The sequence below is a fragment of the Anthonomus grandis genome, chromosome 18, assembly GCF_022605725.1.
Source record: "Anthonomus grandis grandis chromosome 18, icAntGran1.3, whole genome shotgun sequence".
NCBI lineage: Eukaryota > Metazoa > Arthropoda > Insecta > Coleoptera > Curculionidae > Anthonomus > Anthonomus grandis.
The window spans coordinates 4926183-4998271 of NC_065563.1; the positions used below are offsets into that span (position 1 = coordinate 4926183).

Genomic DNA, 72089 nt, shown 5'->3' on the forward strand with positions numbered 1-72089 from the left:
CAATTACTATTACCTATAGCTATTGTTCCGATATGATTTTATGATGACTTGATATAATTTGTTTTACTTTAAATAATTATTTTAAATTTTTTAATATATTGTTTTTTTAAAAAATAGTCATATCTCACTCAATTACGGTTATCTATTATTCAAATTTATTTTAAAATTAATATTTAGGTTATACAAGATGACCCAAATGATCCTTTTTAAGTTTTGGACATAACCAGGGTTAAGAAAATAGAACAATTAATCATTACACCATTGTCCGATTTGAATCCAATTTAATTTTTGAAGTTCATTTGATGTACTGTAAATTATTTTTAAAATTTTTCTTATGAATGGTTTTTTTAAAAAATTATTATATCTCACTCTATTACTGTTATATATTATTCGAATATAATTTACATTTACTATTTCGCATATACAAGATAGCCAAATGATGTTTTTTACGGTTTGAACACAACCAGAATTAAGAAAATATAATAACATAGCGTTAACGATTGTTCCTATTTAATTTTAATTTAATTTTTAGATATAATTTGATTAACCCTAAATGATTTTTAAAAATATTTTGATGTATTGTGTTTAAAAAAAATAGTCATATCTCACTCAATTACGGTTATCTATTATTCAAATATAATTTAAAATTATTATTTAGGTTATACAAGATGAACCAAATGATCTTTTTTAAGTTTTGGACATAACCAGGGTTAAGAAAATAGAACAATTAATGATTATAGCATTGTCCGATTTGATTTCAATTTAATCTTTGAAGTTCATTTGTACTGTAAATTATTTTTAAAATTTTTCTTATGGAATGTTTTTTAAAAAAATAATTATATCTCACTCTATTACTGATATCTATTATTCGAATATAATTTAAATTTACTATTTCGCATATACAAGATAGCCAAATGATGTTTTTTGCGGTTTAAACACAACCAGAGTTAAGAAAATGTAATAATAGCGTTGGCGATTGTTCCGATTTAATTTTAATTCAATTTTTAGATATAATTTGATTAACCCTAAATAATTTTTAAAAATAGTTTTATGTATTGTGTTTTAAAAAAATAGTGATATCTCACTCAATTACGGTTATCTATTATTCAAATATAATTTAAAATTATTATTTAGTTTATACAAGATGACTCAAATGATCCTTTTTATGTTTTGGACATAACCAGGATAAAGAAAATCAATTACTATTACCTATAGCTATTGTTCCGATATGATTTTAATTTAATTTTTAGATATAATTTGTTTTACCCTAAATAATTATTTTAAATTTTTTAATATATTGTTTTTTTAAAAAATAGTCATAAATCACTCAATTACGGTTATCTATTATTCAAATATAATTTAAAATTATTATTTAGGTTATACAAGATGAACCAAATGATCCTTTTTAAGTTTTGGACATAACCAGGGTTAAGAAAATAGAACAATTAATGATTATAGCATTGTCCGATTTGATTTCAATTTAATCTTTGAAGTTCATTTGTACTGTAAATTATTTTTAAAATTTTTCTTATGGAATGTTTTTTAAAAAAATAATTATATCTCACTCTATTACTGATATCTATTATTCGAATATAATTTAAATTTACTATTTCGCATATACAAGATAGCCAAATGATGTTTTTTGCGGTTTGAACACAACCAGAGTTAAGAAAATGTAATAATAGCGTTGGCGATTGATTTAATTTTAATTCAATTTTTAGATATAATTTGATTAACCCTAAATGATTTTTAAAAATAGTTTTATGTATTGTGTTTTAAAAAAATAGTGATATCTCACTCTATTACGGTTATTAATTAGTCAAATATAATTTACAATTAATATTTGGGTTATCAAGATGACTCAAATGATCCTTTTTAAGTTTTGGACATAACCAGGGTTAAGAAAATAAAACGATTAATCATTATAGCATTGTCCGATTTGATTCCAATTTAATTTTTGAAGTTCATTTGATTTACTGTAAATTATTTTTAAAATTTTTCTTATGAATTGTTTTTCAAAAAAATAATTATATCTCACTCTATTACTGTTATCTATTATTCGAATATGATTTAAATTTACTATTTCGCATATACAAGATAGCCAAATGATGTTCTCTTTACGGTTTGAACACAACCACAATTAAGAAAACATAATAACTAATAGCATTAACGATTGTTCCAATTTAATTTTAATTTAATTTTTAGATATAATTTGATTAACCCTAAATTATTTTTAAAAATATTTTGTTGTATTGTGTTTAAAAAAAATAGTCATATCTCACTCAATTACGGTTATCTATTATTCAAATATAATTTAAAATTATTATTTAGGTTATACAAGATGACTCAAATAATCCTTTTTATGTTTTGGACATAACCAGTATAAAGAAAATCAATTACTATTACCTATAGCTATTGTTCCGATATGATTTTATGATGACTTGATATAATTTGTTTTACTTTAAATAATTATTTTAAATTTTTTAATATATTGTTTTTTTAAAAAATAGTCATATCTCACTCAATTACGGTTATCTATTATTCAAATTTATGTTAAAATTAATATTTAGGTTATACAAGATGACCCAAATGATCCTTTTTAAGTTTTGGACATAACCAGGGTTAAGAAAATAGAACAATTAATCATTACACCATTGTCCGATTTGAATCAAATTTAATTTTTGAAGTTCATTTGATGTACTGTAAATTATTTTTAAAATTTTTCTTATGAATGGTTTTTTTAAAAAATTATTATATCTCACTCTATTACTGTTATATATTATTCGAATATAATTTACATTTACTATTTCGCATATACAAGATAGCCAAATGATGTTTTTTGCGGTTTGAACACAACCAGAGTTAAGAAAATGTAATAATAGCGTCGGCGATTGTTCCGATTTAATTTTAATTCAATTTTTAGATATAATTTGATTAACCCTAAATGGTTTTTAAAAATAGTTTTATGTATTGTGTTTTAAAAAAATAGTGATATCTCACTCTATTACGGTTATCTATTATTCAAATATAATTTACAATTAATATTTAGGTTATCAAGATGACACAAATGATCCTTTTTAAGTTTTGGACATAACCAGGGTTAAGAAAATAGAACAATTAATCATTATAGAATTGTCCGATTTGATTCCAATTTAATTTTTGAAGTTCATTTGATGTACTCTAAATTATTTTTAAAATTTTTCTTATGAATTGTTTTTCAAAAAAATAATTATATCTCACTCTATTACTCTTATCTATTATTCGAATATGATTTAAATTTACTATTTCGCATATACAAGATAGCCAAATGATGTTCTCTTTACGGTTTGAACACAACCACAATTAAGAAAACATAATAACTAATAGCATTAACTGATTAACGGATTGTTCCGATTTAATTTTAATTTAATTTTTAGATATAATTTGATTAACCCTAAATTATTTTTAAAAATATTTTATTGTATTATGTTTAAAAAAAAATAGTCATATCTCACTCAATTACGATTATCTATTATTCAAATTTATTTTAAAATTAATATTTAGGTTGTACAAGATGGCTCAAATGATCCTTTTTAAGTTTTGGACATAACCAGGGTAAGAAAATAGAACAATTAATCATTATAGGATTGTCCGATTTGATTCCAATTTAATTTTTGAAGTTTATTTAATGTACTCTAAATTATTTTGAAAATTTTTCTTATGAATTGTTTTTTAAAAAAATAATAATATCTCACTCTATTACTGTTATCTATTATTCGAATATGATTTAAATTTGCTATTTCGCATATACAAGATAGCCAAATGATGTTCTTTACGGTTTGAACACAACCACAATTAAGAAAACATAATAACTAATAGCATTAACGATTGTTCCGATTTAATTTTAATTTAATTTTTAGATATAATTTGATAAACCCTAAATGATTTTTAAAAATAGTTTTATGTATTATGTTTTAAAAAAATAGTCATATCTTACTCAATTACGGTTATCTATTATTCAAATATAATTTAAAATTATTATTTAATTTATACAAGATGACCCAAATGATCTTTTTTAAGTTTTGGACATAACCCGGGTTAAGAAAATAGAACAATTAATCATTATAGCGTTGTCCGATTTGATTCCAATTTAAACTTTGAAGTTCATTTGAAGTACTGTAAATTATTTTTTAAATTTATCTTATGAATTGTTTTAAAAAAAATAATCATATCTCACTCTATTACTGTTATCTATTATTCGAATATAATTTACATTTACTATTTCGCATATACAAGATAGCCAAATGATGTTTTTTGCGGTTTGAACACAACCAGAGTTAAGAAAATGCAATAATAGCGTTGGCGATTGTTCCGATTTAATTTTAATTCAATTTTTAGATATAATTTGATTAACCCTAAATGATTTTTAAAAATAGTTTTATGTATTGTGTTTTAAAAAAATAGTGATATCTCACTCTATTACGGCTATCTATTATTCAAATATAATTTAAAATTAATATTTACGTTATACAAGATGACTCAAATAATCCTTTTTAAGTTTTGGACATAACCAGAGTTAAGAAAATAGAACAATTAATGATTATAGCATTGTCCGATTTGATTCCAATTTAATTTTTGAAGTTCATTTGATGTACTGTAAATTATTTTTAAAATTTTTCTTATGAATTGTTTTTTTAAAAAATAATTATATCTCTCTCTATTACTGTTATCTATTATTCGAATAAGATTTAAATTTACTATTACGCATATGCAAGATAGACAAATAATGTTCTTGACGGTTTGAACACAACCACAATTAAGAAAACATAATAACTAATAGCGTTAACGATTGTTCCCATTTAATTTTAATTTAATTTTGAGATATAATTTGATTAACCCTAAATGATTTTTAAAAATATTTTGATGTATTGTGTTTAAAAAAAAATTGTCATATCTCACTCAATTACGGTTATCTATTATTCAAATATAATTTAAAATTATTATTTAGGTTATACAAGATGAACCAAATGATCTTTTTTAAGTTTTGGACATAACCAGGGTTAAGAAAATAGAACAATTAATGATTATAGCATTGTCCGATTTGATTTCAATTTAATCTTTGAAGTTTATTTGTACTGTAAATTATTTTTAAAATTTTTCTTATGGAATGTTTTTTAAAAAAATAATTATATCTCACTCTATTACTGATATCTATTATTCGAATATAATTTAAATTTACTATTTCGCATATACAAGATAGCCAAATGATGTTTTTTGCGGTTTGAACACAACCAGAGTTAAGAAAATGTAATAATAGCGTTGGCGATTGATTTAATTTTAATTCAATTTTTAGATATAATTTGATTAACCCTAAATGATTTTTAAAAATAGTTTTATGTATTGTGTTTTAAAAAAATAGTGATATCTCACTCTATTACGGTCATTAATTAGTCAAATATAATTTAAAATTAATATTTAGGTTATCAAGATGACTCAAATGATCCTTTTTAAGTTTTGGACATAACCAGAGTTAAGAAAATAGAACAATTAATGATTATAGCATTGTCCGATTTGATTCCAATTTAATTTTTGAAGTTCATTTGATGTACTGTAAATTATTTTTAAAATTTTTCTTATGAATTGTTTTTCAAAAAAATAATTATATCTCACTCTATTACTGTTATCTATTATTCGAATATGATTTAAATTTACTATTTCGCATATACAAGATAGCCAAATGATGTTCTCTTTACGGTTTGAACACAACCACAATTAAGAAAACATAATAACTAATAGCATTAACGATTGTTCCGATTTAATTTTAATTTAATTTTTAGATATAATTTGATTAACCCTAAATTATTTTTAAAAATATTTTGTTGTATTGTGTTTAAAAAAAATAGTTGTATCTCACTCAATTACGGTTATCTATTATTCAAATTTATTTTAAAATTAATATTTAGGTTATACAAGATGACCCAAATGATCCTTTTTAAGTTTTGGACATAGAGTTAAGAAAGTAGAACAATTAATCATTATAGCATTGTCCGATTTGATTAAATTGGAAAATTTAATTTTTGAAGTTTATTTAATGTACTCTAAATTATTTTTAAAATTTTTCTTATGAATTGTTTTAAAAAAAAATAATCATATCTCACTCTATTACTGTTATCTTTTATTCGAATATAATTTACATTTACTATTTCGCATATACACGATAGCCAAGAGATGTTTTTTACGGTTTGAACACAACCACAATTAAGAAAACATAATAACTAATAGCATTAACGATTGTTCCGATTTAATTTTTAGATATAATTTGATTAACCCTAAATGATTTTTAAAAATATTTTGATGTATTGTGTTTAAAAAAAATAGTCGTATCTCACTCAATTACGGTTATCTATTATTCAAATTTATTTTAAAATTAATATTTAGGTTATACAAGATGACTCAAATGATCCTTTTTAAGTTTTGGACATAACCAGGGTTAAGAAAATAGAACAATTAATCATTATAGCATTGTCCGTACCCTAAATGAACGAAATAAAGGCTGTAAAATTGAGCCGAAACTTGTGATTTTATTCCTAAAGTAAGAAGATCGCAAGATACAAACAGAAACCCACAATGCCATTATAATCTAAAAAGGACAAAATTCTGCTTTTTGCAAGTTTTTCAACTATCTTAGAGAAGGTAGACAAAATAGAAATGGGACGGAAATTACAAGGCTGATCCAAATCTCCACCCTTATGAAGAGGGATAACCACTGCCTCTTCTAAACATGAAGGAAAAATGCCCATATGTAAAGAATTGTTTATGGCAGAAACTAAAGCATTAAGGCTGAAGTCAGGTTGCTCAATCAGGCAAAAAGAGTAACAACCTCGAAGATATCCCATCAGCTCCAGATGATTTATGTTTTTTTAGGCGTTTGATTTCATTTTGTACTTCGGTAAGATCGACAGGATGAAAGAAAAATAAATGTTCAACCGACACTTGTTGAATATAGTGTAAGGGATCAATGTTACTACGAATGCCCTTGAGCAAGATATTAGGTATATCACAATAATAGTCGTTTAAAATGTCAGGTCTTAACTCCGGTTCAGATACTTTTCTATGGCAATGTCTAAAATCATTAATAATCGACCAACACTCTTTGCCTATTTGATGACATATTTAAGCGATCCCTATAATAATTAGATTTTGCTGCTTTAATTGCCTTTCTGTACAGACTACGGTATTTCTCATGAAATACAAGCATATTTTCATTTGTGGTATATTTGCACAATTTAGTCAAAAAACGGAGGTTTTTAGCTGAAATTCTAAGGCTACAAGAGGCCCTGGTTTTCGTTTCTTAGTTTTAAGCCTCATTTTAGCAAAGCACTGATTGATCTTATCACACAGAACTTGAAAAAATAAAGTAAGTGGATCAGAAGCCGTTTCAAGTGCATTCCAATTTACCGAAGCTGTAGCAGCAGAAAAAGCATTGAAATTTCTCCTGCTGAAAATTCTTCCCATATAATGAGATGAAGATATTACAGCATTATATGGCATTTTAGCAAGAATAGCTTCATGGTCGGAAATACCAGATGGGAGTACTGTGCATAAAACGCCATCAAAATTTGTACAGAAATAGTCAATTGTAGTTGCAGATGAAGAAGTTATTCGTGTGGGAGAAAGAACGTGCATTTTCAAGTCGTAAGAATTTAAAATACTTAAAAGAGAAGAACGTGGCAGGGTTTCATCAGTGTAGTTGATATTAAAGTCACCAGCCAATATAACCTTAGTGTAGGGACAACTGGGATAAAAGAGAACCAAGTTTGTCCAGAAACATAGCAATATCTCCTGTAGGTGGCCTATAAACACAAAGAATATATAAATTAAAACGCGTACAAAAAGAAAGAGAGCATTCAAAAACATTCTCTAACAGAAGATTATCATACTTATCAATATTACAAAAAATCGTTTCAATTGTTTGCCTAGTCAAGATCATGGTTCCTCCATGGTATAGATTGTTGACGACAAACATTTGATATAGGAACATAATCAGATATTAAAAAACATTCACTAGGCCTCAACCAGTGCTCAGTCAGAAGTACAATATCAGGAAAATTACATGTGTCCAGCAAAAGATGAAGCTCATCCATCTTGTTTCTTAGGAATTGTATATTAAGAATAAAGATACTTAAGCTTTTCGAAGAGCTAATTTCAATCTTACTAGTAGAATATGAACATGAATGAGATTCAACCTTCGTGGACATGTCTATATCACGATCAGTAATCAGTTCAGACTCATTAATTTGATGATTCAAAGACAATTTATTCGATGAAATATTAATTTTAAAATATTTGAAAATATGCGCATGTAATAATGATGCCAAGTCTGAACCAAAGTTACTGGCGTGATTAGACTCTAAAATCCCATACAGATTAATATTATTTGCATGAAAAGTACGATAAAGGGCCTTATTACTATTATAGATAACATTATGGCATAAATAAGTATAAGGGCTTGTCATCACTAAAGTTTTTGTATCAACATGATTTTGAATTAAATTTTTTAAAACATCAGATGAAGAACAAATTTCATTTAACATTACTATTAAACAATCTTCTTTCGTAAAGTCCTTAACTAAATTTGATGCTGTCCTAATCACTTCACTGCTTGAACTGCCCGGTTTCAGGAAACACTGGACCTTGTAGTAAGCTTCAAACTTTAAACGTAAATGTTTTAGGAACACTCTGCTACAATTTTCACTAACAAAGAGAAGCCGAGGTCGACTATCGTCAGGTGTATTTGGCCTAGATGGTAGCTGTGTTGAAGAATTAATAACAACAGATTTAGATATCTGTAGCTGTTCCTTCAATGCACAATGTTCAAATGTCGGAATAACAGGTATCTTTTTCAACTTCCAACAACTTTACGGAGTCTAACATCTTCTTATTTAAGTTATTTAAGTCGTTTACGTCTTTTTGTAGCAAGTTTATTTCAGTCTTATAGGTTGAAGACTCAATTTCTAAAGTTTTTATCGTTATAATTAAATTTTTATTTAGGACATTTAGCTCGCTAATTTGTGAATTGAACTTAAGACGAAAAGAAGTTTCTCAACCCTGGAAAATCTGCATAAACAGAATGAAGAACTTAAAGTTGAATTGGAAAACTTAAAAATTAAAGAAGGTGAATTGTTGGCATTACTGAAAGTGAGTGAAAGGGCAACACTCACTTTCAGTAATGCCAACAATTCACCTTCTTTAATTTTTAAGTTTTCCAATTCAACTTTAAGTTCTTCATTCTGTTTATGCAGATTTTCCAGGAATGAGAAACTTCTTTTCGGCCTCCGACACTTCATCTTCAAAAACCAGAGATGCAGCAATAATTTGAAAAATCCCTTCTTTGACAACATTTGAAACTGCGGTTCATTTTAGATTATAAGGAAATATTATTAAATTGAAATAAATATTAATGGTAAAAACAGGAACTGCAAGTAAACAGTAACTTGAACTTAAACCCAACGCAGGAAACAAACGTACAACAAAACACACAATTGCACGCCCTACGGTTAATGTTCAATTATTTCAAGTTAAGGTCAATGGTAGCCAGATAATTTTAATTTAGTCAAAACAGGAACTGTTTATAAAACAAAAACATTTACTGATGCAGGAACTTAATTAGTTTTTTAGGAAACACTTGTACCGCGAAAATATAGCACGTTAATGTAAGCACGCAACACTAGATCAAAACAATTTAAATTAAATCAAAACGAATCAAAACAAAACAAAACTGAGCACCGGCGCCTCCTACGAGTATAGACGTCTACTCTGTACGACTGCTAAACCGATACTGAATAAGCCAACTCCCTATCATTTTGTTGTAAATGGACAGTGCATCACTACCATTTTTGATGTACCACATTTATTAAAAAATACAAGAAATTCGCTCATAAAAAATAGGATTGAATTTGAAAAAGGGAAATTTGCCGCTATGGACTATATCCATCGAGCATCTGAGTTAGTTATAATAGCATGAGAACATATAAATGTCTTCACAAGCTGAAGCAACATCATTTCAATTTTAAGGACAGTTTTTTAGTCATGAAAGTTAGTGTAGCTGCTTGTGATAAATAACTTAAGTTCACCTATTTCAAAAAACTCTAATTGTGAAGATGACTTTTGTCAATCTCTGGGTAACTTTGGGGATTTTCTACAAAAGTATTCGGAAAGTTCTAGTGCTGATAATTGTATGTACCCAGTGTCTAATTGCAATAATAAACATATCTTTGAAGATCCAGATATAGCCAATGAGGAGGCAATTTTGTTACGAGAATAATTATGCTACTGCATATGTGGCTGGTTATATACTAAAAAAGTTGGATCTAGACCACTGTGCCACTTGTTATAAAAATTTATATTCACCTGAAGTAGAAACACAACACCTATTTGTTCAGTTTAAGGAAAATGATGACAGATCCAGATTGACATATCCTTCTCAAAAACTGATTTCCCTAATTGACTTAATGCACCTTAAGTTATACAAATTTTTGGAGAACCATGGTCATTTAGTCAATTTAGAGAAAAAGTTTTTAAGGACTTCTCTTTTTGTGACCAACATGACATTGTTAAACAAATTGTTCAAGGTAACACTTCCTCAATAATTTATAAATATTTAAAGGATAAAAATCAGAAACCAACTTCATAACCACAATCTTTAAGTGTTGGTCATTCTAAAAAACAGAAAAAGTTTCAACAATCTAAAATGCCTGCAAAAAAACAAAAATCTTAAATATCGTCATGATACACAATCAGAATCAAAACTATCAGAATCCTAAATGCTTTGCTTTTTATAGTCCTATTTTATTTATTGACTGATTAAATAAAATCATAATATTTGCTTAAAGCGAAATTATAGAACCTTAATTGTGATCATAACTACTGTGATAATCAATACTTACTAATAATAAAGACTTTCGTATTTTGGATCATTAGGATGAAATAATAATTAGAATAATTAATTAACCCGATTAGGATATAATATTGTATACAGAACATACTGCCTTAATCTGTTTTATTATATTTCATGTTCCATACTTACTGGAAACAACCCCACTGACTTTTGACATTTTTACCCGATTGTGACTAACCAAAATCAAGCTTAAGGTATGGTAACAACGGAAACCTTTGAAGTTGCATTATGAAATTTTTAGTTTATATATTTTTTTTGTTAGAATTTATATTTTGTTTTTATTGATTTGTGGTTAAAAAAAAGAAAATTCTTGAATCTAGAAAACTGATGTTTCTGTAAATTTTGCTGAATTAACCTAACAAAAAAATAGCTGATTATTAAAGTAGAGACTAATCCGAACCTTTTTTATTTGAATAGTTTTGCTGTATCTCTAAAAATAAAGTGGTGGGGGGGTGTTCAAAAGTTGGCTTAAAACACCCTGTATACTAAAAACGCCTTAGACGATTTTATCAAACTTGGGCTAGTTGAAAAGAACTATTATTAAGCTACGAATATTATTATATTTCATGTTTTTTTAGTTTTACATCTCGCCGCTAGAGGTCTTTTTTCGGCTTTCTGACACAAATGACTAATTTTCTCAAAAAACTTAAATGCGTTGATATGATTTTTTTTTCATAGAAAAATAGCTAAATGATGTCTAAATACTCTTGCGAAAACCGCAACTCGATATCTTGTTCTTAACCTAAAATATAGGCCAAAGAATATTTTATACCCTTAAATTTTAATTTTTTTATACTAATTATTTTGGAATTTTTTAAAATTCACTACCTTTGAAAACAAAATTTACCATTTTTGAAAATATTACCTAATATCACTAAAAGGTAAGTATTAATAATGCTTATATCAAAAATCAGACCTATTTTATGTTATATATTCACTATGGATATAATACGAAAAAAATAATTATTAGAAAGCAGGCCATGGAATGCAACAAAACAAATGTCTACTCAAATTATAAACATTCCTCAAATTGTCAATAGTAAGTTGTCAAAAGTTTTACGTTACTTGAGCATTTTTTGTTTTTGCAAAATGCGTTTTACGAACGATGAAGCTGTTGATATGCTTGCGGTTTATTTTGAATGTCTTCAAAATGCTGCAGTAGCAAAAAGGGTTTATGCTGCTTGATATCCAAATCGAAGTCCTTGCGATATTAGATTTTTTCCCCGATTAGTGGCGAACTTACGAGCCAATGGTAGTTTTCGGCCTAGGTTTCAACGGCCAAGAATTAGAAGAAATGTGGACAATATTAACAGCGTACTGGGATATATTGAAGGAAATCCTCATGTTAGCACAAGAGCATTATCCCTTGAATTAGGCATATCAAGAACAACGATTCAAAATATTTTGAAGGACAATAGGTAAATTTTAATAGCCATCGTCATATATGGATTTATTTAAGTTCAGCTTTTTTTTTAATATATTTATAGAATGCACCCATATCATGTTAATTTACATCAGGCATTGAAAGAAGCAGACTTTGACCGTAGGTTGGACTATTATCATTGGATATTAGGCATGATACGCGAGGACAGAGATTTTTTATTTAAAATTCTTTGGACCGATGAAGCCACATTTAATAGTGACGGTAGAGTCAACCTGCATAACATGCATTATTGGTCTGCAGAAAATCCGCATTGGTTGCGTGAAGTTCAGCACCAAGGGCGCTGGAGTTTAAATGTGTGGTGTGGTATACTTGGAGGCAACATTATTGGACCATATTTTTTTGAGCAATCTCTAAATGGCAATGTTTTTTTCGACTTTTTGGTAAATCAATTACCGTTGTTGCTGGAAGATGTGCCACTTGAAGTCCGGCAAAATTTGTTTTTGCAGTTGGATGGTTGTCCAGCACATTTTGCTAGGAATGTGCGAGAGCATATTATTAACATTTTTCAACAGCGGTGGATTGGAAGAGGAAGCCTGTTTCCATGGCCTCCGCGATCCCCAGACTTAACCTGTCTTGATTTCTATTTATGGGGGCGGTTAAAGGACATTGTATTTCAGACTCAGCCTACGACTAGAGAAGATATGAAAAACCGCATTCGTAATGCAATACATACCATACCGAGAGCCGAAATTGAAGCTGCAGTTCTATCTACCCATGAGGGGCTTCAGCAATGCATAGAGCGTGATGGTCAGCATTTCGAGCATTTACGGGGGCATTAAAACCCTTTCTTTTTAAAATCGGTCTTGTATAGGACCACAACTTACATTATAAAAGAAATTCGAAATAAATTATTTTGTAGTTTTTAAAAATATTAAGGGATTTCCATATAAAATTTTCTTTGGCCTAAATTTTAGGTTAGGATGAAGATATTAAGATGCGGTTTTCGCAAGCATATTTAGGCGTCATTAAGCTATTTTTTTGTATAAAAAAATTTATACCATTGCATTTAAGTTTTTTGAGAAAATTAGTCATTTGTGTCAGAAAGCCGAAAAAAGCCCTCTAGCGGCGTAAAACTAAAAAAACATGAAATATAATAATATTTGTAGCTTAATAATAGCTCTTTTCAACTAGCCCAAGTTTGATAAAATCGGCTAAGGCGTTTTTAGTATACAGGGTGTGTTTTAAGCCAAGTTTTGAACACCCCCCACCACTTTATTTTTAGAGATACAGCAAAACTATTCAAATAAAAAAGGTTCGGATTAGTCTCTACTTTAATAATCAGCTATTTTTTTGTTAGGTTAATTCAGCAAAATTTACAGAAACATCAGTTTTCTAGATTCAAGATTGCAGTTGCGCCCCCTAGCGGCCATTTTAGAAACTTGAAAATATTTTCCAGGTCATTCTCTTGGTCATTTTAGTAATAAATTTTTTTATCGCAAGCTTCTACGATGAATAGTTTCCCAGATACAGTACCTCGCATTCTTATTTGGCCACCCTGTACATAGTTATATCATGTCACGGATTAAGTTAAGTTTTTTATTACAGTTTATATTTTGTTTTTATTTGCTAATACTCAAAAAATAAAAAAACATGCATATTAATACATAGTCATTATTAATTAATTTATTCATAATAAGAAGCCAGATTTATTTCAAGAAATACGTACAGTTTCTGTTGTTATAAGAGTTTATATTTTGTTTTCTATAATATGTGGATATATATTATTTCGTTACAATTGTATAGATGGTTAAAATATATATATATGTTTAATTTTTTATTTAGGTATGTTTGTTATATTATACATGTTTCTTATAATGTTTTAAACACTTAAGGAAACAAAAAAAGCAGGTATTTTTTTTTCTGAAAATCCAAAAATTATTAGTATTCAGTTAAAATATACTTTATACCTGCAACAATTCCATTTTTTACATAAAAGGTCTTATTAATACAGTACTTACAGTTTACTGTATTTAATTTATAATTTATTATAACTATTTTTATGCATTTTAAAAACCTTTGTTAAATTTATTTTAATTCATCTTAAAATAAAATAATTAAAAGACAATTTAGCTTTTTTTTTAATTTGAAATTTGCTCCCATACCTATCGTACCAATTTGAAATTCTTGGTAAGTATCTATATCTAAAAATCTTAAATGTCCTAAATGAACAATATCTTGAGAATTAAATTTCAATCAAACAGTATTTTAGTTGATGTGTTAATTCTTGAATAAAGTGATGAGGGATGTCTGATAAGCAATATTTATTTTTTTCCAACCTTAAATATAAAATTAAACTTTTTTTTTTCATTAAAAATGGGTATGGTAATTTATACCCATTTTTATGTAATGGTAATTATTAAAAACAATTTTAATAAAATACCCACATTTTATTAAAATTGTTTTTAATAAAATATTCACATTGAAACACAAACTGATAAGCGTATTGTTAATTTTAAAATAAAATTTTATTTAAATATATCACTCATCACTCATCAGTTAACGCATCAACTTCTGTAATCCTGCAAATTACTTTAAATTTAAATATCGACCAATAAATCATGCTTAAATTTCCCGCCATATGCCACCCAAGATGGTCCCCCCCGTCTTTGTCAACAACGTCAATATAGCTGTCAACAGAATTTCTGTCTGTTTATTAAGCAACACGCATTTCTCTATATTTGTGTTCTGTGGCAAATAGCTCATATTTGGGACTTTAGTAACGATGCCGCAGTACACGGGAGAGCAGCGTGCTTTTTGCGTTCGGGCGTGTTATGAGAATAATCATGCGTACGTTTTTGTCCGTCGACATTTTAGACTGCATGACATTAATGAGGCTCCCAGTTCAAATCTAATTAAGCAGTGGGTTAGAAGATTTGAGAGAACTGGTTCAATACAGAGTTTTAGAGTAGTTTAGTTATTTATAGTTAGCAATTTAGAGTATTTAGAAAATGAAATCAAAATTACCAGCCCATTTTCACGATTGTAAAGTACTGCCAGCTTATGTTGAAAGTGCGTGGATTCAAGTACAAGTCAACATACTTTCTACCGGCAGTATTTTTTACATTAGCAATGTTATAAATATTTTAAATATCTAGAGCCAGCCCGTTTTGACGATTGCATCATATAAAAACGTCATTCCTGTAAGTGCGAGCGAGACAGACTTACGTGGATGCGCGAGAGAGAGCGTATCCACGAGCGTCGTACATATGCTGTCTCTCTCGCACGCGCTAGTTCTACGTTTTCTCTAGCATTTTTGAACGGTGATTCATCAGTGACCATCTGCCTGCAATAGGGACGGTCTTTCGAGGATAAGGGTATCTCGATCTAAAATAAGGGGTCACGTGTACGGTTAGTTCTTTCCACAGTGTTGGCCAGTGAAGACTAGATTATTTTTATAGATTATTTTGCTGTTATTTAAAAATCGAATGTTCATTCCCATGCGTTTTTTGTGGCGACAATCGTACAGGCGATAAAGTGGTGCCTTTTACTGTACAGACGTTACAAAAGTGTCGGGATGTGTTAGCTGCTCGCAAACAGTTTAATTTAAAATATAACGACGTCGCTTTACCCGTGTCAGAATGTGATGGCAGCTATCATGTGAAATGCCACAAAATCTTTCTCGCGGTTATGAAAAAATATTATAAAAGAAAAGCGTCTACATCATAGCAAGTAGTTTCAGTACAAACAGGTAATGAAAATATGCAAAATTGAAATGAGACTATAATACTAAACTGCTGGTCAAATGAAACGCAAATGCATTTTTTTAGGCAATTTTTGACTTTTTATTTTTCATACACGGTGAGCGAAATTAAAATGCGTTTCATTTGACCAGCAGTTTATCAGATTTGTATTTTTTTTTGTATTTAAATATATTTTCACAGATGAACCAACACCAAATACTTCATCTGCACACGAAACAGAAGAAACACCTCAAGAATGTGCATCTGATACATTGGATCCTTCAGGTGAACAAATATCAGAGACAGAGTTAAGTGTGAGCCTGGATATTTGTATATTTTGTAAAAAAAAATCAAAACTCACAAAGGACGCCAGGTACCACTGGTCAAAGGGGAAATAAAGTTCTTGTGGAAGCCTTTGCAGAATATTCAGACTCGTATAAAAATACTGATATAAAGAAACTGAAATTTTCAAGACACTCGAATCTCCGGAGCCTCCGTCTTTTTGCTATCATAAACTCTGCTATGTTAACTATTTTGATAAATTAAAATCCAATGTAGTCCGACATCAAACAAAGTTCCACATAAATCGAGAATTACATAAAAAAGCTGATGATGAATTTAAGCAGTTCGTTCAAGACAATATTATTGTTCGTGGCAATTGTTACTTTTTAATATCTTTGGGTGAAATTTACAATGATATCATGAAAAAATTGTCTGAAGCCGAAGGCCACAATTATGATGCTTGATGCAACCTTCACCACATGCTCAATAAAATGCTCGAAAAATTCGGTGATGAAATTAAAGTTGCAGCTTTCCAGAATAAAAATATCATTTTACCGAAAAACAGGACAATAGATGATGGCCTTTTTTCGTTATTAGAGGAAGAAGAAATTCTTCAAAGGGCGGCATTCATTTTACGAAAAAGAATTTTAAACATAGAAAAGAAGCCTTTACCAATGAATGTAAAATTGAAGAAAGACTTGATGACAGGAGAATGTACGATACAAAACGATCTGCTGAATTTTTATGTCACATTATTAAGCGGTGCCCGAAATCGACATAAAAATACTCAAGATTTGTACAGAAAAGTACATTCAATTTCGGCTGATACAATTTACGCTGTAACCAACGGGAATATTAAGCCTGGAAAGCATATTACATTGGAAATGGCTAAGAAAAGTTTGACCAGTAGCCGTAAAGTCATTGATATTTTCAACAAATATGGTCACTGTTGCAGCTATCATGTTCTCGAAGAACTGGAAACAGAAGCTACATTTTCTTGGATAAGGAGAACTCAAGAATGCCCGGAAGGTATCACTTTAGTACCAAACTTAAATACTGAAGTTGCATTTGATCATTTCGACAGGTTTGTCGAAACTACCACTGGAAAAGATACCCTGCATGATACAGTTGGTATCATATATCAAAATTCTGTATTTGATGATAGCTATGACTATGATGAATGTCAACGTGATACTACTGCCGAAAAATTATCTAAAAGAAGACGCAAATTTGATGTAATCAGTACAGAATTGACACCATATACGAAGAAGCCGAAACTCACTAACATATTACAAACATCTGGTGATAACCAATGTACAATAAGTTCATCTAGTCTACAGACAGTACAACAATTAGATGCCCTTTGGGTTTTGTCACACGCTTTGAATTTTCCAGATGCCCCTATGTAGGTAGGATTCAACAGCCGATATTCTGAAGACATTAATGATACCAAACAAAAAATTGTCTATCTCTCACCAATCAATGTATCGCCAACTGATATCTCCGTTGTTGTGGAAACAATGATCCGCAGTCAAAAAATAGCAGCTGAACTTCAACAACCTCATATTGATGTCACCTACGATTTAGCTATAGCTAAAGTAGCAATGCAGATCCAACCCACCGAAAAACCACGATTTGATTATTTATCCATCTAGGTGTCTTTCACATCATGCTCGCTTATTTTAAAGCCTTAGTGTAAAAACACAGTGGACGCCGATTTCCTGCTTACCGGCAGCCAGCGCCGATCGGCGCCTATAAGCTTCTATAATAAATAATGCTTTCAAGTTAGCAATAACACAATAGAGACAGGCTCAGGCTTGTTGGCGCTGGTAGTCGGCGTCACCGGTTTTACCGGAATGATTATTTAGTTCTTTCTAGCCGGTTGTTCGTACAGGCAGACAGATACAGCTATGGATATAGAGATTTTAATAGCATCAGTGTATAAGAAATGCCCAATATGGGATAAGAAAAGTAAATTACACAGCAATAGAAATGTTGTTGACAAATGTTGGAAATTGCTGAAGAAATGAAAGAGGATGGTACGTATGAAAATATATATCTATTATTTCGTTTATTATAATATTATTGTTTTTATTTCTCTAAAAATATGAATAAATAGATTATTATTTATCGTATGACAGAGTGATGTTGGAAAAATATGTTACAAATATATCTCTAATCGTTTTGGCTTCATTTAATGGTCGTCCTGTTACTTGCCATCTATTGTGATCAGGAATATTTAACCTTACATCTGTCAAATGTCGTTCAAATCCTTCTCTGTCTATTATAGTGTTGTGAAGAATACATATACATTTAATTATATGATCTGCAGTAGCTATGTCAGTTTCAATGCACTTTAAAAGTAGTCTCCATTTAGCACTCACGATACCAAAGGCACTCAATAGTTTTCCTTGCACGAGATAAACGTTTATTAAAGCACTCTTTCTCAAAATTTAAATCTCTTCCACCAAATGGTTTCAAAAGATAAGGAAGCAAGGGGTATGCTTCGTCACCTATTAGTACAAACGGTGCTTTTAAGGTAGTTTGAGGCAGATACGCTGGTTCTGGAATCCCCCAGTTGTTTATTCGATAGCAACTTATACAGTTCCGAAGATTGAAATGTACCACCATCACTTTGTTTGCCGTATCCACCGACATCTATAACTATAAATTTATAATTTGGATCTGCTACTCCTTGTAGGACCACAGAAAAATATTTTTTATAATTAAAAAACATTGACCCTGAATTTCTAGGGCAAAGAATGCGTACATGTTTTCCATCAATACTGCCGATGCAATGTGGAAAATTCCAAATATTATTAAAATCTTCAGATATCTTTTGAAAATCATCTTTCGTGGGCACAGGCATATGGACTGGTTGCAGTACTTTCCACAATGCAGCAACTGTTTCTGTTACAATTTTTCCCACAGTAGAAGCTCCAACCCTGAATGAAAATGACAGCATTCTGAAAGATGAGCCTGTAGCAAGATACCTGCAAAAAACATATTTTATTAGAACGTGGTTTTGACGTTTTGATAAATGAATGAATGATTACAAATGGTCAGTGAGGGGTGTAAATTAAAATTATCCTGAAAGTATATTTTTAGAGATGGTAAAATCATAAGATAATGAAAGCAAACAATAAATTTGAAAAAAATATTGAATTTTGAATAATCAAGATATTTACAAATTTTTGATACTAATTATTTTTATTTCATACTTTTTAGTGCATTTTGAATTTCGGCGTCGCGTCGGTGCAATTTTTTACTATGTAATTTTGTTTCAGAAAATAAACTGAGGAAAAAATGGAAGTATATCAGGGATCAATTTTCCGTAGAATTAGGAAAATTTCCTCCTCCACGTTCAGGTGATGCCGCAAATGATACTCCGACATCCAAGTGGCCATACTTCACACTGCTCTTATTTTTGAAAGATACGGTAATGCCTAGAAAGTTGAAAGGAAATTTGCCACAAGTAAGTGGTCGTACTGAAAGCTTTGCAGAAAGTCAAACTGAAGCAGAAGAGTCGATTCAGTCATCGATGGAATTAGACGAGACCAGCTTTTGTTCCACCTCCTCAACGAAATGCTGGCGATGATATCGTAGAAAATACAAGGCAAGAAAATATTGAAACACCTTCGAGAACAAAAAGGAATACTGATGTATCTTCGACACCACAATTTTCATCTAAAAAGAAACGAGGCCCAACAGAAATATTTAACGACTCATTATTAGAAATTGAGAAACAAAAAGTAGCATACCTAGACTCAAAATCTAAGCGAGCAAATGAGAAAGAAGATGAACACCTCTTGTTTTTTAAAAGTCTTCTGCCTCATGTGAAAAAAATTCCTGAGTCACGCGTATTAGCTTTTCGATGCCGGGTTCAAGAGCTAGTTGAACAATTTTCATACCTGCTAAATAGGTTCGAATCTGTTCCATCTACGATCCTTGGTCCTTCAACTTCCAACTCATCTATTTCCAATCAATCACTGAATTACATCGATAGAAATCGTTTCACTGCAGAAGAAGAATGTACAAGTCTCATTTTATCAAACATGGAACAACCTGAAACGGTTTCTGGTACTTCCGAATGTCCCCCACCACTGTCCTTCTTTTTGAAATAAAAATTTAATCAACCATTTTAAGTCTTATTTTTGTTGAAACAAAACCAACATATGTAATTATTTGCTAGACGTTTTGTTAATAGTAAATGATTTGTTTGTTAGTAACCTACTTAAAATATATACTCGTAAATATTATAAAGATACTTACCTCAAGGTAATGACTAATCTTTCTTCTGGTAAAATGGGCTGACTGTGAAGGTTACACCAGTTTTTAGTTAGAAGATGTTTAACTTTTTCTAGAATATATTTGAAGGTTTCATGGTTCATTCTGGTGTACTGAAAAAAGCGGTCAGGGTCATCTGTCAACTTTTTGAACAAATGATGATATTCACCATAAAGTACCCTCTCACGATTTATAGAGTGAACACCAACTTTTTTTCTAGTAATTATTTTAGTTACAAGGCTATCTAACGCAATAAATTCATCGTCAGATGAGCTAGATGCCATGTTGACGCGAATCGGAAAAAATTTCAATAGGTGTAAAAGAATACACCCAATGATGGCTCTGGGCTTGGAGTGCCTTATGTTCGAAACATTTGTGAAGCACGAAGCTATCAATAATTGTGATGAAGTACGTTGCGCTTTAAATGTATATGTCGTAGTCCTATTGTGAAATCCGCCTTTTTGCGAAGATCCTAGGACCTTCATGAAGTGCCGGCTGATAGTGAAAAATGATCATTTTACACAATCAGCCGGGCCTTTTCCGCCATATAGTGTAATTTCGCTTGTTTCCCAATCAGACTAACTTAAATAGACGCCATTTCACGAAGAGCCGGCTGATTATGAAAAATGAGATATATTATTACAATTAGCCCAAATATTAATGTAATGAGATGATCCGTCTGGAATTAAGCTTTATTTAATCTGATACAGATACGTGCGTGTATTTATAACAAAAATATTTATTTAAAAAAAATAACAAAATAATACTAAAATATAGTAAAACATGAAGTTTAAACAAAATTTACTTATTTATTCGCACATGGACCACTTTTGTGACACCGTGAATTACATTGCATATTTGCTTTAAAGCACTGACATCTTTTGCTTTTACATTGAGTTTTAGATGGTTGGCATGAACATTTAACGTAACCTTGTCCTTTAAAAAGAGATTCTAAAGATACTGCCTCCCTTACTGATATAAACTTATTTTTATTTATTTGATCCAAAGTAATAAACCCAGCTGTTGCTTTTTTTATATCTGGTCTATTTAACCACGATTTAATAATACATCCGACAGTGTCAACCTGATACACTCCATTTTTAATGTCCGTTACGACAGTAATAAGGTTTTGAGGATCCCCTGGACTGCGATCAACTTTATCAATGTTAATAAGGACGCATTCACCCACATCAACATTGGGTAACATTTTTTTTGTCGCAGCTACCATTTGATCAGCCTGGCGCTTTTGACCTGCAAATGCTGATAACTGTTGCGCCTCGATTGTTTTCGAATTATTACATATATTACACATTGTTTTATTTATCGCGCATGAAAAATTTACAGTAAAATTACACATTTCACATACAATTGCTGGCGCATTATAAATTAGCTCTTGACATTCTACACATAAATCAGAACTCTGCAATTCACCAATTTTGCTTCTCATTGGAATATCTGGGTCTTCGGGTATAAGGATATCATCGCAAACTGTGTGTTCTTGACTGGTAATATTAAGAGTAATTCTGATAAAATATCATTCATATTTTTCCCATTATTTTGATCATATAAAGCAGTATTATTTTCAGTTTTTTCTAAACCATAATCTGAATCTGCTTTTCCAACGTTTCAACGTTTTCAACCATCGGTTAAAAATGTGAAAACTGCCCGAAAAAAACGTGTATGGAGCCCTTAACGCGGTAAATTCAAATTTCACCTCGTGATCTCGGCTCCGCGGGCTAGCCCATCGGTCGTATTCGGCTTTCAGCATTTGGGCCATTTGACGGGAAGAGTGTGCGTCGTTGAAACTTTAAACCTTGCCTAAAGACATTTTCGCGGTTTCGAGTAGTTTTTTTTTTTGTAGGTATGTAAATTAGAATAATTATTATTAAAAATATCAGATTTAAGTGCAAGTGTAAGTGTTCAGCCGCAGTCAAGTTCTGTTCGGGTCACCGTAAGTAATAAAGTGGATTTGGTTGATTTTTTGCTGAAGTGTAAATTTCATTTCCTTAATTTAGATGATAAATTATTTGTTCACAAATTAATGCCGCGGCCGGGTATGAAAAATTTAATTATGAACTATAAAACAAGGAATAGATCATTTAATACTTCTTGATTCTATAAATACGAATGGTTGACGGGTAGCGAGACAAGAAATAAACTATTTTGTTGGAATTGTTTACTTTTCGCGGAAAAAGCGCAAAGTCCGTGAAATTCGACGGGATATAATGATTTAAAGCATTTAGGTGTATCCTTGCAAAAGCACTGCCAATTCGAAGACCATACTTTTTCATCACTTAAATTTAAATTATTTAGTAAAAATAATTATAGCATACAGTGCGCTATAAATTCAGCATATCGCGAGAATATATTGAAACACAACGAGTTAGTAAAGAAAAATCGCGACGTATTACAAAGACTAATTGATTTGATAATTTACTTAGCAACGCAAGAGCAGGCATTTAGGGGTCATGACGAATCTCAAGATTCATTAAATCGGGGCAACTTAAAGAACTGGCTTATTTACTATCTAAATTTGACAACAATTTTAAAGAATTTTTAGATGAATCTTACGTTTTTAGCGGTTTGTCGAAAACCATTCAGAACGATTTAATCGATAGTATTAATTCAGTCGTTCGTGATGTTATTTCTGCTGAAATAAAAGATTCATCTTGTTTTTCTTGGCAGATCGATGAATCTACAGATATCACGTGTTTATCACAATTGTCAGTCATATTTCGATTTGTAAGAAATGATCAAGTAGTAGAACGCTTTATGGGCTTCTATGATGTAAGATGTAAGTGCAGAACGCAAAGCTGATGATCTGTTTAATTTGTTAATAAATAAATATCAGGAGTTCGATATTGCAAAAAAATTAATAGGTCAAACGTATGATGGAGCATCCGTTATGTCAGAAGAATTAAATGGTAAAACAGAAAAAAAATAAAGATATAGCACCTCTAGCAATATTCGTGCGCTGGCTACGCTCACAGAATAAATTTAATTTTACAAGATTCCGCTACTAAAGTAAAAGAATGCCGGATTTTCTTTGCAAATCTTACGGGTATATCAACTTTTTTTTCGAAATCTACGAAGCGTCCCAGAGTTTTAGATGAAATTGGGTGTAAGCATGTGCCAGGAAGTTCGGAAATGAGATGGAATTTTAAATCGCGAATTATCGATACTGTTATTAACAGTGGCGGCTCGCGCCCTGTAATCTAAGGTAGGCGACATATTATTATAACAGTGCGCACACCGAGTAGCCCGAGCTCCCCCTCCCGCCGCTTTTTCGGGATTTAAAAAAAAATTGTGGTGCCACGGCCACTTGTCATTAATAATTTACTAAAATTAAGAAAAAAAATAACGTTTTCGAAATCTTTTAAAAAAAATTACCTTAAAATATTTTTTTTTAAATTTAGATTTTAATCAAAAAAAAAAAAAAATGCGGAAACAAAAAAAAAACAAAATGAAACACACCTTTACAAAGTTGTATGAATTTAAATTATGATCGTAATTTTTGTGTTATATCCATATTTCATTTAATTTCACTAAATCCTTAGATATATACACTACCTACTGTTATTGACAGATACCTACTATAAGATGCAAAGATGCAGTAAATATTCTTCTATATTATAAACAAATACAAATAAATTAATTTTTATTAACATAGATCTTTTTTACTTACTTACCAAAAATGCATAGTTATTTAATTATGCACCTTTGAGCTTATGTAGTTTTCTTCTTTTTAATACTATTTCTAAAAAAGATTAAAGTTGAATACTATATAACTAAAAGATTTCATAATATTCTTATACTTAACATAGATTTTGTTTTTAATTTTTGATTTTTTTTTTGTTTTTTTTTTAGTTTTTTATTTTAGTTGTAAAACAACTAATTTTTATAAATAAGGTTTATTCTTCTTTCCTTTAAAAGTGCAAACCTACTTATTATTAAAGAGCAAAAGAGTTCCTTTTCGATGGAAATTAAAGCAAGTGATGATAAGCGCTCATTACCTATTTTATTTCGGGAATATGTTTTTATGCGTTTAAGGCATGAAAAATGTCCTTTCAACTGATGTACTTGTGATTGGTATTGTAGCAATAAGCGTAAAAAGTGTAAAAGCTTGGAGAAATATTTCTTTAAGACCATTTTCTATAAAATGTTTTTAAAACGACTCTACATTTAATGTTGTTAGTTCTTCATCGTGAAAAATTACACTTAACTCATTAATTAGTTGCTGTTTGTCAAAAATATTTTTATATTATATTATATATATATATTTATTATATTATATTATATTATTATATTCATACTCTTGGAACTTATAAGAATCAACCAATGCAAAATAAGTTAACTGCGATAGATCTGCAAACCGAACATCTATTTGCGTCGAAATATTATCAATAATCTCATAAAATAAAATTCGCAAAGAAGACTTCATCCCCTTTGATAATTTTATTCTTTTTGATGGTGTAGGATTATCCACGCTATCTATCATATCGCCTGAAATTCTAATTTTTGCTTCTTCAAAAAATTGTTCGAAGGTTAATTCATTCCGCAAAGACTGTAGACGCTCTTTTGTTAAAAATACCTGTTTTTGACAATAAGCTATATCTAAAGACTTTTTTTGCAAAATACTAAATAGGGGATCTGTAATATCAAATACATTTTTGTAAGCCGCGGTTAAAAAAGAAAATTTTAAACCTTTCATAAATCTAAGATATCCCTTTGCCCCGTTAATTGACTCGGATGATGAAGATTGATCGTCAATAATTGTTTGAAAAACTTTTTTTAAGTCATTCCATTTTGAATCTAAAAGATGAACGATTTTTGAACGTGAAGCCCATCTGGTATCTACAGCAGTCGGTATCCTTTTTCCAACTATAGAGTCCAAAATAAATGTTCGCTTTGCAGATTGATGGAAGAAGCCGGGATTTGAAGTTACGCTCGCAAAAAAAGTTCGGCAATTTTAATAGTTTTTGCTCCATTCTGTAGAACTAAGTTAAATCGGTGCGCACTGCAATGTGTAAATAAAGCTTATGGAGCATCGTCTTTAATTTTTTTTTGCAAACCATTTAACTAACCAGCGATTACGCTAGCGCCATCATAACATTGACCAACTAAATTTTTCTTATAATCGAAAGGACTTAAAACAGAAACAATTAATTCGTACATCGCGTCTGCCGTTCTATCTTGACTTACATCAAAAAATCCCAAAAATCTCTCTTTAATGTCACCAGATTGGTTTACATATCTGACCGAAATAGCGCATTGTGATTTTTCTAAAATGTCAGTAGTGTCATCAGCTTGTACAGAAAAAAATAATGCTTCTTTTATTGCTTTATGTATTGTCTCCAAAAGATGTTCAGAGATACAACCTATTATATCGTTTTGGATAGTCTTAGAAAAACCAGAAAAATTATTGCCTATTTTTTTTAAATGGTTTTGCATTTCGATGTCACGTTTAATTAACAAGTTAAATGTTTCACGAAAATTGCCAGTGTTAAAAGAATCGGATTTTTCATTGTGGCCTCTAAAAGATAGTTCTTGTTTTGCAAGATGACAAGTGACATCAATCAAATAGCTCAATAAATTTCTATTTTTTCTTACATCCTCGTTATAGGATTTTAAAAACAAAGAAGACTGTATTTTTAATGCATCCTGTATAGTGCTACTATTTTTTTGCAAGCGCTTTAGACTAAGGTACTCATATGCTCCTTTGACGATTCATGTTTTTTTATGCTAGCTGACAGATTTTTTAAATTGCAAAAACCCTGAGACACCCAAACATTATTTCTATTACCTCCAAAAAGTATACAAGGCCAACAAAACAAACTTTGTTTAAAATAACTACCATATAACCATTGATGGGTTTCGAACCACTGGGTCTTAAAGGATCGCGAGAATGCTTAGCCTTGCTTTTTGTCAGGTTTTAAAATTGAAAGGGGGGGGTGTAGGGCGACCGATAGAAATTATTTCCCTACGATCATTTTCAGTTAGGCGGGAAAATTAGTTTCTTGTAAAGAACAAATTACATCATGCACAGGGGTTTCGGCGAGATTATTGGCCATTCTAAAAAAAATAGTAAAAGGATCAAACAACTAGGTTAGGTATGCACCTCTACTTCTACAAAAATTACCTACTTTCTACTCTATATTATAATATTCTCAAAAATATACAACCCCTTAATAGGTACCTCTACTACCTCTACAAACTTTAATAGCACAATTATTATTCTAATATACTTATACTTATCTAATATAAACCAAATTCAAAATTCAATGGAGAAGCAACCATACGACGTACGACAGCAGAAAAATCGTTCAAAGCTGAAAGAAACGGAAGAAACCAGCCACAAACCGTGAATGAATAAAAACAAAACCCCGCCAAGAAAAATCTGGAATTATTTTGCGCCTATCATATTATTAGTATTAATTAGTACCAGCACCATCTTTATTGCTCCTATGTAGTTTTAAATAAGTGCAACAAAGACGCCACACAGCACAAAATCCCGTCCCACCATTGATTTTCCATTGAACGAGGGCTCATCTCATCCATGATTTAATTATCATACTGAAACTCACCCAATTGTACTAAAAATTAAATACGTTATAAAAATCGTAGTCATTGCTTGAAAATTTTACAGCAAAAAACCTAGACTGCCATGAAGAATGTACATTTTAATATTTTTTACATTTAAGTAAGAAAACAGAATCTGTACTGCGTGCTAAATTTTTTTCCACTTGTGCTAGATTTAGTACAATCGTACTCTAAAATCACCAGCCCTTTCCCCTTTATTGATCGACGAACGAGCGCTTCGACGAAGACGGTCGAAGGCGCCCGAATTGTCCGCCTAACAGTGCACTTTTTGTCGCATAGAATAATTTTGTTTCACGTCGGCCGTTGTAAGTTTTGTATAGGAGATTACCGCCGTAGAGACCATTAAATACAGGCGGTTGGAAATATCGCCTTCCCATATATATCGTATTTATTTGATTTTATGAGGCGAGTCGCTTTAGGGTAGAAACATAGTGGAGCGGCGAGTCAAGAGTCAAGCGGCGCGTTTTAAAATCTTCCATACAATCAAGTTGATGCGCACATAGTGAGGCGGCGAGCAGTGCTGCATGCATCGACATAAAGCCGGGCGTCCACCGAAAGCGGTGCTGTGCTGTGCTGGGTGGAGCGGCGTTGAGCGGTGCTGGGTTGCCAATGCATTCTTATGAAGTACCGTCCACTAAAGCTGGGGCGCTGTGCGGCGAGACAAGCTATGTCGTGCGGGGCCGCATGACCGCTTTGTGTTCGATTGACGCTGTGCGGAGACGGGCAAACTCGTTTTGTTTTTTTTTATTAATTACGATAAAAATGGAACAATTCATTGAAACTGTGAGATTAAATCCTTGCCTATGGAAAGTAGATGAAAAGAACTATAAAAGTCAAGACGCACGTGATATTGTCTGGGAAGAAGTCTCAAAAAAGTGCAATATAACAGACGGTAAGTTTAAATAAATAAAATTAAAATCACACAAATTCACACAGAATTAAAAATTAAAAACAAAATTAAACACAAAATTAAAAAATCACACAGATTGGTCCGAAAAAGTTAAGATAGAAAAATGAACTTTATTTCACTCCATCTTTTAACAGAATTAGCTCTAGAGTCCCATAAAGTCGTAAAAGTCACTATATTATTTATTTGGCATCCTGTATTTTAAAAACAGTTGGATAAAGATAAAAGTGTGATACATTAAAGTTTTTAGAATCTAGTGTGAAATGTGAAATCCAAAAAAGTAACAATATTAGGCTGTTTTATTCAAAATAAGCGAGTAGGGGTGTAGTTTACAGTAGTGTGGTTACGTAAAACACCCTGTATACCTATATTATTTATCTATATTCCATACTTACCTAAAGTAAATGGTTACTAAGGTATAGGGTGTTAAATTTTAATATTTATTTTTATTTATTCTTTATTTTAACTCGAAAAGAACCATTTATTCAAGAAATTTGGTACAGGATACTTAAAATAAATACAAAACGTACGACAATTTGTTTTATTACTCCTGGTTATTTACATAATTTTATCTTGCCACGGAATCCTTCCTGTGTCAGAGTTAAAGTAGTTACAAAAGTTCTGCCTTATGGCAAAAGATTCAGCTGTTGCTCTTACACCTCTATGTGCTAATGGCAACCACTGATTTTCAGGCAAACTTTTTCCTAATTGTTCTTCATTTATATTAGGCGATCTACCTTCCCTAGTGCCTAAATAATTATGTAGAACACAGGTCGCTTTAATTATGCTATCTATACTCTCCAATTTGCATTCCAATGGACGTTTATAGATTCGAAATCTTGCTGCCAATATACCGAAAGTATTTTCTATAACTCGTCTAGCTCTGCTTAAGCGATAATTAAAAACACGATTTTCTTTATTTAAAGATCGTCTTGGAAATGGTCTCATTAGATTTACCATGAGCGGAAATGCCTCATCTCCGACTAATACGAAGGGAAAATTACATTCATTATAATTTTCCATGAGACTAGGTTCAGGAAAATTAAAAACGAATTTGTTTTTAACCTTCGCCCAATAGGACTATCAGCAAATATTCCCCCGTCACTAAATCTGCCTGATGACCCAATGTCGACTGCAATCAGTTGATAATTGGCACTTGCTATGGCCATCAATACTACAGAAAAAGTTTTCTTGTAGTTAAAAAACGATGAACCTGAATTCGGTGGGGCTTTTATAACCACATGCTTGCCGTCTATAGCACCGACACATTTTGGAAACTGCCATCGTTCTCTAAATTCCAATTCATAGGCTTTCCAAGACTCTTGGTCGGGCATTTTCATGAATGTCGGTTGCAACTGGGACCAAAGGGATGAACAAACTTCATTAACTATCTTTGAGACAGTTCTTTCTCCTAAACGGAAACTATATCCAATTGTTTTGTAGGAATCGCCCGTCGCTAGAAATCTAAAAAAAAAAGTTTTTTTTTAATTTTATTAATATTTAAATTAGTTTTTTTTTTAGGAAAAGAGGCTAAACGGGTATGGAAAAAGTTAAGGGATTCTTTCAGGGACGCTTTAAAAAGGCAAAATGAATGTAAAAGTGGGGACGCAGCACCTGCGGTAAAACGGTTGCGGGTATACCAAAAACAAATGGAATTTTTGATTCCATATATGACCAACCGAAAAAGATGTTCCAACGTAGCTGACACGCAATCATCAAACGAAAATACAATGGAAACATGGCCACATGAAGAAATACAAACTCAAAACGAACAATCACACAGTGACTTTGAACACACGGTAGTGACTGACGAAGAAACTCAAATAAGTAGTAGAGAAACCCAAGAGAAAAATCCTGAGTTTATAGAGCCTGTTAAGAAGAAAAAAAGTCAATGGCAAGAAAACGTTGTATCGATAATGAAACAACAAGCTGAAAAAAGGGAGGCTAGGGCTGCTGAGCGAGACGCTCAAAGAAAAGAATTTGAACAAAAATTGCGGTCGAATGATCCTCTTAAGGAATTTTTCAACAGTATGTATTTAACAACAGCTGCTATGCCTCCACATTTACAAGTTTCCATTAAGCGAAAAATATTTGATGCTGTTACTGAGGCGGAACTGAGTAATTTTACAAGCCACGCCAGCAGCAGCACTGGTACTCACGGTTCCCAACATTACTTTCACACACTACAGCCACCCCAACATTCGAACTCAATTTATAATAATCATAATCATCATCATCATACTTCTACTCCGCTACCGTCACCACAATCAACATCCAACCAGTCATCAAGCGACGAAACTGCAGGAAGCTACTTTGGAAATTGGAATTTAGATAATCCATAATTATTATATTAATATTACTATTAGCTATTATAGCAGAAATATTAATTATTTATTTAATACCTATTAGATTATTTTTTTATGATGGAATAAATTTGTGTCAGGAAAAACTAAAAATATTACTTTTAAATAATCAAAAAAATAACTTACCTTAAACATACACCCAAACGCTCCTCTGTTGTGACACTTTCTCGGTAGTTCGTATTAAGCTTTATAATTTCAAATCTTATTAATTCATGAATTTCCACAAACTGAGCTCTAGAAAGCCTAAAGTAATTTTTAAACTGCTCATCACTTAACACTGGAATTAATTTATGAAATTCGCCAAATTGTTTTCGCTCTACTAAATGATTTGATATCCAAAATATGTGTTTTCTTTTATCCGCCATAAGCATACAACTTAATAAATTATTTGTATGCTCATCTTCGGAATCATCCTCTTCTGAACTTAAATCAAAAAGATTCTTTTCAATTTCTATATTATTAAACATAATTAAAAGATTAATAATTTATAAGATCATATTATGCTTGCTAACGCACGACAAACTTTTGGTGGACTGTCCAACTACAGCTTTGCCCAGCACAGCACAGCATAGCCCAACGCAGCACAGCACAGCACCGCTTTCGGTGGACGCCCGGCTTAAATCTTGACTCATCGCTCGTGAAATCACCAACGATTTCTTTGAAGCGCTGCTCCAGTCGATTTGGGGCTTCCATTGCAGGTGGTACGGCGTGTTTGTTGTTTTTTGTTCTAGTTTTTATAATAGTTTAAACAACATGAACGTGGAGTTGTTTATTCTGTCAATACGGAATCGAGAACCTATATGGAATCAGCAGCTGAATGACCATCACAATCGTTATACATTGGACAAACTATGGAAAGAAGTAGGTGAAGAAAATAATTGTACAGGTACGTTTGTGTATACTAGGTAGGGCAATAAACAATTTTCTACTAATGTAATACTTCTAAATATTTATTATTTATGTACAAAAAATAAAATAAATTGTTGACCTAAAGGTAACTTTACAAAAGAAAAAATGTTTAGATTTGTTTTATAGGTTTTCCAAAAACGTTTTTCTGATTGTTTACACAACGAACCGTTTTTTTAACGAATGTTTCTTTAGTCTCTTGAGAAATGAATCATATTCTCATTAAAATATCGTGTGAATGTGTCCCGCACCAAAAGAGCATCACTTGATTGGCGTCCTCTTCGACGTCGTCCTATTGGTACTTCAATGTTCTTGGGTTCAACTGTTTGAACCTCTGTTAAATGCCTCTCAAATCCCTCCTTATCTATGATAGTGTTTTGAAGAACACACATACATTTTACTATTATGTCTACAGTTTGATGATCAGTTTCAATACTTTTAAACAAAAGTCTCCATTTAGAGAACATAATTCCAAACGTACACTCTATACTTTTTCGATCCCTAGAGTGCCTTTTATTGAAGACCATTTTTTCATCATTGAGATTCTCTACGTTGTGAGGTGTCAGAACACGCACAGATAAGGGAAAGGCTTCATCTGCGAGAAATACCAATGGCATCGTAAAATTAGTTCCAGGCAAACAAGCATCATCCGGAATATCAACTTGATTGTTTTTTATCATGTGGTAAAAGTCACAGGAAGCAAAAGTGGCTCCATCACTTTGCTTGCCAAACCCACCAACATCTATTACAAGAAATCTATATTTTGCATCACAAACTCCTAGCAAAACAATGGAGTAGAACTTTTTGTAATTGTAAAACATCGTGCCTGAATGTGGTGGGCACGAAATTCTTACATGCTTTCCATGGATGCATCCCATGCAATTTGGAAAATTCCACAAGTGACTGAATTCCGTGCTTGTCTGAGCAAAGATTTCTTTTGAAGGATGTTGCATATGTAGGGGTTGCAAAACATTCCATAGAACATTAACGGTTTCTTTCACTATCCTGCTAAAGCCCTGGTTTCCTCAAAAGCGGTACCGATAAATTGCGGCCGCAATAATGCGTTGAATGACGTCATAGAAAACTGTACTATGCACATCATTAGCAATGGTTTTTAAGGATGCGTTGGTGGTCGCCGCAACGCAATATAACTGTACCGGCATAATGAATGCGGCAGCCATTGCGGCGAGAAACAGTTCGTTGACGATCTATTACTGTGTTGAAGTGGTGACTTGTGATTTCGTTTATTTTTTTATTATAAAACTGATAAAATAGGTATTTATGTTTTATATTACAAAGTTAACGTTATATAATGGTGTTTTTTTTAGCATAATGTGTTCTGGTATAAAACACCATGAATGGACAAGTGAACAGGATGAAATATTGATCGATTTTGTTAGAAATCATGAATGTTTATATAATGTTCAATGTAAAGATTACAGAAAAACCCAATTAAAACAGAGTTATGGACGGAAATAGCCCATATACTACAAATAACGGGTAATACAATAATACAACTTCTCATTACCATAAAAAATATATGTATATTTTTAATATATTACATTGTTGTGATTGATTTAGTTTTCTCGGTAATGCTGTTCCTGCCATGCTACAGCACCGGGTCCATTAAAATACGTTTTAAATGTCTCACGAATTTGAACTGGTATATTTGCCCCGCGTACGTTGTTGTGAATTAGTGGAAGTAAATTTTCTGTAGGAAGTGAGTATTTCTCTGTCCTATTAGTCACTGTCGGAAGAATATTTGCTTCTCGCAGAAAATTATATAAAATACAGGCACACATTATAAGTTTATCCGTGGTTTCCGGACGCCTAGCAATTGGCTGAAAAAAATATCCGAAAAAATGCACGAGGAATGCCAAAGGTATTTTCAGTTGTCCTGCGAGCTCGGGAAAGTCGGTAATTATAGATTGCTTTAGTTTTATTAGATACTGATTGATTTCGTGGATATGGTTTCATGAGATGCTCATGAAGAGCAAATGCCTCATCGCCGAGAATAACATGGGGCACCAGCATATTCATGCCAGGCAATGGTTGTGGCGGTGGAATATTAAATTCTTTTTTCAGAATTTTTTTTCCAACTCTACTTTTTAAATATATGCCTAAAATGAAATTTATTTTATTAGAAAAATTATAAATTATATTCCTTGTTTGCATTTTACCTGCATCTCCTCTGCCGTACGAGCCTATGTCTACTGCAACAAATTTATTATCTGCATCTACAAGTGTCAACATCACTACAGAATGAAAGTCCTTGTAGTTGAAGAAAGTAGATCCACTATTTTTTTGAGCCTTTATCCGAATGTGCTTACCATCAATTGCTCCAACACAGTTCGGAAAATCCCAAAGAGATCTGAATTTCGTAGAGATGGTTTTGAACATTTCCTCTGTTGGTTGTGGCATTACCAAAGTAAGCATTCTTGCAACAATGGATTCAGCAACCTGCCTTATTGTTACACTAATCCACGAATGGCATATTCTAAACTGAAACGCCAATGATCGAAATGATTCTCCTGTAGCCAAAAACCTAAAAAAATAACATGTAGTAATTTAGAACACTTGCCTCTTTATTTTTATTTTTATATTTATAGATAATGACTGCAGCAAGAGATGGGGATATGTAAGAGATTATTACATAAAGAGACGAGGCAAACCTAGCACGGGTTCGTCTGGGGAAGCAGCAAAGAAAAGATCTGAGCAGCTGTCATTTTTAGATAGTATCTCTTCAGGCAGGAGAAGGTAAATTTATGTTACCTTATTTTGCTGATAATACAAACTTTATTATATTTTCAGCACTCTCAGCAACATAGAAAATTCTGAATCTCAGGAGAGTGTAAAAAATAGCACGGCTCATTGCAGTAAAGAGAGCAACAACAGTCTGAATTACTTACTGTAGACGACACTAGTAGCAATATTTTAGATATTCCAGAAAATGGAGCTGAAACTGAGAAAACTCCAAAAGTTACTAAACGTAAATGTTCAACTACATACACACCTGCTGATGAACGTTTGAAGATATTAAGACAAATAGCTGAAAGGCAAGATCAAAACAAAATGGAAAAGCAGGATGAAAATGATTTATTCTTTGCATCCATAGCAAAAATAACTAGCAAGCTGCCAAAAATCGTTCAGGCTAGGCTTCGAATGCAAATTGGAAATTTAGTTGGAAATGCAGAGATAGAACATCTATCACCATTGCCAAGTGCTGACTATGGGCGTGGACCATTATCAGCAGGTAGCTCAACATCATACAGTACATTTGTTTCCGATGATTCTGTAATACCAATAGGAGCATCCGCTACTTTAGTATTGGCGGAGCCCAACCAAGAGTATTTTATAAATTTGTAAATTTATCAAAACATGTGTATTTACCAAAACATACATGCTACTTTACTTTACTGTATTTGTGTTTGATGTAGTTAGTATTAATGAAATACATACCTTAGAAGCAGGCATAATTTTTGCTCAGGAGTCAATGGATTTTGAACACGATTTGTTTTTCGTTAGTATATAGATGGCGACAAATCAAAATTTTGTAAGCACCCTCTGTAGTTATTTTCTTAAAAAGGTCAGATTCACTCCTTTTATGTATCTCTTCATCTAATTCCTCTCCATTTAACACTACCAAAAGAGCAACATCGAGATCGTCCATGTCGATTGTTTTTAACGCAAAACGGTACTGGCGACGCTTTCTGAGTTTACACATTTATTTGCCGCAATTAATAACCCTGATTTTTCCACCGCAATCTGTCGTCATTCAACATTATTCGTCGCATTATTGCGGCCGCAACTTATCGGTACCGCTTTTGAGGAAACCAGGACTTAACTGTAGAAGCTCCAACACGAAATGAGAATGATAAACTTTTGAATGAAGAAGCAGTTGCCAAGTATCTGCAATAAAATATCATATTATGTAATTTTCAGTAATATTTAATATGATGTTTAAATTTAGTTCTTAGTTTCTCTTCTTTCAGTTAAAGAAGCTCAAAGCAAATGGAAATCGCTACGGGACTATTACAGGAAGGAAGTAAGAAAAATGCAAGAGGAAAGATCGGGATCCAGCTCTGATTCTGTGTATAAATCTAATTGGCCATATTTTTTGTTGTTAGACTTTATGAGGTCTCAATTCAATTCTCAATTCAAGACTAGGCCTATATCTGGAAATATAAAGAGAAACTGTGAAAGTGGGCAGGAGCAGACTGAAAAAACATTTCTTGAAGAGCCAACTGGTAACGACGAGAATGTTGTGGAAGAAAACGTGACAGAATATCTAAATAAAAGTAATGAGGGGAGCGTCGGTGGCAATGCCAGTGTCACAGGTTCATCAACTTCCACAGACAAAATTACAAAGGAAGGTCTTGTCCACCCAAACAATTTCAATAAGAGGAGGGCACAAAGTCAGGACTTAAAGAAATTGATACAGATCGAAGAAAAGAAGATGGCGATGTTAGAAGAAAAGAGGACAAGACGAGCAGAAGAAAAGCCAGATGATGACATGCTGTTTTTTCAAAGTCTTTTGCCTCACATACAAAAAATCAATGGATACGATAAACTTTTTTTTCGAAATGATGTTCAGAATTTAGTGCTGAAATATGCGTACAAAAACGACGTTTCTAGACCGTCTACGAGTAGTTGTGGTTCCACTCGTCAATTATTTGTGTCTACAGGCATTTCTCTTCCACCTTTCAGAAGTCCAACACCTCAGGACAATAACATCCTAGATCTGGATCAGTGGTCTCGTGGTTATGACTACTCATATGATAGAACTTAAGTTTTTATAAAACAATCTCTAGTTTTATCTTTTGTACTGCGTAACCCATATTTATTTCAATATTAGCCATTAAAATGCGTTACAATTTTTTATTATCTAGTCAGTTTCTTACCTCAATGTTATAACCAGCTTCTCCTCAGGTTCAATGGGCTGCTTGACGAAATTGGTGAATTTTGTTGCGATTTCAGGTTGTATGAGATCGAAAATATACACAAAGGTACTGTGCTCCATCCTGGTGTATTGAAAAAACCGATTAGGGTACTCCTTTAGTTGTGGAAATAGGTTATGGTATTCGCCTAATGTATGACGTTCTTGGTTCAATGGATGAACAGCATAACTTCTAACACCTTTAAGACATAACACTTTAAGAGCACTATTTTCCAACAAGTCTTCACTGCCAGACAGCATTTTGCTGAATGAATTCATAACATGAAGCTCTCTTCGCAGCAGTTCTCGCCGCTCTACTATGTACATGTGAAAGCGACGCTTGCATCTTGAATCAAAAACGCGCCGCTTAACTCTTGACTCGCCGCTCCACTATGTTTTTACCTTTAGACTAGCTCAGGTTTCACTTAAAGTGGCGATAGATGCATGCGTATTAACATTAGACTACGAGGTTTATCAGATATTTTAATATTACATTAAAAAGAATGATTATATTATATAAATTATAATGGTCATTTTTGTTCAAATTTACAAGTGAATTTTATAAGGTAGGCGGCGCTTACCTTGCCTACCCTGACGAGCCGCCGCTGGTTATTAAACAGAGGCATCAACTGGTGGACGTTTTTGAATATATTGTCAATAGCCAGAATTTCGCTAAAGACCATGAGGCAATTCGGCTTTAAAAAGATTTTAAATGATTTTACGTTTTTATTTTTATTAAATGTTTTTAATCTCATTTTTGAACAGACGGAGTTAGTATTTAATATATTACAAAGCAGATTATCTGACATCTCGTACTGTAAAAATCGAAGTGAAAATCTTCTAGGAACTTTAAAGAATTATCGGGAAAATGATATTTTCTTTGAGAGAATTTTTAATGACATATCCGTAACTATAGGGCCGCCACCAGAAAAGAAACGAAAAAAAGATTACGACGAGCTGACTGATTCAAAAATATATTTTAAACGCGTTTATAACGAAATATTAGATTTAGTTGTCAGTCAAATTGATGTTCGATTTAAAGATCTCAAGAATCTAGTTTTTTTAGAATTATTGGATAAGATTAAATTCCCTTCTTATAAATCTATATTTCCCCAAAATTTGCTTAATTCGTTATTTGCATCTTACCCAGAGTTTTTCAATCAAAACATATAAATTCTGAATAACATAACATTTTATTTCATAATAATTATATACATATTATATACAAACTCACCGCGATCTATATATAGAAAATTACACATAGAAAAATTTCCCTATGTGTAGTTTTCCTATATACAGATCGCGGTGAGTTTGTATATAATATGTATATAATTATTATGAAATAAAATGTTATGTTATTCAGAATTTATATGTTTTGTTTTTGATATTTTCAAGAAGTTTTGTTTAAGTTTATATTTTTTTTTTCATTTTACATATAATCTGCTAATAGTCCTTTAGTTTCAGAATTTACGTTTTGTTTTTTATGTTTTTTAAGATTATTCGACTGTGTAAGCGGCACCTAAAAAATTTTTTGACTCCGGCGGGATTTTTTACACCATTCATACTCACTTGCTCATTCCTCATTTCATCTGCCCACCCATTAATAATTCCCACGAGCCGCCACTGTCCCCACTATACGGCTTTTTCCTAGAAAAATTTTTGGTAAAACTCCTCGTAGTGTTTTGAGAATAATAATTCATTATTTGGTTCCATTTTGGCACCTACACTGAGACTTGGACACACTAAGTAAACAAACCAAAACAAATTAAAAAACAAACACGGAAGCCGCTTTATTCACTATAAGCCGGCGCTTCATGAAGATCCTAGGATCTTCGCAAAAAGGCGGATTTCACAATAGGACTACGACATATATAAGAACGTAGACATTTGTTTCCTTGATATAGTAAAAAACCCGACAAAACCTGACGAAATTCTTCAAATACCAACAAGATTGCCCGAGTGGAAAATTTGGAAAAACCCCACAATTTTACACTGTATACATAAATCTCGTCCATCTTTATCTGACACTAAGCCGGAGTATTAGGACTGGAGACTTCTTACTTTTCAAATACATACTACCGAAAATAGCGAATTTATTTTTCGTATTTAACCAACCGAATTATGCACGTTGGCTAGTCAGATATATCAATAATTTGACCATTATTGAGCAAACGCACCCATCGTTGTATGTTGCCATGAAAAATGGCTTCTTCGGTATAAAACGGACCAATAAATCTTTTTCAAGACAACCAGTTGATATCACCTTAGAATAGACGATCAATGCCGATGCGGCAAAACGATTAACAGGAATAATTCATTTCACAAATTCTATTTCTGCCCGGCAACGTTGGGCGAAGAGTCATGCTATTCGTGCTGCTATCATCTCTCATTTTTACGAGACTGCTGGTATGAAGAAACGTCCAGACATCATAACACAACTGGAGCCTCATATAATCAAAAGAGATTCTCAGCAACTGCAAAATTTTATAAAAACGTTTGATAAATTTATGAATCCCTTCGATGGTAACATTGATAGAAACTTTCTGTTCAACATCACAACAGGAAAGGCAGCATCATTGACGGTTGAGAATTATTTATTAAAAGTGGAGCAATCAGGTCATCAGTTAAGGAAAGAATTTATTGCTCAATGCTTTATAGACCCAGAACGATTTGAGAAAGCTATCACGAGGGTCGATATTCAGAACTTCTCAGCAAATGCAGTGAATAGCAAAATAAAGTTTGCAAACAAGATTTACGAAATACGTATGCAACGAGATTTATTTGCATGAATTTTGGCATTATCAATGAATTTTAATATCGACGTTGAAAAGGTATTGTCGTACCCAATAACACCTATTCCGTTATTATGTCATTCAGACGGAGTAATTTGTAAAACTGAAAAATCGGCTATTACTCAAGTTTTACAAATAAAGACGGCTGATAATATACCGCAAATATTTGACATTGTAATCATCGATGGGTTTTTCCTTCCTCACTGTATGAAAGAAATCCCAAATACATTCGGAAGTTTATCAAAAAAAATTATATCATTTATGCAGAAGACACTAGCCAAACGATACGAAATAATTTTTGATCAATATTTCACTCCATCTATAAAAGATTATGAACGCCTACAGAGAGGAAATATCAGTAATTTAGGCTACAACATTAAAAGACCCGAACAGACACGACCTAAATATTTTAATAAGGAACTCAGAAATAGCAAATTTAAAGATTCACTGGTGAGATTTTTCATTGATCACTGGGGAAGAGCGGAAATGTTTATCAGTCAATCGATTGTGAAATTAAATTACGATGTATGTTATACATATGAGAGTCACGGTGTCTCCGTATTGAAAATCATCGATGAAGACTTGTCATGTGAACTGCAGGAGAAAGCAGATACAAAAATTATATACCACGTATGCAAAGCAGTCTGTGAGAATGTAGTAATTAAATGTTCTGATACTGACTGATCATCATGCTGGGAAACATGGACCATCTATCTTCTGATCAGTTACGGATTTTGATGGAATTGGGAACGGGAAATAATAAGCGGCGCATCAACATCAATGACCTCACTGAGCAACTCGGCCCATCATTATGCCAAAGTTTACCAGGGAACCTGAAGTTTACCAGACTGGGAAATATGACTACGATTCAAACAAGAAATCAGCTTTTTAAAGTTTTGGAAAAATTCGTTTGCGAAATGTATAATTTGAAGTATATCTCTGATCTGAACGTCGGTTGCTTCTCGAAATTATGGGAAACTTATAAGGCATCGGATGTCAACGAGCCATTCCAGAAACGGCTGAAAAGTTTCGATGTATCATGCATACCACCATGTACAACGGAGCTCCATCAACATCTGCTTCGTACACAATATATTGCAAATATATGGCGAAATGCATATTTAAAATATTTAACATGCTATCCCCCAGAGTCCAATGGTTGGGTGAAAAATGGCAAATTTCTCAGCTTCAAATGGTTTGATGGCGACCAATTCCCTCCATCAGTTCTTGGAGCCATAGTTGAACCCCCTGCAACGAATGCCGACAATGAGTCAGGTATATTATTTCACGATTTCATTCAATGCCAGAAATATTGCCATTTTTCAGGTATTTTACATTTTATTTTTTTTTTCAGATACTGAAGATAAGGAAACGGAATCGGATTATTGTAATTCAGATAACGAATCGACATCCTCGGAAGAAAACTGAATTATTCAATTAAAAGTAGAAAATGGACTACTGTAAATAATGTAAAAACTATATATTTAACATCTTGCTTTTTCAATAAACAGAAATACAGTACTTTCAATCTTTTCATAAAAAAAGCTATTACTAAAAATCCTATTCCATTTTTTTCATTTCAGCAAGATTATGCGGGGAGACAGCATGTGAACGATATACGCTCTCTCTCGCGCGCTTGCATCCACGTAACTCTGTCTCGCGCGCACTTACAGGAATGACATTTTTGACGTTTTTATATGATGCAATCGTCAAAACGGGCTGGCTCTAGATATTTAACATATTTATAACATTGCTAATGTCCTGTAAAAAAGACTGCCGGTAGAAAGTATGTTGACTTGTACTTGAATCCACGCACTTTCAACATAAGCTGGCAGTACTTTACAATCGTGAAAATGGGCTGGTAATTTTGATTTCATTTTCTAAATACTCTAAATAACATACTATGAAAATTTCAACTGGTAGGAAGTATGTTAAGTAGTCTTCTTTTATTAACAACTTTAGAAAATAAAAAAAATTAATACCCAGCGCTGTTGAGCAGCCAGCCCGGCGGATTTTGATTTATAAATTAGTAAACTAATCTCACAAAAAATTTCAACCGGTAGGAAGTACAATGGGTTTTTTGGTCATGAGCTCTTAGTCTATTCGTGCTACACCAACAATGTCGACTCGCAAACGGTCTTCAACTCTAATGATTTCGAGGACCAGTCTGCAACGAATGTTACATCTCGATTTGAAACTACACCCTTATAAGATCCAGCTAGTCCAAGAATTAAAAGCCTCGGACCTGGAAGCAAGAATGACTTTTGCAAATGTAATGTTGGATACTTTTCAAGACTTTGAAAATATGGCTCTGCTCCGATGAAGCTCACTTTCATCTAAATAGATTTGTGAATAGATAAAACTGTCGTTATTGGAGTTCCGAGAATCCGCGCGTGAAACATCAAAAACCACTTCATTCTCCGAAAGTTAATGTTTGGGCTGCAATTGCTAAGTGGGGAATTATGGGACCTTTCTTCATTGAAGATAATCCGAGGCCGAGCCATTACTGTGAATTCGGAAAGCTACATAGCAATGTTAAGAAATTTTTTAGCCCCAGCCACTTTGCAAACTCGCACCACTATAACCTCAACCCAATACTGTACTTTTGATAATCATGGCTAACTATTTAGCATTGGCTGACCACACTGACAAACTTACAAAATCTTGCAAAATAGGATGTGGAAACGTTCTGAAAGTTAAAACTAAATTCAGCCAAATCAAATATCTTGATGAGGTATAAAAAACACTGACGAAAAGAACAGCACCCAAATCAGTTAGCGTGTGGATAGTAACAAGGAGAAAGTTTGCGATAATGCATGAGCCCAATTTAGGAGTAAAACCATATTACTTAGATGAAAAAAATGTGTTGCCGGACATTCTCGAATCCATTGAATGGGTCGAGAGAAAAATGTGTAAAATAGGCAGAAAATGCATGGCTGTGGGTGAAAATTTGTGCTGGGGATCAGACCTTGGAGTATGTAAAACAGATACAACTAATACTTGGGTTAAAGAGAGTACCATCACTCAAAAAGGGATATTCCACACCAAGCATTTCAGAGATGTCTGCATTATGGACTGGGCTTGTTCTGTCAAAGAATATAAAAGGAGAGTGCATCACGCACCTGATGGAACCATATACATTGTTATTAATGACATGACAGTCCAAGTTGAAGAGGAATTCCCTAATCAATATATCAATTATAAAGGAGAATTAATGATATTTATAAAAGAAATAATAGTTAAAGAGGAGCAAATAACAAATGTTTCACGGAAGAAAATAGTTTATATTGCATTGACTCTGAAAAAGATAGAGCAGAATATATCAAGATAGAAAAAAAGAGCAAATGTAATCATTGGGGTTCCAACAATTACTGCCTTAGAATCCCCACGCTAATACGCACCTGCCATACTTTCAGCTTGAGTATTGCAGTGGTAAGATAAATGTTTCCCGCAAGACTGATTTCTCGCAGAGGCGATATTTCATAGCCTCCTCGAAGTCCGCACCTTACTCCAGCTGATTTTTTCTTATGGGGACACCTTAAGAGTAAAGTGTATTGTAATAATCCTACAACTAAACTAAACTACAACTTAAGGACAATTTCCGACAGGAAATTGGATTAATCTCACAAGTTACTAAGGTATTTCAAAATTTTCCCACACGATTGGAAGAGTGCCGTCATCGTGGATCATCATTTGGACGATTTAATTTTTAAAACATAAATTCCCATATACTCTCTATATACTTCAGTCAATAAACAATACCAAAACATTGTCGTTATTTTTTACCTAATTTCTTAAAAATGAATTTTCTTATGGGCCACCCTGTATAATGAAAGAAAGCTAGAGTTACTACAGATAATGTCAAAAGTAGATGCAGTTTGTTTAACGACAGACGGATGGAATGGACTTCCATTAATAATCAAAGCTTTATTGCCCTAACGGCCCATTTTATTAAAACTTATGAAGGAAAACATAAGCTTGATTCCTGTCTTTTAGGATGTATACTGTTCAACGAGAAACATACGGCAATAAACTTGTCAGACTTTTTGAAGTCTCAAGTACATGAATGGGGCCTTACAAATAAAGTTTCCTGCATTATATCAGATAATGCTGCAAATATCACTACTGCAATAATGATTACTAACTGGCGTTTCTTCCCTTGTTTTGCACATACTCTTAATTTAGTGTTACAGAATGCCATAATAGAACTCCAAGAACAAATCCATAAAGTTAAAAAAATTATGCAATATTTTAAACAAAGTTCCAGTGCACTGGTGAAATTAGAAAGTATGAAATCACAATTTTACCAGCATTTTTAAAAATGTAATTTTGAAAAAAAGACCCAGGTGTTGTTTACGCTCGGACCGGAAAATAATTTTGTTTTTTCAATTTTTTAGGAAAATACACTGAAATTAATATGTCCATGGGGAAAAAAATGTTGGAAATGCTGCAGAAACTCATCCTGATACGGAGGTAAGTAGACAATTTAACAAAATTTTTAATTCTTAACCTTAAATTCTGCTGTGTATCTGGTTCCTTTTTAAAAAACGAAATTTTAATGCATGTGGCATTTGGATCCGTTATGAAGTCGTTTGGATCTTTTTTAAATAATGCATCTTTTAAGATTATACATTTTTTGAATTCACTTTCTATTATATATATTTTAAATATTTATTTTTTTTAGGACGTAACTGACCTATACACTGAACCAATGGAAGAGGAGACCTCACAGATAATTTCTTGTAATATTCAAGCACAGGTTAAGATAGAGAGAATAATTAAGTTTTTTGAAATAATGTAACTCTGTTTTTAGGCTTTTCCCAATACTTCCATGGAAAAATGTAACGAAACAAATCAGGAAAATTGCTGCTCTAATAATTTAGTAATGCCAGATACCATCAACCATCAGGTTAATATTGTAGTATAGTGACAATATACCATATTAATAAGGAAAAACATGTTTATTAGGTGTTCATAATAAATAATTTGTTGTATCTTTGTCTTCTAGGATCCTTGCTTCAGTGTAGAACCCTTTTTATTAGCAAAGGATGACCAAGAAACTTATAATGCAGAACTACCTACAACTGATATTCAGATAAACGTAAGTACGCAGGTATTTACAATATAATAAATATATAATTATGTACATAATAAGGTATGCAAATAGAGCGTCGTTACAAAAAGTATGATTTTTACTTTTAATAAAACAATATAAATATGACCTACTTATTGGTAAACAAGTAAATATTTATATATTTTTTTTCATTTCTTCAGTATCCATCTACGTCGCGCCTTCAGTCTAATAGAAGATGAAGAATTTGAAAATTTTTAAGCTGATATAGAAGATGATAGAGATCCGGACTTTATTTATTCATCATCGGATTCTTCAGAATCTTTAGGTGAGAGGCAAGATCTTCAAAATACAGTTCCGGTAAATAAAGGAAGTCCAAGAAAGGGTCGAGGACAAAAGCACCCTGGACAAATCGATAAGACCCGAAAGTTTTTGAAAAACTCTAACTCACCTCATATTTCGAAAAGAGGCAATCGCATAGCAAAAAAAGAGTTTGTAGATTATCGATGCAACTGTTTAGATAAATGCCATGAAAAAGTAAGACAGGATGGACGTAAATCTCTTTTTGAGAAATTTTGGAAGATTGGAACATATAGTTTACAAAATGGAATAATCTGTGCTTCAGTTAAGGAAGGGCAAATAAAGAGAAGACGCACAGAAGGATGCCCAAAACGAAATTATACTAGAAGGTACTATTTAGAAAACGTTTCTGTCTGTAGCGACATGTTTGTACGAACCTTTAACATTTCAACAAAACGGGTTAATACTGCACTAAAAAAATTTAAAACTCTTGATGTACAAGACAATCGTGGTAAACACCAAAAGCATTTTAAAATTTCCGATATTCAAAGAGAAGAAGTAGTGTATCACATAAAAAAAATCAGAAGTATAAGTCTCATCTTCCTACCGATATGACCATTGAAACTATGTATAACCTTTATAAAACAGAGGTAAATAATTCGGTAAGCCTATCAACTTACAAAAATATTTTATACAGATTTCAATATTACAAGAAAAAAACTAAAAAAAGATACCTGTAACAAGTGTGATCAACTAGGTGCTCAAATATATTCTGGCAATGTAAATAATAATTAAAAAACTGAACTTGAATCGCATTTAAAAGCTGCTGAAACTGCTAGAAAATTAATGAACAATGATTTTGAGCGCGCTAAAGTAAATTATCACATACAGACATTTTCATTTGACTTAGAAAAAACATTACCGCTTCCACGAATTCCTACAAACATTATGTTTTATAAACGACAGTTATGGCTATACAATTTGGGAATACGAGCGGCAAAATAAAGCTATGAAGCTTGAAAGCTATTGCTTTCTCTGGACAAAAGGCACTGCTGACCGTGGGGCGCAGGAAGTAGGATCTTGCATTAAAAACTACTGTGAACTCTTTTTGGAACGCGATGAAACTGATTTAATTCTATGGTCAGACTCCTGCGGTGGGCAGAATCGAAATATAAAACTTTGTTTATTACTTAAACACATTTTTAATAACTCATCAACCTTGGAAACAACCACAGTTGCCGAACGATTCTGATGTCGGTGATATCGAAAAGGCGTTGAAATATCAACAAAGGCTGTATACACCACAAGACTACATTAACATTATTAGTAATTCCAGAAAGAAGAGCCCATTTACAATACATCAAATGAATAAGAACGATTTTATCTCATCTGAAATATTAGAAAAAATATAGTTAATAGAAAAAAAGACACTATTGGTGAAAAAATAAACTGGCTAGAGATCAGAGAAATTAAAATAAAGAAAACTCCCCATACAGCTTATTTTTTAAATCCAGTCATGACCAAGATTTATATGTTGAGGTTGATATAAAACGAAAACAAAAGGGCAGACAGACAGACGTATTTAACACAATTAATTTGCCAGTACTTTATCCCAATGGAAACCGATATCAACCCCCAAACTTATTTAAACTTCGGTTATGCATTTAATTCCTGAGGCAGATCAAGGATTTTATTTACACCTTATAGCTGGTGAAGAAATTGTAGATGATATTGATGGGTACAACGGAGATTTGGATCTCGACTACCAAGAAGACTGAAATCACTACAAGTTAATATGTTTACTGTTTGCACTAATCTGCACTAAAAGATATTTTTTGTATGTTTTTTTTTATTCGTCCAAAGAAAATGCCAAATAAATGTTTAAGTTTAATTAATTTTGTTCTTATAAAATTTAAAATATCTTTGTAATTAAATATGTTTGCAAATAACAAGCAGTTTTTCTCTTTGTTTCGTAAGTTTGCGCCAGAGAACCACAAAACGAAATCAATTTTTTGCTTTTTTTTAATTTTTAAAAAGGAACCACCCTATTTTCCACTTACAATAAAAATCAAAGTTGCAAAAAATTTAATATCATTCTATTTAGAGTAAATAAAAAAGATCCAAGTGTGTAAATCATGTATTTATTACAAGATTTAAAAATGCATTCTTGTGAAATAGAGATTTTTACGAAGGAACCAGGCGTCTGGTTCCTTCTTTGCTGCATTAATATAATAGTATATGTGAACCAACCCTAAAAGTGCTAAAAAATAAATATTTACTTAAAAATTTGCATGTATTTTAGTTATAATTGCCTCTCTGGAAGCTCCCATAAGCTGTACTTTTATGAAAACATCAGCAAAATTATTTACAAAAAATTTGTGTCTGACAAACTATTTTACCTAAATTTCTGCAATTTATAATTTGGCGCTTGATTCCTTGTACGCTAACTCTATCCAAATAATTACGGACTTATCTAGTCGGACATCTGTTATATAATTGCATTACTGCACGGATTTAAATCCAAGGAGAATCCCCGAGTGCCGACGCTTCGTCGCCCGGGATTTCCAGCTGGGCTATTGGAAATAAGTCAAACAAAACAAACAGGTTATTTTACTTTCCGATTTATGTGTGTGCGTATGTGCGTAAGTGGAAAGAGTTTAACTAGTGACTGGAAACGATTTCTTCAGTTAAATAAATTACGTATTACATCGCATGTAAACTAATAATCGCTAAAATGAGTGTCAGTGTGGTTTATAAAGAGAATAAAGGCTCAAGTTTAGTTTGGAAACATTTTTTAAAATCTGAAGATGGTTTTACAGCTAAATGTAAGTTATGCCCAAGCATTATTAAAATCTCTGTTCGTTCTACCAAAGGTCTTCACACCCACTTACAAACGAAGCATAATATGAATTTAAAATCCAAGAATACCAGCGAGAGTGATGTTATTGACATTGATAGTGCCAGTACTGCCAGTGCTCGAAGAGTTCGTTTACTAGTTCTACGCTTATTTCTAAGCGCTCAGGCTCAGATGACATTAGTTCTTCTATGCTACCTAAGAAAATAAAAATCACGGAATATTTTCAATCTCAGAAAAAAATGTCGATGGAAGAAAGTGTCCCGAATGGTAGCTAAAAATGGTATACAAAGTATGCAATGTTTATCACATCGATCGATATGCGCCAACTATTTGAATCAGAGGGCCACAAATTGCCTTCTTCTGCCGGTACGGTGCAAGGTATGGTAATGGCCTACGGAGAATCAATTAAAAAGAAAACTATGGAAGAACTCGGGGCTCTAAAAAAGTCCAAACAGTGATTCACAATAACATTTGATGAGTGGTCATCCTTAAGAAATCGGCGCTATTTAAATCTCAATCTGCATGCTTATAACGCTGGATCCGTTAGTCTTTGGAACTTAGGACTAGTGAGAATCCTCGGTAGCTTTCCTGCTGAATCATATGTAAGAGAAATTGAAAAAAACTGAAGGAGTTCGGCATCCACCTTGAACGAGATATTGTCGCAGCAACGACAGATGGTGCTGCAGTCATGAAGAAAGTGGGCAGATTGTTATCAGTACATCAACGGTGCTATGCTCATGGACTGCAGCTAGCTGTTTGCGACGTACTTTACAAAAAAACGAGTGGATCAGATTTAACTTGTAGTAGCAAGCCTGACAACAGTGACAGCGAGGATGAAGAATGCCGTAGATCAAGAATTTCCAGAGGTAGATTTACTACCAAGTAACAGGTAAAAAAACTATTTCTCAACTTAAATAATATATTTGTTTCAGGACGCTGATTCAGAAACTACGACAAATTGTAAAATATTTTAGTTCAAAATCTCCCATGAGAAACGACTTATTGCAAAATTATATTAAAGGAAAATTTGGCAGAGAATTGCAAATGGTCAAAGATTGTAAAACACGTTGGAGCAGCCTTGCAGCAATGATTTCAAGGTTCAACCTCGTCAGAGAGTGTTTATTCAAAGCTCTCATTGATCTTAAAATTACATCATCTTCATAATCATTTACTGAAGATGAATGTAATACGTTGACATATATTGAACGTGCATTAGAACCAGTTAAGCTGGCTGTAAGCGTTTTGTGCCGCGAAGATGCAACACTAGTTACTGCTGAAACTACACTGCGATTCATGATCAGCAAATTGGAAAGTAATCATAATTTTGCATTGAGTAAAGAAATGGCTAAAGCTTTACGATCTAGGATAAAAGAGCGCCGTTCATCACTGACAAGTATGTTACTGTATTTGGAAAATTCAGGCAAATATCTGGAATTTCTGGAACAGTCAGCATCTACCAACGGTCAAGAAGATACATTTTTACTTCATAGCAAATCAAGACTACGAACGGAAATAAAGAGTTTGATTGAGAGGCTGCAAATAGAGAAGTCTTTAGAAGGCCAAACCGAAGCCCAGACCACTTATGTTGAGGTTGTTGAGGAGGATGAAGAGGATAATATACCTTTATCTAATCTAACAACAAGACATGAACTATCGGCATTAAATTTAGAAGAGGAATTGAATTGTAGTCTTCGTACTGCCCGAGTATCAGAATCAAAGGCTTCTCCTATGACTGTACGAGCACGAGTAACACTTGACCAGTTACTAAAACATGAAATGACCGTGTTTGAATGCGGAGGGAATAGGGATATATACTTGGAAGCTGTTTACAACTGTGTGAAGTCTATTCCGCCGACAAGTGTAAAAGCTGAGCGTGCGTTTTCAGCTGCAGGATATATTTGCAATAAACTAAGATCAAACTTAAAAGATTATACCTTGGATATATATATTATCTTTTCTCCGAAAATACTTCCAAAATCAATGTGACAAGTGACCTTTAAACTAAGTACTTAAACCACTAACTAATGTATTTTGAATATGAAATAAACACTTTTTTGCATCTACCATAGTTTGTTTATAATTGCATAAGACATAAGACCTTTTCTTAGCAATTAGCATGTTTAATAGGTTTATTACAAAAAGTTATATATATATATATATATATAACAATCCCGCATTCTTGCGGATCCGCGGGATCAATGATTTTTATCACGCAGGTTTGCGGGATTGAAGTTTTGGTGCGGGATTGAATTCCCTAACTGTAACTTATATACTTAATACACTTCAAGTCTAGATTCAGCTCAACATTTAAGAGAAGTGGCTGTACGAATTTGGTTTTTCGTACTGGACCTCTTAGGGTTAGTGATGGGACTGGCAGGTCATAGTAAGTAAATGGTTCTGTGAAATTTCTGTAGAATTATCCTGCAGATGAGATCTTCAATCTCTATATCTAATTCCCATTAGGGTGGTTTTTCGTTCACTCTACCAGATATTGTTTTATTTAATATCACAAATTGCAGTTTATATCAAAACGGAATCGACAATTTACATTAATATCTCATCCTGGTAAGGTCAATTACAACATCAAATTACCTTATTTCTTTTATCAGAAAACATCACAGGACTGTGAGATAAATGAATCTCAAAAAATATACTACAACACGTCCTACAAAGTGTTACTTGACATATACCCTACTCAATTCAGGCTCTACACTTTAAAGGCTGGTGTTCATGGTTATTTCATACTATCTGGAAAAGTACAAAATAATATCAAATGATTGACAATTGTTATTCAATTTCCGAACGTTTTCAATGTAGTTTTTCGCTTCGACATTAACCAAAAAGAAAGTCATCACCTATTATAATACCTAATAACACACCTTACAAAGTGCTTCTGCAAAGATGCCTTACTCAATTCAGGATCTTGCACTTTGAAAGCTGGTGTTTTGGCATTGTATAAACTAATAAACATAATACAGCAGTGATGACCTTTGGTAAATTAGGCTTACGATTTCAAGTTGGTTTAAATTTTCAAGAGCGTGCATTTTAGATAGGAAAGCGTAAGAGACAAACAATCATTCTTTAACCTTTCGGAATAGATACTTTTTAAAATTTTTCACGCTCCATAAATTCGTCACAAAGATAGTGACAAAGTACAAAATTAAAACACAATAAAAATTTATATGGGAAAATCCTGAAACCGAAGCATTTGATTTTCTGTTACATCCAATTGGTTCCTAGATGTCGGTGTAGAAAATTATCGTCAATACCATTTATATGTATATCCTCCCTATTGATTATCTCCTCACTTATATTTCCTCAATCCAGTAGCCAAGTATTAAACCTATAAGGGTTGAAAAATTAAAACACAAAATCCAGTAGTAACCTTTTATTAGTTTATCCCATTAATAATAAATAAGCGACAGAATGTTGAATGAACTTTCACAAGCCGAAAATGATACCTGCGTTAGCGGAGAATATAATTTATTGATTGAGAATATAATTATTGATTTATTATGTGCTCGTGACAAATCGAGCGATTTCCGGCCCTGCGTTACATAAACGCTAATAACTTTGGTTCTATCGCGAATTTTTTTTTCGTGTTTTTACCGTTTTATGTACAAAGGATGAGCGTATATAATGGTTAAAAAATGTTTTTCGCCACATCCACCCCGAAGTGACGTGGCAAAAAACGGTTTTTGACGAAAAAATTTTGATTAAGTCGTTCTGGAAAACTGACCGAGCCGAATTTTCTGAGACTCATTGACGTTAAAGGCCTTTTTATAAAGCAGCTCTGAAACGGCGCTTTTTAAGATAAAGCCTTTAGAAGTCGGATTTTTCTGTGAATGAATTTTGAACTTTTTGCGCGGTACCTCGCGGACTTAAACGGTTGTGGGGCCTAAACGGTAACGTTCCCGATAATGCGAACAAAACAGCCCTTTTCTACGTAAATGCAGCTTTCGTTTTTGTTAAAACTATTTTTTTTTAAAAGAAACTTCTTCCGGGATAAACGAGCTCAAACTGAATTTTTTTTTTTCGAAAAAAAATATAGTGAATTTTTCGAGAAATAAATTTGTTTCTACTTCTAAAAATTTTTTTTTGTTTACACCATTTGAAAACTTAATCCTTTAGGAATAAATAGAGGTATTATTCATGGCGCTATGTATTATACAGGGTGAGCTGTGTTAACAAATATAAACCCCTTTTTGAGCCTTTTTTTGACCGTTTTTTCTACTTTTACTTACTCTTTATTGGCGGCACCTAGAGATTTCAAACTTTCAGCGTTTTAAGAACTTCTTAAATCCTATTTTTCGATATAGTCTACAACCTTCTACGTAGCTTAGTTTTTGCTCTACACCTTTTTTTAACTTTGACGCTTAATACTGGCATATACCTACGATACCTATGAAAACCATTTTTTTTTTCAAATCACCGAACACTATCTGGCTATAATCCACTAAAAACCGTTTTTCTTTAAATGTTACCGTTTTTCCACAACGCGCTGTTATTTAAGAAAAACCCCAAAAAATAAGCCGGTCCAACCAGTCATACCCCAGGAGACATAGGGAGCCAGCTCATGGTACAATATAGTTGGCGGTCCAGCACCCAATGTAAAAGCATACGGACGACGTCACTATCGAGTCGCACATGGCCAGATGACGCAACCGCGGGGTTTTCGGTGTCATGGCGGCAAATTGTACGTTCGGGCGGATCCGACTTTTTCAATTCGAGAATTAGCGGCTTAAAATGGGTGGAAATGATCAGGAATTGGTAGTGACGATATCAGGAAACTTAAAATTTTCCGAATATGTGCATATCTTTTATCGAATGGTTTTTATTGCGGCGGGAAAATTCGCCGCGCATCTGACGTCTCATCTTATTTAAATTTTTTACGGGCCCATTTGCGTTTCAAATTAGAGTAGGAAAGCGGTTTTAGAGAAAGATGGGAGATGTCTGGCAACAATTATAAACGTGTCGTGTTCGTCTCGTGACATCATGAGTTATTTTATTAATGATTTATTAATATTATGGGGACAATTTTGAAGGGATTTTTGATAAATTACTAGGATAAATAAAATGAATACAAATATTAATAAATATATAGTTGAAATATACAGAGGGTATTGATATTACGGGATATTTATGCGGATAATAATAGTATACAAATAGAATTATACGGGGAGTTTTAAGGTTGAGGGCATAAATAAGGAAAATATTATTTATAATTATAGTAATCGTATTATACAGGGTGTTTTAAGGTTTAAGGGCATTTACAAGAAAGATAATATTTATAATAATAGTAATAGCAGCATAAAGGTTAGGACAAGGTATAAATATCTGGAAAAAAATAACATTAATAATAGTTTTATTTTAGTTAGGGTTCTTTTAGTGGGAGTTGCTAAATTGGTAATAAATTTATATTAATAGTTTACCAATTTAGAAAAAAAAGACATTGATGCGGTGTCAAAAAAAGGTGTATTTTTTGTATTTTTTTTAGTATATTACTGATATCACGGCTTTTATAGCTTCAATTCAATAAGTTTATAAATTTTTTTATTCGTTTTTTTCCCTTAAAATTTTCTTTTTCCTAAAAATTTCCCTAAAAATTTTTCCTATCCTAATACATTGCTTCTTATGGGACTTGATCTTTCTCTTTTGATTGTGATACTCGTATGAATCGTGGATAAATTTGTCATAAAGCTTTTTTACTACTTTTTAAGTTGCCTTTAAGCAAAAAAAAAATTTTGAATTCGGAGCATATTTTGAAAAAATGCTCATTGTTAGAGTTGCGAAACATATTTGTTTAACGCCGGTCCTGATGGATTACGCCGAATGCATCGCGCCGTCTACGTGACTTCCCCACCACCTTAATACCGAGAAATTACACAAGACCGCGACACTACCCATTCGTTTTATTGACTGCGCGCGTCTTCTCTTTTTAGTCAACAATACGCATTAGGGAGAGCGTTTATCGCTCTAAATATAATATAGTCCACTTTATTTTACGTAGTTAGTAGTAATATTATTTGGTTAATAGCTTTAATAAAGCTACAATTATGAAAAACTACACCAATCTTTTATTTCGGCTTATTGGACTCAAACACTAATTTTGACCCGAATTTTGTTCGAAAATCGAAAAATGCAAAGAAATAGGTTTTCCGCTAATTTTAGAGTCAAATCGGTAATAATCTTTTTTAAAGGTACTCTAAAGTAGTACAGGATAGAAAAATAAAAAAATAAATTTTTTCCATAGGGCTCATGATAATTCGATATTTATGTTTTATAGTTTTTTTTTCAATTTTCTCCGATTCTATGTTAGCTAGAACCGATTCGTTTTGACATACGGATACCTCGTAATATTCCTGAGAACTTTTGTTTGAAACAAAAAGTTATCAGACCAATAGTCATTTTAGGAAAAAAAATGGTACAGTGGGAAAAAAAAACAGTTTTCCTTTGTTTTTCCCACATTTTTACTTATATCTCGGATTCTATAGTTTCGATTCATTTCGTTTTTGGTTTCTTTTATTCCTTATTCTCCTCCTGTCAATTTTTTTTATATCTTATTACTATTGGCTTTAAAAAATAAAATTGAAAAATAAAAAAAATCGACATAAAACCCTAATAAATGGGACCCTCTTTTTCCTTTATCTTATGGCACGTATAAATCGTGGAAAATTTACTTATTAAACTTTTCTACTAAATTTTGAATGGCCTTTAAAGTAAAAAAATAAATTTTGAATTTGGAGCATAATTTAAAAACGTAAATGAAATTGCTTTGGAAACAGCGATTATCTGCATACTATGGTGAATACGCCATAACGTTCGCGAATACAACAGTGTATTGATTGAGGACTCTGTTTTAGCGTATTTACCCTAGATGCCACTAGCGTATTATTATAAAATAAGAAGGTATTAAATATTGGTTATATTTATACGAGTTACTTGAGAGCAGAGCGTAAATTAACATTATATATAATATCTATAGTATATTTATTATATTAATATCTATAGTATATTTACTATAGATATTAATTTTTTCGAAGTACTAAAAAAAGAAAAAGGTCGGTAGAGCACCATGCCGAGGCTAAGGTTTGAACTCAGAGCCTTATGAGGATACGGCAGGTCTCTTCCCCACTGCGTGTTTAGGGCACTTCACGGGATAATTGTGGAGATTTTTTTTTGTAGTACTGACAAAAATTTGTACTGGTCCCCACGGACCAAAGTACTTGTTATAAAGGTGTAATTACGTATTTCTTAGATAACATGGTTAAATGATTCTAAATACTTCGTTAAAAGGCGCGGTTGCCATATCTCTTCTGGAACTTTCAAGATTATTTTCTCTGTGTAGGTATATAAATAGAGTGGAGCCGACTATTATGACCTTAAAAGAAAGCCAAAACAGTAAAAAAGTATCTGGAAATATATAATTGCTGAGTGCTTTTCAAAACAAAAACGATGGCTTGTGACGGTTGTGCATTTAGAATCTGCGAATTTTTAGTGATAAGTGTCAATCGCCGAATACTGGTGGATTGTTTAGTGAACCATGGTGTGTTAAGATAAGATCTACGAACTGTTACACCTGAACCATTAAGCACATGACCTACAGTCACATTATTAATACACCCACAAAAAATTTTGAAAAAATGTTTTTTATTTTTTTATAAATAAACTATAACTCTGACAACTTTTTGTATGTTATAAAAGTTCTTGAGAATATTAAGAGATGTCCGTCTGTCAAAACGAATCGGTTCTAGCTATTATAGAATCGGAGAAAATTGGAAAAAACTATTAAACATAAATATTGAAATATCAGAAGAAATGACAGGAGGAGAATAAGGAATAAAAGAAACCATAAACGAATTGAATCGAAGCTATAGAAGCCGAGATATTAGTAAAAATATGGGAAAAACAAAAGAAAACTGGTTTTTTCCCACCGTACCATTTTTTTTTCTAAAATTGGCAAATTTTAAAGTAAGCCTTAAACTAACAATTTCTAGTAAAAAAACCCAATAAAAAAATCTTTATTTTTTGGTCGAAAATCGAAAGCCACGAAAAATTTCGAAAAAATTATTTTAATTTTTTCCTAAATTAACTGTCTGATTAAGTCTGATAACTTTTTGTTTCAAAAAGAAGTTCTCAGGAATATTCGGAGGTATCTGTATGTCAAAACGAATCGGTTCTAGCTATCATAGAATCGGAGAAAATTGAAAAAAACTATAAAACATAAATTGTAGCGTTTTATTTTTCTACTCCTATTTTCAGTAACGCTCCATTGAAATTTTATTAATTTCAATAATTATATTAATAATTTTAGTCAACTTCTTTTATTCATATTTCTTTAAATTCACTGTCAATGACACATTACTACTGTAACGCATCACTCTCCTGATTTAATTATTCATGCTTTCTGTTGACGGTCCGTCACTCACTGGTTGGTCTTAATTAATGTTTTCTCTGATTGGCTGATATTGACAGCTCATCGGTACTGCATCCATTTTTCGAGAACTGGTGTTCCCGTGTCGCAGGAGAAGCACACGTAAAAGGCCAGTTTTTTATTTCCGAAGTTTGTGTAGCAGGAAGTGGCCAATATGGTTTGTAATTTATAGTCCTTAATCTTGTTTCTTTAGGGAACCGTTTATTTCATAATTCTGGTGCAGGATGCCCAAGATTTTAATGGATAGATAATGAAACTTAGCAAGGGTTTTACTTTTCCGTTTTCCTCTTTATTCTTCTTCAATTGTTGATGGCTACAGGCTTTTGATTTCCCCGAGAAATTGCTGAAAGCGGTGGAGCTGGAGCCAGAGTTAGAGCTAGTATTAGCCGTTCATTTCTTATACAGGCTAGTTTATTCCATTTATTTAAATATTATTAACCATAGATTTGTCTCACTTATTTAAATTTTTATTAATATACCTTTAATTTCAATTTATTGCTAAAAATATTTAATCAATATCATAATTTAATACGTCAATTTCTTATCTATAATATTAGTTATTTTTTGTTCAGTATTTTTCAGTACCTTTTTTGGTAGTTAAGTAGATATAACTCGGTTAAGGCTGATATGCCTTAGGTAAAAAGGTTCATGAACGTTCCCCTGCGTAATACAAATATATACTAAAAATTTTAATAATGAAATCTATCTGAAATCTACCTAGTAGCGAAATCATAATTTAAATGTTACTTTTTTCAAATTTATTTTAATCATATCAACATTATTCATATTTTAATTCATAATGAATTATTAACATTTAACAGATTAGAACAGGAGGTGTGTACATATCTTTGATGTAAATATAATTTGGTTGTATTGTTAAGATATTTTTTTTGCCTCTTTAAATCTACTTTATCCAGGGTCATTTAATTGTTATTGAAACCTATATACCAAGTCTTTTTCTTAGTTTTCTCTCATTTATAAAAAAAAAGACTAAGTGGCGCCCTTTTATTTATTAGTTATAATCAAGTTTAGATTCTTTAATAGCCAGTCATAAGTGAACCTTCCAACAATCCCAAGCCTCCAATAATTCTGAGCTACTGTCTGCAGACTTTTGGCAAAATAGTAGCACTGTAAAGTTAACGCCACAAAATATCGAATTATCATGAGCCCTATGGAAACATTTAAATTTTTTATTTTCTATCCTGTACTACTTCAGAGTACCTTTAAAAAAGATTATTACCGATTTGACTCTAAAAAGAACGGAAAACCTATTTCTTTGCATTTTTCGATTTTCGAACAAAATCAGGGTCAAAATGAGCATTTTTTCAAAATAAGCTCCGAATTCAAAATTTCTTTTTTCTGCTTAAAGACGACTTAAAAAGTAGTAAAAAAGCTTAATGACAAATTTTTCCACGATTCATACGAGTGCCACAATCTGAAGAGAAAGATCAGGTTCCATAAGAAGCAATGTATTAGGATAGGAAAAAGGGGCTTAATTCTTGTTTTTTTTTGTTCATTTGTTTTGACCTTCGCCGTCTCCTTGACTCGGAAGACTCTTTGGCCTTTCCATATTCAAACGGTTCAACATCTTTAAGAGGGTGATTATGGCTTAAGGGTTCAATTTTGCGAATGGATCCAACAAAATTAAGCCCTACATAAATACTTTTTATTTAGCGATGAAGCTCATTTTACCCGCAACGGAGTTAATAACCGACACAATAAACAGTATTAGATGAGCGTCTAATACTGGAGGATATTTACGCTTTTTGGAACACCATTTAATACACATGTTGGATGTTGTTGCGCCAATTGTTCGACACCGAATGTATTTTCAACACGATGGAGCCTCGCCTCATTTTAGTCGCCGAAATCGTAATTTCTTAGATAATCGTTTTCCTGATCGTTGGATTGGCAGAGAAGGACCTCAAGTTTGGCCACTGAGGTCACCAGACTTAAATCCACTGGATTATTGCCTCGAGAGTGGATGAAAGCACTAGTGTATGAAACACCAGTAGAAATCGTAGGACTCCACAAGGCAATTTGAAATGCTTCAAATATTATTAAAAACAATCTCCAATCAATTAAACGTACAACACGAGCGCTTAACAAACGTACTGCAGGTTGCCTTGAACTTAGTGACGGTGTTTGCGAAAACATTTTAAATTAGTGGAATTTTGTTTTTTACTAGTATTTGTTTCTGTTGCTTTTAAAACAAAAAATCTTACAAAAAAACTGGTTCAGAATCGGATTAAAACGTATGTTAATTTATCTTATTTTGACCTTTGAACATGTTCCTAAAATATTTCCGTTTCCTCCCAAAACACCCTGTATATCTGATAAATAGTGTTGACTTTACCATAGTAAATCTTAATTGTTTTTTGAGCAGTTTTGAAATAATAATCGGAAACCATTGATCACATCATGCACCGTAACGATATTTAAATTTTATGTATTCTTTTAAAAGAAATTATTAAATACAATTTTTAAAATATTGCTCTAGTGTGTCAAAACGACCCTACCATTTGAATGAACTTATATTAGGTTAATTAGGTAGCGTATAAAGTAGGTTTTGCAAACAAAATTTGTTTCTAAACTAATAATAAGTTGAAACGTCAAAACCATAATTTAGAATGTAATTGAACTTTAACTTGATTCAAAAAGACGTTTTTTTGCCCTGAGTATATATATACAGGGTGGTCCAGTTCAAACGTTATTAATTTTAATATGCGATAGAGAATTGAAAAAGAAATAGACTTTCATTATAAAATTTTTCTCAGAAATGTTTAATAATAAAGATATTAAATAAAAATTATATTTCGTTTATTTATCATAACTTTTAAACTACCAGCTTAATTTTACCTAAATTTCGCATGCAGGTTATTGTAGTGAATTGTCAATTACTGATGAAGTCAATTTTTAAAAAAATTGCCAGTGGCGTAACACACGGAGGGACTTGGTCCTTTTTTGTCTCAAATCTGCGAGGTGATAAAATATTTGTTTATAAGAAGTCAACTGTTAGATTCTCCATTTAATTTGAAACGAAAAGTTTTTTTTTGCAAAATTATGATTTAAGGCACTGTTTTCAAAATGTTTTACTTTAATTGTTCAGAACTACCTGCCAAAATGTTGCAAAAATTTATAAAAAAAAGGAAATCCGGCTTGGATTTGAAAAAAGTTGAATATAAAAGATGATCAAAAGTTACCTTAAGTCATTATTTTATTTGTCAGATTTAATTTAAGATTCAAGTCTAATTTTCTTTTTTTTTTTTAAGGTTTTGCAGCAGTTTTAACTGGCGTTTCTGTACAATTAAACTAAGATATTTTAAAAACAGTACCTTAAATCATCATTTTGCAAGGGTAATTTTTTTCCAAATTAAATGGAAAATCTAACAGTTGACGTCATATAAAAAAATATTTTTTCACCTTGCAGATTTGAGACAAAAAAGGACCAAGACATACGGACCGTATGTTACGCCACTGGCAATTTTATTAGAAATTGGCTATATCAGTACTTAATAATTCACTACAATAACCTGCATGCCAAATTTAATTAAAATTGAGCAGGTAGTTTAAAAGTTATGATAAATAAACAATTAATTATTCTTAACTTTAGCACCCTGTATCTTTGTTATTAAACATTTCTGAGAAAAATTTTATAATGAAAGTATAAAATAAAATGAAATCTATTTCTTTTTAAATTCTCTACCACGTATTAAAATTAATGACGCTTAAACTGAACCACCCTGTATATATAATAACTTAAGAGGTTAATCAAATAGGATTCATATTGATGCAAATTTAGTTTACTTTCAGATTACATCCCTATCATGTCGTTCTGCACTAAGCTTTGACATATATGGATTTCGATAGACGACTCGATTATTGCCATTGGCTTCTGGGAATGGTTAACGAAAACCCTCAATTTCTATTCCGAATTCTTTGGAGAGGCGAGTCTACTTTTAATAGCACTGGTGGGGTAAATCGCCATAATATACATTGTTGTCTTCATAAATCCCCATTGGAAGCAAGAATTTTAGCATCAAAGACGCTGTAGTATAAATGTTTGGTGTGGTATAATAAGGTGGCACAATTTGACGAGGCACTAAGAGGTAACATCTAGAGTTCCGCAGAAACATATTGCCAATTTTATTGGGAGATGTAAATCTGGAGCTTAGGCGCAATATGTTTCTGCAACTTGATGGTTGTCCAGCGCATTTTGCAAGAAATATGCAAGAAATCCTAATTGCAGCATACCCATTGCTGCATTTAGGTGTTAAATGCTGCATTACCTCCTATAGGTACCATTACTTCCTATACTCGATGTATAGAAAGAAAAAGCCTGTTTCTATGGCCAGCCAGGTCACCCGACTTGACTGTTTTAGATTTTTACCTCTGGGAAAGAGTTAAAGACCTCGTTTTTCGGACCAGGCCTACATCCAGAAAATATGATCCTCAGAATTTAAAATCCGATTCATGGTTTGCCTAGAATTTAATGTGTCGTTATCTTTACGAGGGAAAAATTGCAGCTACGCGTGAACACAGTGGCGCCCATCTTGAACTTCTAGGACGACACTAGAGCAATGATGTTTAAAAAAAAAACAGTCTAACGCCGCCTCGCGGATTTTCGAAAAACTACTTATATTAAGTTTTTTCTTCAAACGAACATTCATTTAAACACAAGTTTTCTCAATTCGACTAATGTAATAGGAATTTACGACGATTTTTGTAATTTTAATTTTTTAATGGTTATATTTTTTTAATAACTTTAGTTTGAGTAGTTATATCTGCGGTTTTTACCAATCTGTTCAGCTTTGTTCCCTGCTTTTAATAGCATAAAAAAATATGTATCGTTAACTTGTTGACTAACGTAAATCCCCAAGTCAATGCCCCTATCGGATTTTAGCGAAAGCTAACAGTAATATTTTTTTATATAAAAATAAAGCAGTAGAGAGACTTTTAACCAAAACTTATTTTAGAAGAATCGGTCCATCCAGAGCCAGTTTTTAGCTGTTTTTCTCACTCAAGCTAAAAACTCTTCCCAACACTTTACTTTACAAGTATTTGTTAAAACTTTTTTGTGTGGAAATTTTTGAAGATTATTACAATAATATTTTAAGATGCCCGTTATTGCAAGGTTTTTGAAAAAATTGAATTTTAAATTTTGAAGTAGCTGTAACGCCCCCTAGTAGCCGGCCAATGAAGGTTCTACGATTATTAGTTTCTGAGATACAGCCGCATACATACATAGTACATCCCATCTCTTAACACTTGCACAAAAAAAACATATTCTGTTAATTATATCTTAAAAAAAAACTAACTTGAAGTACATCAGCATCATTCAACCCTAGGTTTAGATTATGGAATGCAGAGTGTTTTTTTAATGTCACAATAAATTATTTTTACATAACGGATTATAAAGCTAAGTTGGTCATGCTTTGAAATGTCTTGAGTGGTATCAAGAATTCTTGAAAAAAAAAACAATCAATTTTGAATTCTTTGAGGACAAATAAGCGGTTAAATTAAGTTTTGAAAGAATATTTGTCACTTTAATAGTTTGTGAATTTTAGATAATTAAATTAAATAACTAAAAATATTTCATAATAAATACGCGCTCTTCTATTATTTCACGCACATGTTAAAAATTTTGAATATGTGATAACTTGTATTCTGTAGTGAATTGCAAATACAAATTTTGTATTGTTCAGACATAACGTACCATAGCATCACTGTACGTTATTTAAAAAAAATTGAGTTTTCTTTCATCTTTCATAAACTTAAATTTTTATTCCCTATAATAAAAACCGTTCTCTATAATAAATACGTATTCTCTATAATAAAAACCGCTAGGTTCTAGGAGTCAAGTTAATTGTTCAGAATATTGGCGCGACTATTAAAATTGACATAAATAGTAGTAAATAAATATTTCAAGTAGTCTTAAATTATCGTGTTTAGTGTGTACGTATAAAATAAATCGGTTAACTATATTTGTGCATCGAGTGTTTTAATTTACACCTTAACGGTAAAAACGCTACAATTTGAAAACATACCTGACCTCACTACAACAGATTTTTTAAGTTGCAAAATCAATGTCTGAGGGTTTTTCTGCTGTGCCACAGGGTAGTAATTTGAGGCCGTTGCTTTTGAATTTCTATTGATAGCCATCCAAGAGTATGGTAACGAGGTGGTAAAACACTGGGAAAGTCTACTTTTTGTTGATGACTTTAAGATCTAGAAATTGAAAGAAGATATAAACTTTGTAGAAAATTGCTTTAAGCAAAATCGATATCAAATTTACTTATTTCATAAATAATAAATTATTAATTAACAAAACAGAGGTAAAGGATCTGAAAGTTGTTTTTCAAAGTAATTTAAAATTCAATATTCATTTTGAGATATTACAACTAAAGTGTATGGTGCACTTGGTATTGGTAAAAGGAATTCAAGGAACTTCAAATGTTATCTTTATGTTAACATAGGTAATGTTTACTTGTACATAGTTTCATATAAAACCATGCTAAAGGACTTTAATATTCAAACTTTAGAAATAAGGAGAAAAACAAAATTTTTCAGAGTCGAATAGAGGCCTACCAGATGAGAACAGTGATCTTATACCGGGTAGTGCGTCGCCGGGCTTAAGATAGAAAATCCCATGTAAATTTTAGGGAAGTCATTTATTGGCTTTTCTGTACATTTTACATAAAAAATGTAAGATAACTTTTTGAAGAGACTAATCTGGCAAACCCTCGTGCAAAGTTTCAAAAAATTTTAATAAGCGAATCTTGAATTATTCAATTAAATGTAATTGCAAGTACATTCAAGTAAGACTTAATTATGACTATTATTTATTAAGTAATTATTTATTAACTTAATTATGGCTATTTTTTCGTCGATTGAATAATTCATACTTGTTTTCAAATATCGACTGTCACTAATTTATTGTCACTTTTCCTCACGTCAGTGACAATATTCATTTTACTGGTTTTACCTGAACCAAAAATTTGCAAATTTAGCAATTACATTTAATTAAATAAAATAATTTAAATATTTGGAAATATGTTTCTTTATATTCACTTATAAATAAAAAATAATTTTAGTTGAGCTATGATAGCTTGCTACATCTATGAATGCTTATTCTGCTCTACATGTTGGATAAAAATATGTTTAAGTAAAATCTGTACTGTTGTGACGAATTCATGAAGAGTTATCTATGTTGTTGGGTATTACATCAGTAATACAGTAAAAATCAATTTAGAAAATACTATGTCATACGCTCAAATATTGAAAAGAAGATATATGACCTTAAATTTTTAACGAAATTTTTTGTTATATTTGATTTAATGTAAGTTCAATAAGTCTTAAATACAATAATTTACTTGAAGTATAATAGATATTTTTTATATACACAGGAGCTGAGAATTAATCAATTGATCTCTGAGCTTGTTTCTTCTTTTCAATATACTACCTCATTTTATTATAGATAATAAACTTGAAAACGATGAGAAAAGCCTAATTTTAAAAAATTTTAAATTTCTTAGGTTGATGTTAATACATGCTTTTTTAATGAAATTTAATTAATAATGTTGCAAGCATTCCAAACATTAAAAGAAATAATGGTGATGTCATTTGAAAAAAAAGTTTAGAGGTGATTTTTAGGGGATCACTTGTCGGGGGTAGTGTTTATAAGTAATTTTGGGTATACATTTTCTTTTAAAAAATTATATTTTAAAACAAAAAAGTTACAGCCTGTGACGTTGATAGTGGAACACCCTGTATAAATTGAGTTTTCTATAAAGAAAATACATATTAAAATAATTATTATTGAGTCTTAATTTCTTTGAAATGTCTTTTTTGTTCTTGAATGGCTGAAGAGCTTCTATCTTTCTTCAAGATTCATTGTATTTAGGTCCAACGTAGGAAGATCCAATATTTTTCTTTTATCATGAAAGTGAAAACTTTAATTTTGAGTGATATGTCATTCATTGTTAAGTTGGCTCAGTTTATAAGTCCTTGAGATGAATGGCTTGATTTGGATAATGCATTCATTGGTAGCTTCTACCAAATAAGAACTATGAAGTAAGACATTGTCTTTGAAAATTGGGCATGACACTGGAGCATTCAATTGGCCTGGAATGGATATCAACCATTTTCCATCCATAATTCTATTAACTTGAATATCTTGGAGTTCTATGCAAAAAGGGCGACACGTTGTAGCATTATGCAGACAGTATGAGTATCTTTACATAAATACTCATAGAGTTGTAGTTCGGCAGATGATTTATCCATATAAGAATACTTCCTATAGCTAACCACAAGGAATGGTTTTTGTGGTAAGTTTAAGAAAAATTGATTTTGGTGATACAGAATAGGTATAATTGATACAAGTGATATATATCTGATTCGACCAATGGTAATACTAATCTAAAGGTAATAATTGCACCATTTGAGTCAAATTAAATTTAATTTCAATAATCTAAAAATTTAAAATGTTTTAGATATTAACTGGTATTGGCAAACTATCAATTGTTAATTAATTTTTTAACAGATTTATTTCTTTTATTAATCCAGTTGGATCAAGTATTGAATTATGTAATGTGTTCAACTTTTCCAATTATATTATAATAATTATAAATGATTTGATATATCATTGATATTTAATTGATTATAAAATGTAGTTCAAGATATTGATAACTATTTGATTGATTGAGTGATACTTTTTTAATTGTAATATGCAACCTTTTAGAATATATTGATTTGCAGATACATTTTTTTTGTTTTTCATTATGTATATTTGGGTTTATTTGTCTAATACTATGTTCAATACGTTTTTCATAAGCAAATAACGCTAACAAGGTGTTTTCACATTCTCTCATATAAATAAAAATCAGTATTTAAAATGATAATTTAAATGATCTTTTATAATAAGAGTGAAATCTTATCTAATTTGTACAGTAGTATTTCAGGGTTATTATTTAGATCATGGAATTTTATTCTATTTCCATCAGTTTTAATTCAATATAAATGTATACAGGGTGGCCATTTGAAAATGAAACAGAGCCTATTTTGGGTCCCTCAGAACTTTCCTCGAAAAAATCCTCGGACCCGTCAATTTTTGATTCAAGGGGGAAACATTTTTTTGCTGCTTTCGCCTCCCCCGAGGACAAAGCCCTAGCGGGGGTGACAAGGGCCCCCAAAATTTTAAATGGAACGGGGGGTCGAGTGATATGATGACCGATGATAGACCTTATTTTCAAGGTATTTTTATGTGGATTATAACCCTAAAGTTTTAAATCGTTACTATTTGCCTAGTCGATACAGGGGCTAATAAAAGTTACAAAAACATATCAACATTTTTTATGGAAAAAATGCTTGTAAATTTAGCAGTTAAATAAATACAAAAAATTTTGTTCTCCTACATTGTGAACTGTACTTTCGGTTTTTTTTTAATACCAGTAGGTATCTATGCCAATTCTGCAAGGGAACTCTTGGTTATTGTTGAGACTGTTATTATAGCAACATTTTGAAGTTTAGTATTAATGAACATAAATCTTACATAAAAAACAATGATTTTCAAATTTTTTCCTGCTTGATTAAAAAATAAAATTTCGCAAATTTTTTTTTAAATCAAGCTTGCCTTGATACGAGCATGTTTTAAATTTTATAAGTAGGTAAAGTAGTATTTCTAGGCAAGATATAAAAAAAGTTTATAACAAGAAGTTGTTTAGAATGCAAAATTAAGCCCGAATACCGAATTTCATACTCATAGCCCTACTTGATTTTTACGTTTTGTGTACCAATTAATTTTTTTATTCATATTTAATTATTAGAGAAAAACTTAATTTATTTATCTAATAGTTAAATCACTGATCTAAGAGTTACAAACCATCCTCAAAAATATGATTGTAATAAAATGTACATAGTATGTCTAATTTAACAAGAAAAATTATTTTATTTATTTATTTTAAATTTAGTCAAAGTAGCTACCTCAAAACATGTTTCAAACGAATTATTGAAACATTTTTCAATATCTTTCCTAAACATTTTAAAAGAATTTCTAATATGTTCAATGGAAATTTAATTACAAGGGTCTCTAATTCTTTGTTTTAGTAATTCCCTGTCATTTGCTAATGGCTCTGAATAAACAATTTGCCTGAGCCGGCCCCATAAAATAGGAATCAAAAATGGTTAAATCAGGTGACCTTGGCGGCCACCCAATTGGGCCGCGTCTTCCAATCCATTGATTTGGAAAATTTCTATTCAACCATTCTGCTACTCAAATAGTGGAGTGCGCTGGACAACCATCGTGTTGAAAATAAAGGTTCTAAGTATTCTTCAAATAATCTTTCCAAAATTTAAAGATACGTTGATTAAGAGATCCTTCAATAAACTATGGTCCAATAATATCTAAATGGTAAGATATGGCGCGCCATGCGTTGACTTTTTGAAAATATTGCCTTTTGCCATGGATTACAAAGTTTGGAATTTTCATTGGAAGTACCTTGGTTTAAATGCTTTAATATTGTTGGCATGATAAATGCTTTGTAATTCAGATTTACTTATGTTCAGCACCGCCGACCTCAGTAATTGACTCCAAAGCCAGGATTCTAGCAGCACCGTTGTCATCGTCTTTTTCTGTTTTTTGTTACATAACTTTGACAGTGACAATGTTTTATAGTAGCTGCTACATTTAATTGAGAATGTTTACATTTTAAAAAGTTCCACAAAAACTCGTAAATGCAGCAAAAAAGAACCCAATATAATAAGCGACATGCATTCCACGAGCCCCAAAAAAATTCCTACCGATCGTAAAGGAAATAATCCAAGGGCAATAATTTTAAAAATAATTTTCACTATTTTAAATATTAATATTGAAAAGTAAGAATAAATAATTAAATAAATAATAATTTAAACGTAAAAATCAAAGTAGGCCTATGGTTATGAAATTCGGTATTCGGGCATAATTTTACATTCTAAACAACTTTTTCTTATAAACTTTTTTTTATATCTTCCCCAGATATACTACTTTACCATGCTTGATTTAAAAAAAATTAAAATATGCAAAATTTTATTTTCTAATTAAGCAGGGCTGGATGCAAAACTGTCAAATTTCAATACTAAAATTTTTTGTCACTTTTACGTATAAATTCGCTTATTCTGGGACGCACTGTAGACTGATCAGCCTACTTCCAAGTTTTTCAACTGTTAATTGTTTGCAATCAGCTTCTCAGTTTTTTAAAAGAGTGCAATATTTTGTCTGATAATCAATATGGATATCTTGAGAGTAAATCTACAGAAACTGCAATATCTCAGTTCACTTGTGCAGTCTTGAGGAATTTGGAGAGGCAAATGCTTTCATTGGGAATATTTTTAGATCTTTCTAAGGCATATGATTGTTTAGATAGAAATTTATTAATAAAGAAATTAGTTATATGGGGTGAGAAATAATTCCTTAAAATGGTTCACTTCTTACCTCAACAATAGAGTCCAACAAGTAATGTTAACAAGCAAAATATCACAAATTTAGATTATTTAATTAATGGTGTTCATGTGACTTGCCTTTTGAAATTATTGACAATTTTCAATTTCATGTTTGTGACCCAATATCTTCAATATTGCGGAGGGTTGTTGATGATTGATGATCTAAATGCAAGTTACTATAATTTAATTAATTTACTACCAAAAAGATAAAACTAAAACATAAAATTTATTTTTGTCAAAGAGTATATGTCCCAAATTTAGATCACACAGTGTATTAACAAATTAAGTTTCTGGTTTTGAACGTATAGATACATACATCTTCCTTATCTACTAATCCTTAACTTATCAACATAACATTGAATCATAAAAATTAAATAAATAAACGCTCGGAAGAATAAAAACATTTGTTTCTTGGCTTATTGTTGATTCTAGTTTGCCCACAATAACACCTACAATTTAACCCATGTTAAAAATAATTCTACGCTCCTATTATAAATGTGTTTTAATTATAACTTAAGAAACCTAGACTTAGGTAAGAGGTGTAATGTATATAAAAAAAAAAAAAAAAATTAATTTTATACTGTTTTTTTTTTATAAAAAATTTTTTTAACAGATTGTGCCTGAATGTAATTTTAACTGTGTTGTGGTTTTTGTTTTTTGTTGTTTTAATTTTTGTAACTTAAAGAACATTTATTTTAATAGTGTTTTTTATGTACTTGAAATTACTTTGTTTTATCTCTGTAATTACTTGAATCCATTTCAGTGTCCTGAGGATGACTTAATATAAGTCGAAACGTCGACATTTAGGTAAACAGGTTTCTGTTTTATTTCTGACCGCACCCAACAACCCTCCCCATTATTGACAATATTCAAACAGTATGTAATACCCTAAGAATATTTGCAGATGATGACAAATTTATTAGTGGCGTCTCCACACATATCTAAGCTATGCTAGAATGAAGATCTACCATTTCAAAAAAGGAAAGATTGGTTTAGTAAAAACAAGTTGATACTGAATAAACAAGAAACGACCGTTTTGATTTTTAAAGCAAAACAAAACAAGGAAGCGACCCCAAAAGAAGTAAACCTCAACAATTACAAGGTTAAAGTGTGTGTACATACTGATGAATTTTTAGACTTTTCAGATCACATTGAACATTTACAAGTTAAATTAAATAAAGCTTATTTTTGTTTCTGTACAGTGCTAAAATACCTAAATGAATGGATTAGAAGAGCCTTGTATTTTGAAAACTTTGAGTCAGCAGCTAGGCATGGCATTATTTTCTGGGCAGCCAACTCTAAGAAAAGAAATATATTTGTCATTTAAAAAAAGGTAATTAGAATAATATTTAAGATGCAGTAGTTATAATCTTGTAAAGCTATTTTTAGATCTAAGGGAATTTCAACTGTGTAACTTATTTATATTAGTTATATGTATAATTTTGACAACCTGTATATTTAAATATGCTTATTAATTAATTATTTATCTTATGCTTTATATTCAATTTATTATGCTTTGTAATCACTTTAAGCTTATATATTCTCATGTAACCTATTGTTTAACAACTCTTTGCTCGTATGTCTTGTAAGTCGGTCACACCCTGTCATAATAAAAGTTTTTTTAAAACACCCTCGTGTTGGAAACTTATTTAACTGGCGCAGTCGGTAGGATCGGGGCAGTTTTGGCAATAAAAATTCACGTCATCGAGACGATTATTGCTTCAGAACGTGAGTTTCAACTCTTCAGCACCGAGACGAACTCCTGGCAGCTGTGGTTGGCAAGCAAGCAGCAGAGTGTTCACCCGATAGGAAGAAGACCGAAAAGTACCAAACGGTAAGTGCCCAATTCCTATCAACCCTTTTCATTTTCTCCGTTTGAGCAGGTGAAAAGTTCTGTTAATTTCTCCGATTGAGCAATTAATAGTCTAGTATTAAGTTTTATTTTATTTTAATTGATTTTATAAATTGGAAAAGATATATTCCAAATCGATATTGAATTGCACATTTTATTTAGCATATTTAAATTTTGACGATTTTAATTTGAATTTTAGATTTAAGATATAATAGTTAAAGAAAAACATTTCTAGTCAAAATAATATTTTATGAATACTAATTTTGAAGATATTGATAGTTTAATCAATACATTTTCACAAACATTAAGATTAAATCAAGAAACTATAAGTGAAAGTATTGAAACATCAAATCAATTCACAATGCCTGAAACAAATGCTTCAAGTAATGTTAATTATACTTTATTAAAAATGTATGTAGACACTATTCTACCATACAACGGAAATCCAAATACCTTAAATAGCTTTATTTCCGCCGCTGATTTCTTATTTGCAACTTATGAAAATGAAAATGACGTAGTATTAAAAAATTATTTGATACGCACGATCCGCATGAAGTTAATTGAAAGAGCTCAAATTCTAGTAGGTTGTAGATTAGAACTAGTAACATGGCTTCAAATTAAAAACGCTTTATTTGACTGTTTTGGCGATAAAAGAAACTTAGAGTGTTTAGAACAGGATCTTTTTATGGCAACCCCTTATAAAAATGAACCTTCTTTACAATTTGGAAAACGTTTACAAGTTTTAAGAAGTTTATTAGCACAAAAAATCAATGGTTACCCATCTACTCAAATGGATGAAGGTACCAAATTAATTCATTTAAGACAATATGATAACGTATGCTTAAGAACCTTTATACGCGGACTACCAAATCCTTTACAAAGTATAATTCGACTCAAAAGTCCAGACTGTATAGAAAATGCTATGACAATGATTGTAGAAGAAGAAAATTTCCAATATACCCAAAATTTAATTAGACCGACACCTATTCATAACAAACAACAACCCCAACAAAAACCAAATCATAATCATACTAGACAACAGTACCAACCCAATAATATTAATTATCATAGATCAAATAATCAAAACTATAATCCAAATTATAACCCTAATTATAGCAATTACAATCCAAACCCAAATAATTATAGTAACCAACAATATCTAAACCAAATACACAATAATCAAAGATTTAATACTAATCCCGAATTTCCTAGAGGCCCAGTAGATATTAGACCTCGACAATTACCTCAAAGACCATTACCAACAAATAGACAAGTTTTTGGCCCTCCTCAAAATGTATTTAAACCTACAGGAGCAATTCCTAAAAATCAACCAGAACCTATGTCCACAAGGACAAGTTATACTATGCCTTCTCAAAAGAGTTTTCAAAACAAAAATAATAACAATAACAATCAAAATCATTTCAGACAAACAGGTCCAAGAAACTTTATATCTGAAGAACTATACCAATTTGAAAATAAACGGGAAATTAATCCTAACGAAGAAGAATATTATGCCGATAATATTCAAAATGACTATTATTCTGATAATATGTCTAATCAAGATCAATATTATTCTGGTAATAATGATCAAGAACATAATAACCACTATGAAACATATAATTGTAACGATAATCCCGAATACGACCCCAATTATGATTATTCATCATTTAATGATTTAACATTAAATGAAAATCATAATGAGAATGAAAATTTTCAGATAACCAGCCCTTCAGAAATTCACAAATGATTTTCGATATGAATGTAGAAACAATTAATAGCCTACCATACTTACAAATAAAACAACCCCCTATTAAACTTTTAATTGATACAGGATGTTCTCATTCTCTACTAAGACCATCAATCGCAGAAAAACACTATCCAGACAAAATATATCAATTTTCCTCTACCTTAAAAACTGGCGTAGAAGAGAAAGAAATTTTATTTAAAGCCGATATTCCAGCTTTTCCCGAATTTAAAACAAATAAAAATATTTCATTTATCTTATACGACTTTCATAATTATTTCGATGGCATATTAGGATTAAATGACTTAAAGAACTTTGGGTTTAATATAGATTTAATTAATGAAAGACTAATCAGCAAAAATAATTCATTAACCTTATTTTATCGACAACCCGAGCGTGAGAAATATAAAATTACTGTTAATGCATACGAAGTATTAAGTGCCAAGATTCCAGTAGCACATGATGACATGGATATAATTTTACCAGAGACAATAGGTAACTTATACTTTCCTGAGACACTAACAACAGCACGACATGGATTCGCACGCGTTGACATTTTTAATTATACTGATAAGAATATTCAAATTGAGTTAAATGAACCACTTAGAGGTCATATTTTACCTAATTTCCATAAAGAAAATTTTGAATTTTTTCATATAGAAGATTTGAAAAATAAACCTTATAATGTAAATAAATCGATACCTAATTTTGATATAAATAATTTAATCCGACATGAACATCTTAACCCTGAAGAAAAAAGTAAGCTTTTTAAAATAATAAAAGAATTTTCAGATATTTTTCACAAAGAAAATGACAAATTAACCTTTACTAATAAAATAAAGCACGAGATTAAAACCACCGACGAAATTCCCATACATACAAAGTCTTATAGATACCCCTTTATACATAAACAAGAAGTACAAAGACAAATAAATAAAATGTTAGAAGACGGTATTATTAGACCAAGCTCAAGCCCGTGGAGTAGTCCAATTTGGATTGTTAGTAAAAAATTAGACTCCAGTGGAAAACAAAAATGGAGAATAGTAAACGACTACCGAAATGTAAATTCCAAAACTATAGACGATCGTTACCCTTTACCCAATATTAATGATATCTTAGATAAATTAGGATGGTGTACTTATTTCTCAACAATTGATCTATCATCCGGCTTTCATCAAATAGAAATGTCTCCTAATTCAATTGAAAAAACCGCTTTTACAGTA

The 72089-nt window shown here is 31.7% G+C and overlaps 2 protein-coding genes across 2 annotated transcripts; both read right to left on the bottom strand.

The window, feature by feature from the left end:
- Positions 1 to 21434: 21434 nt before the first annotated feature.
- On the bottom strand, positions 21435 to 21941 carry LOC126747068 (uncharacterized). Its single transcript, XM_050455559.1, has one exon. The coding sequence runs from the start codon at positions 21939 to 21941 to the stop codon at positions 21435 to 21437; it is 507 nt and encodes a 168-aa protein (XP_050311516.1).
- Positions 21942 to 27712: 5771 nt separating this feature from the next.
- LOC126747069 (uncharacterized) lies at positions 27713 to 31131 on the bottom strand. Its single transcript, XM_050455560.1, has 4 exons — positions 31023 to 31131; positions 30626 to 30950; positions 29202 to 29600; positions 27713 to 27938 (listed from the first exon to the last, which is right to left on the bottom strand). Exons 1-4 carry the CDS (start codon positions 31129 to 31131, stop codon positions 27713 to 27715), a joined length of 1059 nt encoding a protein of 352 aa, XP_050311517.1.
- Positions 31132 to 72089: the final 40958 nt, after the last annotated feature.

What these genes read in the sequence shown, in the direction of transcription:
- LOC126747068 (XM_050455559.1), bottom strand. Translation starts at nt 21,941, where the DNA reads ATGTGTAATATATGTAATAATTCGAAAACAATCGAGGCGCAACAGTTA.
- LOC126747069 (XM_050455560.1), bottom strand. Translation starts at nt 31,131, where the DNA reads ATGAGTCAAGATTTAAGCCGGGCGTCCACCGAAAGCGGTGCTGTGCTG. An exon ending in CGTTTGGGTGTATGTTTAAG is followed by an intron (nt 29,601 to 30,625) that starts GTAAGTTATTTT and finishes TTTTTTTTTTAG; the next exon opens with ATTTCTAGCGACGGGCGATT. An exon ending in GATAGTCCTATTGGGCGAAG is followed by an intron (nt 27,939 to 29,201) that starts GTTAAAAACAAA and finishes GTCTCCGCACAG; the next exon opens with CGTCAATCGAACACAAAGCG.